General features: G+C 38.5%; 2 protein-coding genes, 1 long non-coding RNA gene and 1 pseudogene across 4 annotated transcripts; 2 read left to right on the top strand and 2 right to left on the bottom strand.

The window, feature by feature from the left end:
- Positions 1-28262: 28262 nt before the first annotated feature.
- LOC117919984 lies at positions 28263-30440 on the top strand (annotated as a pseudogene).
- Positions 30441-41859: 11419 nt separating this feature from the next.
- LOC117919678 lies at positions 41860-42924 on the bottom strand. The gene is made up of 2 exons (XR_004652125.1): positions 42612-42924; positions 41860-42532 (listed from the first exon to the last, which is right to left on the bottom strand). It is a non-coding gene; the product is annotated as an uncharacterized LOC117919678 (long non-coding RNA).
- A 3829-nt stretch (positions 42925-46753) lies between these two features.
- On the top strand, positions 46754-49149 carry LOC117920213 (L-type lectin-domain containing receptor kinase S.4-like). The gene has a single exon (XM_034837619.1). The coding sequence runs from the start codon at positions 46908-46910 to the stop codon at positions 48951-48953; it is 2046 nt and encodes a 681-aa protein (XP_034693510.1). The 5' UTR covers positions 46754-46907; the 3' UTR covers positions 48954-49149.
- Positions 49150-49671: 522 nt separating this feature from the next.
- LOC117920212 (importin subunit beta-1) lies at positions 49672-54024 on the bottom strand. Of its 2 annotated transcripts, none has more exons than XM_034837618.1 (3): positions 53843-54024; positions 50268-52697; positions 49672-50178 (listed from the first exon to the last, which is right to left on the bottom strand). In XM_034837618.1, exons 2-3 carry the CDS (start codon positions 52685-52687, stop codon positions 49980-49982), a joined length of 2619 nt encoding a protein of 872 aa, XP_034693509.1. In that variant the 5' UTR covers positions 52688-52697; positions 53843-54024; the 3' UTR covers positions 49672-49979. The 2 variants fall into 2 exon arrangements, with proteins under 2 accessions (XP_034693509.1, XP_034693508.1); XM_034837617.1 differs by lacking the exon at positions 53843-54024 and adding an exon at positions 53266-53564.
- Between the last annotated feature and the right edge of the window lie 18065 nt (positions 54025-72089).

Raw genomic sequence — 72089 nt, 5'->3', positions numbered from 1 at the left:
TAAAACATTGAAATCAAAATTAAAACAAGTAATAAGTAAAACAAAAAAATATGGACTAGCTAGTCTTTAAAAAGACTAAGTCCATCAAAAAATTTGATCCTGATTCAGCTTGCCCGGATCCCATATGAAGTTTGCATCCTTCACTTGAGACTTGGTTTGTATGATTTTTCCATACAAAGCTTGGAGAAAAGGTGGAGGCATGTGTTTCATCATTTATTCCTTGATGACTATCCTCTGTGGTTCTCCTTGTACATTAACATCATAACCATCTTTCTCTATCCTTTTCCCCTTTCTCTTTCCTTTGATTTCCTCCCTCTTTTCTTTCTCTGTTTCACTCTCTACCTCATGCTCTAGCTTGCATGTGGGCAGATCAACCTCTTTACCACTCCTCAGAGTGATCACTTCTTTGACTTCCCTCTTTTGTGAAGATTCTCCCTCCCTAGCCTCCATTTCATGGATACTCATGGAATTTTGATAAGATTGAGAAGGAGAGTTTTCTTTCTCTTGCACTGTGTTGAGGTTAGCAAACCTTGAGATTGAATCTTGGAGATTATCTATCTTCTGAGATAGATCATTTTGCATTTCATCCCTCTTTTTGTTCAATGAACTCTCTACATTGTCAATTCTTTGACTAAGCTGAGCATTGATGGATTTTTTAGCTTCAACAAAGTCTTCCATGACCTTGTTAAGATTCATCATAGCTTGTTCAAGGTTTAAGGCTTGCTGAGGTGCTTGAGCAGGTTGTTGGTACTGAGGTGGCTGTGGTTTCCAAGAGAATGTTGGATGGTCCCTCCAATTGGAATTGTAGGTGTTATAATCACCAAACATTTCCCTCACGGCTGGAATGGTAGGACACTCTTCCCCCAAGTGCTCATAAGATAGACAAATGGCACAAGGCATAGCTTGCAATGGTGTCTGAGAGATGGCTTGCACTGGTTACATATTCGTCATTTCTAGCTTTCCAATCTCCTTTCGATAGCTGCAAACTTTGTCCTCATGTCCATGTCGTCATTCAAAATATACATCTCACCCTTAGCTTTAGGTTGAGACGTCATTCTTCCCATATCTCTAGCATTTGGTTCATCCCATCCTCTTGAGACTTTAGCCACATAACTCATGAAGTTCATGGCTTCCTCTGCTGTGGTATTCAATATGGCATGCACAACTAGCAATTTGTGAATTAAAAACAGAGAACACAAAAGAAAACAAAAGAAAAACAATTCAAAGAAAGAAAAAAATTAAGGTAGACTAAAAACTAAAGAAAAGGTATACTAAAATATGAACAATAAAGAAATAAAAAGAGTTAGTAAAAGGAAAAGAAAAGTCACCAAACTTGTGATGAAGATCACAAGTACTCTGAAAAGGTGATATCACTGTAAAGTGGCACCATCCCCGGCAACGGCGCCATTTGATTCATGCCTAATTGGTGTCTCAGCTGATTCGTGTCCAGCTGGTGCTCCTTGATTGAGGGAGTAATCAACAAAATTTATAACCTATTACACCATATACTAGGGTAGCAAAGACAAAGCTACTATAGCATAGTGGCTCTAGGATCGTTCACTGGGATGGGTTTTCACTTTGCAAATGATATTAATTCAAAGCTGAATTGGTGCCTTTTCATTTCAAGGTTAGCTTTAAAAGAAAACATAAAGATGTTTGAATGAAAAAGATTGGTTTTAAGCTAACAAAAAATAGTAGTAACTGATTTTACTTACAAAGAAAAGTGTTTCTTGGAGTTTAGATCACTAGGCTCGGATTCCTCATACAAAAAGGAAGTTCCGGTCACTTGTTTCTTTTCCTCGCATTAGAGAATTAACATATAGTTCCTTCTCCAACCGGTGTTGTACAGATGCTTCCCATTAATGGGTTCAAACACTAAATCCCTCTCACTGATGCACCTTGCAATGGCTCATACCTCTCACCTAGCACTTGCCATTCAAGGTGATCTTTAACCTTGGATTACCCGTCAAAAGCTCGCAAGAGATAACTAATGGATGTCTCTTGGAGTCCAAAAGCTTACCAAGTGTTGGCTATTCTAGAAAATCCTACCTTCAAGTCACCTCTCAGAGGCTCGCAAGGGGTAAACTAGTGAATCTCCATGGATGGAGATCACTTGCCTTACCAAGTGTTGGCCCAGGTGATTTAAAGGCGTTTTAAGTTAACTAAAAAGATAAAAACCATTAACGGGTCACACTTTCTCTTCATTAAAAACTAAAATAACAAAACTTCCAATTTATCATTTGAAAACTTACCTGGTTACCTTAGCTCCAAGAGACGAAGAGTCTAGCCTCTCATCCTCTAAGGAAAAATCCTCAGAGTTTGATTGGCTAGAAAGAAAAAGAATGAGAAAACAAAAATATATATGAAAAGCAGAGCAAGTGCTCTGTATTTTACTTCCTTGCAAATTTGTACAAAGGATGCTCGTCCTAACTACCCCACAAGAACAAGCTCCCGAGAGATATATATAAAGAAAATTACAAAACAAAATATCGAGGTTATTCACCCCTTTTCCAAACTTAATAACTAAGGAATCCTATAATTAGTGGGTTACAAGGAGAAAATGGGGATTTAGACATCAAAAATCTAATGAAAAATATCTCACAGTGTCGGTCGCAAATATCGGGAAGCACTAAGGACCATTTCGCAGGTGAAAAATGAGGTCTGCGAAATTTCGCAGATGAACAAAGGGCTACGAAATTTCTTCATAGCAACTAGCTGATTTCGCACTGCTGCAAAGTTGGCTTTCAAGTTGTGGTGTTTGGCTTCCATCACGTCGTGAAGCTTTAGGGGAAATCCATAGCACTGTGCAAAAAGGCTGCGAAATCATTTCGCAACAAAAGGGTGATTTCGCAGCACTTTGTTGAATCCTTACTTCAGCTTGGAGCAATTGTCTTCCAAAGGCTGTAACTTCCTCATTTCAGCTTCAAATCGAACACGGTTTGAAGCATTGGATTTTTGACTTCCTAAGCTTTCAAATGACATATAGCATGCATAATTTGGACTTCGGGAAGTGCTCCAAAAGTGCAAAGGAAGACTGTCATCAAGAATGCTTCGTGGCTGGATTCTCTTTGCTTCCCCTCCTTGCATTTCCACTTTGCTTATGGCAAAGGACTTCAAAGCTTTGGTTCTTCATACTTCTAAGCTTTCCATTACTTTGCCAAGGATTCCAATTAACTCTCCTCAATCTCATATTGCTTTGGTGATCAAAAAGCTATCAAAACACCAAAACTAAACACAATTTGATTAGAATTGATTGCAAGGGGCCTTAACATGTTAATTGGGTTAAAAGATAATAATTACTACTCAAGAGTGTTTAAAAGAGTTAATTACAAGCTATAAAATAGCACTTTTTGAGTAGTAATCAGCTAAGCATCGGGGAGCAAGGCTGACTTAGCAAGATCAAGCGTCTTAGCTTGTCTAAGTGCCGCACAAGCTTAGTGAACGACTAAGTCCGTGACAAGTGGTATCAGAGTGCGGTTACAAGGTGGGCATATCAAAGAAAGCATGTCGGGCTCTAACGTGGAGGAGACTAGCGAGCAAACCCGTGGACGGGAGATGGAGCATACCGCACGGGGCCGAGGCAGGAAGGATAAGTCTCGTGACGCCTTAGCCAACATGGAGGCAAGGCTAGCCAATGTGGAGTTAGCCATGGCGGACACTCGGGAAGGGGTGGACTTGATCGGGCAAGGCATAGAGAAGGAATTAGAGGATCTAACGGAGCAGATCCAAGACCTTCGCAAGGGGGTGCTAGGCTCATAAGTTCAGCCAATGTCACACGAGGAGTTCATGTCCTTCCAAGACAAGGTCATGACCATGTTCGCTAGTGTGGAGTCAAGGATGGAGGCCTTGGCTGCACGCATGGAGACCCGAGACCAAGAGATTATTCAAGAGTTGGCCATCTACAAGATCGCAGTGTCAGCCCGAGTCATGGCCACTCATGAGGCACCAAGGGTGGAGGTGCCCAAGCCACACACGTTCAATGGAAAGAGGGATGCTAAGGAGCTGGATAATTTCTTGTGGCACATGGAGCGCTACTTTGAGGCCATTGCATTGACGGATGAAGCCACTAAGGTACGCACCGCGACCCTTTACCTCACCGATAATGCTACTCTATGGTGGCGTCGACGGTTTTCCGACATAGAGAGAGGGACATGCACCATAGACACATGAGATGCCTTTAAGAGAGAAATCAAGAGGCAATTCTATCTCGAAGATGTGGCTTATCTAGCAAGGAAGAGTTTGAAGCGTCTCAAGCACATGGGCTCGATCCGTGAGTATGTCAAAGAATTCTCTACTCTTATACTTGAGATACCTAACATGGCTGAGGAGGAGCTACTATTTAACTTCATGGACAACTTACAAAGTTGGGCTGAGCAAGAGTTGAGGAGACGTGGTGTCCAAGACCTAGCCATGACCATGGCAGTAGCCGAGTCCTTGGTGGATTATAGAAGGGGAGACTCCTCCAAGCCCAAGCCACCATCCAAGGGTAACCATGCCAAAGGTGGGGGAGACAAGAGGTCGCAAGGCCACACTTCTAAGGAAGGATCAGGCAAAGGCCCTAGTGGCAAGGATGGCAAAGGCAAAGATAAGCGGAAGGAGTTCACGCCCAGGACCAATTGCTTCCTGTGCGATGGTCCACACTAGGCACGGGATTGCCCTAAGAGGAAGGCTTTGAATGTTATGATCGAGGAAAAGGAGCAGGAAGGTGATGCTAAAGTGGGATCGTTGCAGCTCCTAAATGCCCTTAAGGTCAAGCCGATGCCTAAGACGCCTCAAAGCAAAGGGCTGATGTATGTGGAGGCCCTTGTGAACGGGAAGGCCACTAAAGCCCTGGTGGACACAGGTGCCACTCATAACTTTGTCTCGGAGGATGATTTCCTACGCTCAATGGCTATTCTAGAGGAGGAGAAGCCATGCATGGTCCCTACGGTCACTGAAGGTACGCTCAAGACCCCTATGTTATCCGCTATGCAAGTAAAGAAGGGGTTAAAGAGGGAAGAGATGACCTACCTCGCCACCCTAAAGGAAGAAATGGATGATGGGTCGAGAGAACCCATGCCTAAGGAAATCGAGGGGGTCCTTGATGAGTTCAAGGACGTGATGCTGCCCGAGTTGCCCAAGAGACTTCCTCCTAGGAGAAAGGAAGATCACAAGATCGAGTTGGAGCCGGGAGCCAAGCCCCCTGCTATGAGGCCATATAGAATGGCACCGCCTGAGTTGGAAGAGCTAAGAAGACAACTTAAGGAGTTGCTAGACATGGGGTTCATCCAACCATCCAAGGCTCCCTATGGCGCGCCGGTCTTGTTTCAAAAGAAACACGATGGATCCCTACGGATGTGTATCGACTACCGAGCACTCAACAAGGTGACGGTGAAGAACAAGTATCCCATCCCGCTCATTGCTGACTTGTTCGATCAATTGGGAAGGGTAAGGTACTTCACGAAGCTAGACTTAAGGTCCGACTACTACCAAGTCAGGATTGCGGAGGGAGATGAGCCGAAGACTACATATGTGACCAGGTACGACTCATATGAATTCTTAGTGATGCCTTTCGGACTCACCAATGCCCCGGCAACGTTCTGCACTCTCATGAACAAGATCTTCCACCCATACTTAAACAAGTTTGTGGTGGTATACTTGGATGACATAGTCATCTATAGTAACACTTTAAGAAAGCACGTAGAACACTTGAGGAAGGTCTTTAAGATCTTGAGGCAGAACGAGCTATACATAAAGAAGGAGAAGTGCTCGTTTGCTAAGGAGGAAGTGAGCTTCCTAGGGCATCACATCAGAGATGGCAAGCTGATGATGGATGATAGCAAGGTGAAAGCCATCCAGGAATGGGAATGGGATCCACCAACCAAGGTACCTCAACTCCGATCTTTCCTTGGTTTAGTTAATTACTACCGGCGGTTCATATAGGGTTACTCGGCAAGGGCCGCTCCACTCACTGATCTTCTTAAGAAGAATAAGGCATGGAAATGAGACGAAAGGTGCCAACAAGCCTTTGAGGATCTGAAGAAGGCTGTGACTAAGGAGCCAGTGTTGGCACTACCCGACCACACCAAGGTCTTTGAGGTACACACAGATGCCTCAGACTTTGCTATTGGGGGAGTCCTTATGCAAGAAAGGCACCTGATCGCATTTGAAAGTCGCAAGCTAAACGACACGGAGAGGCGTTACATGGTGCAGGAAAAGGAGATGACTGCCATCGTCCACTGCTTGCGCACCTGGAGGCATTATCTTCTGGGGTCTCACTTCATAGTGAAGATCGACAATGTTGCCACTAGCTACTTCCAAACACAGAAGAAGCTAAGTCTTAAGCAAGCTAGGTGGCAAGACTTCCTGGCCGAGTTCGACTATACGCTGGAGTATAAGCCAGGAAGTGCTAATCATGTGGCCGACGCCCTAAACCGCAAAGCCAAGCTAGCGTCCATGACGAGTCAGCCCCAAGGAGACATAATGGATCTTCTAAGGGAGGGGTTGCAACATGATCCAGTGGCTAAGAGCCTCATCACCCTGGCTCATGAAGGGAAAACTAAGCGGTTTTGGGTGGAGAATGACCTACTCTACACCAAGGGGAGACGACTCTACGTGCCTAAGTGGGGGAACATAAAGTGGAATCTAATAAAGGAGTGTCATGACACCAAGTGGGCTGGGCACCCTAGACAACGATGCACGAGGGCACTATTCGAGTCGGCTTACTACTGGCCTCAGATACGGGATGAGGTTGAGGCCTATGTGAGGACTTGTCTTGTGTGCCAACAAGATAAAGTGGAGCAACGACAACCTAGAGGCCTGTTGGAGCCACTACCTATAGCAGAGCGCCCTTGGGATAGCGTCACCATGGACTTCATCATTAGGCCACCCAAGTCAGAGGACAGCGGCTCTATCATAGTGCTAGTGGACAGGTTCTCTAAGTATGCGACCTTCATAGTAGCCCCGACTGACTGCACGGCGAAAGAGACGGCGAGGCTATTCCTCAAGCACATAGTCAAATATTGGGGGTTGCCTAAGTTCATCATCAGTGATCGCGACCCGCGCTTCACTGGGAAGTTTTGGACGGAACTCTTCAAGCTTATGGGTTCGGAGCTTCACTTCTCCACAAGCTTTCACCCACAGACGGATGGGCAGACCGAGAGGGTGAACGCTTTATTGGAGCTATACTTGAGGCACTTCGTGAGTGCCAACTAGAAGGATTGGGCTAAGTTACTAGATATAGCCTAATTCTCATACAACCTGCAAAGGAGTGAGGCGACCAATAAGAGCCCGTTCGAGCTAGCCACATGGCAGCAACCGTTAACTCCTCACACTCTAACGATTGGCTATACGGGAAGAAGTCCAGTGGATTTCAAGTTCGCCAAAGGGTGGCACGAGCAAGTTGACATAGCATGCTCATACTTGGACAAGGCCGCTAAGAAAATGAAAAAGTGGGCTGACAAGAAGTGACGACACACGGAGTACAAGGTCGAAGACATGGTGCTTGTCAAGCTCCTTCCTCAACAATTCAAATCCCTAAGGCCGGTGCATAAGGGCCTTGCGAGGAGGTATGAAGGACCCTTCCCCATACTTGGGAAGGTCGGCAAGGTGTCCTATAGAGTCGAGCTGCCTCCGAGGTTGAAGATTCATCCTGTCTTCCACGCAAGTTACTTGAAACCCTATCACGGAGACAAGGATGATCCAAGCCGAGGGTTGTCTAAGAGGGCACCTACAGCGGTCGTGACCTCCTATGATAAGGAGGTAGAACACGTCCTCACAGATCGGGTTATCAAAAGACGAGGGGTACCTCCTGCTACGGAATACTTAGTGAAATGGAAGAGACTACCAGAAAGCAAGGCTAGCTGGGAGCCAGCAGATGCATTATGGTAGTTCCAGGAGCAGATCGAGCAGTTCCGGGCAGAAGGCGCAACGAGGACGTCTGCGGCATAGGTGGGGGAGAGTGTCACAAGCTAATTCAAATGAGCCTCCTCATGGCCTTATATAGAGCCAAGAAGCTTCTGGAGACTCCTAGAGTGGGAAGAGTGTGGAAGGTTCTAGAGAAGCCTGGAGGAATCCACATAATTCTACACTATGGTGGAAGGCATGAGAGGAGTCTAGGGCTTTCTAGAGAATTCCAGAAGTCTCTTGTATATACTTGTATATAGGCTTGTACCTAGAATGATGTAGGACATTCTAGAATAGTCTTGAGTTGTAAGGAACCCTCCAAGGTTCCAGAGAGTTCCATTGGTGCCTATAAATAGGTAAGGGCCTCATTTGGCCAAGACACCAAGCAAGTGAGCATCCAAGCACTTGTAAAGGTTTCCTTGAGTTAGTGAAAGCTTCCATTCTTTCAAGAGTTGCCTACCAAGCTTCTTAAGCTTTTGAGCCGCGAGTGTCTTAGCTTAGCAAGCTAAGCATCGAGGAGCAAGGCTGACTTAGCAAGATCAAGCGTCTTGGCTTGTCTAAGTGCTGCACGAGCTTAGTGAACGACTAAGTCTGTGACATTAAGCCCACTTAGACACTTTTAGACTCACTTTTTATATGACTTGCATGATTTCATGGCCGGAATTACTTGTGTGACTTGTATGACTTTCTTTATTATTTTCATTTTATTTTATTTTATTTTATTTTTATTTTATTTTATTATAAACTTCTAAATCATATTTCTTGGCTTTTTGAGCATGAGCAAACGGGTTGTCAGCTATTTGGAAGGAGGATCACCAGAATTTTGGAGAAAGGAAAGTGGCATATTTTTTTGGTAGGAGAAAGGAAAGTTTTCTTTTGAAAAAACGGAGATAGAATAAAAGAAAATATTGGAGGGAAGAAAAAAAAAAGATTTTTTTAAGAGAAAGGAGACTGGCAGCATGCATGGAGAATAAGGAGAAAGAAAAAGAAGGTTGCAGCGGCACCACAAGCAAAAAGGGGAAGGAAGGAAGAATTTTTCGTTGCCTTAGGAGAGAAGAAAAAAAACTCGTGTCCACGAGTTTTTTGAAGGATTTCAGAGAAGAACCACAGCTGGAGGAAACGAATTGAGTCAAAGTTGTCGGGTACGTTTCTTGTCATTTTTTATTTTTTATTTTCGTATTCCCATTTACATTATACTCCTCTTGATTCTCCGGCTGTTTTCGAGAAGTTATTCTTGTTGTTTGGTGTGGAAGCTAAGGGCCACAGTTTGATTTGTTGAGATTGATTGCTTGCATATTTACGCTATTTTAGTCTTCCTTTTAAAGTCTTTGGTTCCATCTAAGCAATCTGAATATAGGTCTATCTTTGAATTTGATGCTAGAAGTCTTGCCCCTTTTATGCTCCAATTTCACTTCGAAATACCCACCCATTCCAAGCCTATGGAAGTTGCGTGAAGTGAGGCTTTGCAGACTTTTGCTTGCCCTTTCTTTTCTGTTGCATTTTCCCTATTTTTCCTTTACTCATTTTTTTTTTATTTGTTATCTGCTCCTGGGTATATCTTCTTGTGAGTCCTTTGTGGGAGTAACCTATGGGTTGAGATGAAAAGAAGGTGTGCTTAGGTCATTGAGCGAATTGTTGAGGGTAAGCTCGAACAAAAGAGGTTAATCCTTGTTCTGAATCAAGTGAAGAGTGTGTATGTATTTGGGAATTCCAAACTAGCAGAGGGCATTTTTTGAGTTTCTGGTATATTCTGAGGTTCTTGGAATGGGTTTTGAGGAATTTTCAAGGTTTAAAAGAGAGATGAGTACTCAGAAGAAGAGGAATTTCAGATAGAGGCATTTAAACACCGAATTGTGGCGGATCCGAAATATGCAGAGAAGACTTGGAATATTCTGGAATATATGCAATCCATGAGATATGCAATCACGATGACAGTAGGCTTAGTTTCGAAGAACTGTACAGGAATGCTTACGATAAAGCGCTGCACAAATTTGAGGAAAAACTTTACTTTGGACTAATTTCAACTATGACTCATCATTTGGAAGTTATATCAAAACTGATTGAAGTTGTTCAAGGAGAAACGTTTTTGCAAGAACTAAATATGAAATGGGCAGACCATAACAAGACATGAAATTTCGAGGCTATTATCTTGGGACCCACATTGGGAGGAGATTGTCTTGACAAACGAATACAGGTACGGCTGATCTGAAGGCAATATTCGACGAGGACCAGAAGCATGAACTGATTGTTTCCACACATCAGCTGTGTGCTCTGATGCTGTTCAATAATGCTGATCGCTTAAGTTATAAAGAAATAGAGCAAGCTGCAGAGATCCCTTGTAACGACCCGCACCCAACCATGTAGATATTGTCCGCTTTGGGCCCAAGGGGGCCCTCACGGCTTTAAAACGCGTCTACTTGGTTAAGAGGAGCCTCTACATATATAGCGCCAGGAACATTCTCCCCTATCCGATGTGGGACATCACATCCCTGCCTCAGATTTAAAGAAATGCCTGAAGTCTACGGCTTGTGTTAAGGGAAAGAATATTCTCGGGAAGAAGCAAAGGATCACGAAGGAGGGCCAAGAAGAAATTGTCGAAGATTGGCTTGAGAAGTTTATTGAGAAGTTGTCAGGCATGATGTTGTATTTCCTATCATATTCTTTGGTCACATTGAAGTCAGTCCCTCTGGATCTCGTAAATGGATTGAGGGAGAGGTCATGCAGGCTCTAGCCTATGATGTGCCAATTCTAGGATACAAAACCAAAAAAAACTATAAGCCTTCGTCTCTGGGAAGCAAAAACTGGTGCTGAGGATTTTAACTTATTTCAGTTTAATGATGGACAGTATGAAGCTATTCATTCTCGAGCTCAGCAGATCCGTGTTGTTCTATATCCTAGAGATGCTACAGGAGAAGGGGTCAAAGTCTAAGCGTATCTTCAACATCCAGCATTCTTTAGAGCCAACTCGACAAAGAATAATGAAGATAATTCCGGACGTCCATTTAATGGGTGCAAAGCTACTGGACTTCGTAATTTTTTAATCATGCTTGCAGCATCCTACCATTAGTCATGACCCAAGTAGTGTCACCGCCATCGTGCTCCAATCTTGGACACGCCTCTGCAACCCGGATTGGAGATAGGATACTTCTTTGTAGTTGAGTATCATGATGAAGTATTTGTTAAATGTCAGGAAACAGTTGGAAGAGTATGTAGAACCATGCCTAAAGATGATTCCCCCCAAAATCTGCCACTGTTTGAAAGCTTGAAGCAGAAGAATTCAAGGAACAGTCCATATGAGCTCCTTAAGAACTCCATCCGGATACTGGAAAAATGCGAACAGGCCATGGAATGTAGTTCATCATTTTTCCGAACATGCTCTCAAATACTTGCTCATCTAATTGTTGTTACAAGTGCTCGCACGACCTAGGAAATACTTTGAAATTGCCTCTAAACTTATTATATGTTGAAAGGAAGCCTTCTAATTTTCTGATCACTATGAACCCTCTTGTGAAGATGAGTTAGATAGTGATGAGACACCTGGACTAATGGATGTCCTTGCAGATACAAGTGGCCAAATGTCCTTAAAATGTACATTGAAAGATTCAGAAATAAAGGAAAATGCATTACTCCAGGTTGCCAATTCAATTTCTTGTCCAAGATTCATTTTTAACTCTGGATGTCAAGATCAATTTTCTGTGGAGTTGGATAACCAGAAGCTGGGAGTCAGAATGCTATTCCAGTAGAAGCTAACAGTCAACTGTAATTTGTCATGATTGCATCTGAAGCTGAAATTAACTTCTATGCTTATTCGATTTTATTGAAAAACCTCTCGAGATGCTCCATTAGAGGATAGGTAATCCTATGACAGCAACTTTTGTCAAACTCCACTGCCGTATGGACTCTTCAGTGAAGACTTAGTTTCCAATAAAAGAATGGAGTTCCGGGAAACCACCCATGCACCCCAACACTTCAAATTTTGGCATGGCAAGAACTTTTGAAAAAGATCAAACTGAAGCAGAAAACAAGCAATGTTTATATGGGCCCCAGAGTAGGCAGTTGATGGAAACGTCTCTTCGCAGTCTAGAACAAGTGATTTCTGAAAGTCTCCAAGTATACAATAGCACCTTTATCACAGTATCTTTTAGATCCACAAACCAGATCACAATCTGGTAGGCTTTTTGCAGCTCTCGTTCATGGTGACTCTATCGGCATGAAGGACTTGATAGAGCTAGTGATTCTGTATCAGCATATCATGCATCGACAAGCTTGCTTGAAAATCAACCAACCGAAGAAGTGAAAATGGTGGCAATTTGTGCACTGCAGAACTTTGTAATGTGCAGTAGAATTAATAGGCGAGCTGTTGCTGAAGCAGGTGGCATATTGGTAGTTCAGGAATTACTACTTTCTCCTAATTCAGATGTTGCTGTGTAGACAGCATTGCTGATCAAAATTTTATATTCCAATCACATGCTTCAAGAATGTGTCAGATGAGCTCAACAGATTTGTGTTGTTCTATATCCTAGAGATGCTACAGAAAATGAAAAGCTATTGCGACTAAAGCAACATTTTTTCCTATACAATGCCTCACTTCAGGACATTATTTTCAAATTCAAGGGGAGGAAAGATGGGAGCTCATGGCAATGGTCTGAATTTCCCAGTAAGGTACCGGTGCAGTTGAATGATACACATCCTACCCTTGCAATTCCAGAATTGATGTGATTACTGATGAATGATGAAGGATTTGGATGGGATGAAGCTTGGGATATGACATCAAGGGTATCTTCAATTTGCTCTTGATGAATAGATGGGAATCACATACAAGCTTTGTCCGTTTGTCCAGCTAAGAGACCAACTGATTCAAAACCTGATACTGTTATGGGATTAGTAGAGCTTTTAATGGGGATACGGATCTTCTTCCTATTTCTTTTAAGGGAAACTTTGCCAAAAAGGACTATTCTAACTCATCATGAGGTCTCTTTTAGCACAGAGAATCTCGAAAAAACAGAGGAGAAGATTATAGGAAAGGTGTCGCTGATTTTCCACAGGAAGTTACTTCCAAGAAGGACCAAGAACAGTATTGGTATAAAAGGAACCAACCTTATACTCATGTCTCAGTTCCTAATTTTGTGGAGACTTTCAATTCTTTCCATGTCAGTCAACAACTTTCTACAGAGCTTAGTGTTCCTTATGATAAGACCAGAACCCACCCAGTTACTCTGGTGATTGAAAAGTATGGTATCTCCAATTATGAACTCTTCAATGCTTGCTTTGCAAGGGAGTGGCAGCTAATGATGCATAACTCATTCGTGTACATATTCAATACCACCCAGATCATAATCATGTCTTTGATCGCCTTGACTGTATTTTTGAGGACACAAATGCCACATAGAACTCTAGCAAATATTACATAATTGGGTTTGTTCCGGATGCCGGCAAGTTTTTCCGATAGTTCCTGGCATTTTTGGTATACATCAGATGGCTCTCTCTGTTTTGCATCTTTGCTGCAGTAGGAAGGACACAGGTTGTTGCAGACACCCCCAGCACCTTCGTTCTACTAACGGTTTCTACGCTTGGAGGATTCATCATTGCCAAAAATAACATTCAGCCATTTATGATATGGGGATATTACATTTCTCCCGTGATGTATGATCAGAATGCCATAATCATGAATGAATTTCTCGATGAAAAATGGACCGCTCCTAATACAGGCTCCAGATTCAATGAACCTACAGTGGGAAAAGTCCTTCTCAAGTCCAGAGGTTTTTTTTAAGGATAAATATTGGTCTTGGATTTGCATTGGAGCACTTTTGGCATCTTCTCTTCTCTTTAATGTTTTGTTTATTGCAGCATTGACATTCTTGAACCCTTTGGATGATGCAAAAATGCAATCTTGGATAAGAAAGATGACAAAAACAAGAATAAGGCATCCTCTGGATGGCTCAGCACTGAAGGCACTAATATGGTAGTTAAAATTCTTCAGAAACTGTTGGTTCTGTAAAAAATGCACCCAAAAGGGGAATGGTTTTGTTCCTCCAATCCCTTTCACTCACATTCGAGTATGTGAATTACTTTGTGGATATACCTGCTGAAATAATGAATCTAAGGGCTTGAAGAAGTCACTCAAGGATGTTGCAACAGAAAACGAATTCGAGAAAAGGCTTCTAGTTAGTGTCATTCCTTCAGTAACTATCATTGAAGTCACACTTGATGATATTAGGGGCCTGGAAAGAGTCGATGATTCCTCAAAGGGACCCAACACCCTCAATAACATCCCAACAACTCTGAAGTTCACTGTGAGTTCGGGAATGCTGCTGTCAAATTGATTCCAAAGGGCCTCCAAGTCAGCATCAGGTTATTGAAGTGAGGAGTTCGGATCATAGCATGGACTAGTTGACTAAGCCACCTCTCTAATCCCCATGTATCAGTAATTCCGGAAATGTAGAGTCACAACTTTTGAAGCAATCTACAGGGGTAAACCAATCACTGAAATCAGGCATAACAGAGCTATCTTCATTCTCAGGAAACCTTTGCTGGTTATAGTGAAACTGAATATTCCTAACCATCCATGTCATTAAAGTTGAGACAAACATGAATGTGACACTTCCATTCCTGTTATGGGCACTTCTATATTTCATCCATATAGAAAGATGGGACTTTATAGAAAGAGAAATCGAAGCAGGAGGACAAGAACACTTTTATTTAGAGACACACAGCAATTTAATGCATACAGCAGATATCCTTGATGAGTCTCCTGTGTTTCATCCAGCTATGATCAATTCAGAAACCTCTCTATAGGCAACTAGAAAATGGACAGAAAACTGCATATACACAGCTTTTGATCAAGATGCTGAAATTGTGTGATTAAAGCAACCTACGAACATCAGGTCAGAGAATAGACAAATAACCATGGGTTTGGAGAATTTCGACCTAAAAATGTGCATGCGCTCGAGTTTCCAGCTGCTTTAAATTACTTCCAGAATCCACATATGTTTTCTCATTTTCCTCATGTGAGAAATTCAACATCATCTACTATGGAGCCGAGTCAGCCAGTCTCTGATTTGACTTTAAAATCCTCTAAATCTCAATTCTATTTACGGCCATGTCGAGTTCGTAGAAATAGCAGTGCACACCAAGTAAAATTAGCACAAGACTTGCCTCCAGTAAATCTTCCACCATCTGTTCGTATAATATCTCAGTCAGCTCTCAAAAGTTATCAAAGGGGCAGTTTCTAGTAAGATTTCTGCTACTGGTAGTATTGGTGGCACTGGAATTGAAAATATGGCTCCAAGACTTTCCTAACAGTGCAGAGTCAGGAACCTCCTATTCAGCAGAGGCTAGACAGAATACAAGTAGCCCTTTGAAACATAATATTACAGATCTGCATGCACAGAGATCCAGAGCCCTCAAAGATAAATTTGCTATGGAAGAAAGAGGCATTGAATCGGATCTTCATATGCATCCTTTGCTGTTCCAGGCCTCCGAAGATGGAGATTTGCCATATTATCCTTTTGACTGCAATCATGGTACTTCAAACTCTTCCAGTTTTTTTTCAGGAAATCAGCCTCAAGTAAATCTCAGTCTCTTTCATAATCCCCACCAAGCAAATCCCAAAGTCGATTCCTTCTATAAATCTCTATAGTCAAGAGAATCCACACCATCTTGTGGTATTGACTTCCATCCACTTCCTCAAAGATCGGATGATGTAGATAATGACCTAGTAACTTCATGCCCAACTGGTCAGTTGTCTTTTGATTTGGAATCATTTCGAGGTAAACGTGCTCAACTTCAGAGTTCTTTTGATGTTGTTCTGACCGAACCACGGGTCAATAGTGCACCTCCAAGGTCTGGCATAAAACCCCCCTATCTAAATGGAATAGAAATGAATTAGACTTGGAGATTCATTTAAGTTCTACATCCAAAATAGAGAAAGTTGTGGGGAACACAAATGTTACTGAAAATAACCCAAGGAAGTCTGCAAGTATTCTGAATTCTGGAACTGCAATAGAAGCTCCAAACTCTATTAGTCAGTATCATCAGCAAAGTGACCATTGCCCATCAGTTTCTAGTCCTCTCGAAGTTAAGAGGCAAACTCATTTCTGATGCTTGTGCATTGATTCTTCCGAGCAATGATATTCTTGATAATATAGGTGACCAGTCTCTTCCAGAAATTGTGATGGAACATGAAGAGTTAAGTGACTCTAAATTTACTAGAACCACGAACTAAGTAGTTGCCAGTAGCAGTAAGGTCTTTGAACCCGGGCCTTTTGAGCTACAACTTGGGGCGTCGTGTAGGGCTAGAGATGTCAAGAAAAGCATCTTTAATGGAGTCGTGTTGCCATCAAGTCAGTTTTAATGACGATATCAACAACGCTGGGCATAGTTGAGAGCTCTTTTTCAATACTGTAGTATCTAAGATCAGAAACTGACGCTCTTGCCACAATTATACCTTTGATTAATGGAAGTGAGCATCAATCAGTGAGCTCCCTCATGCAGGCTGCAGATAACTGGTTAAGACTGCTGAAAGAGTAAAATATAGAGCTCATGATGAGTGGGAAAACACAGGAACTAAACTACAGAAGAATCTAGAAGTGAACTGTGAGAAAATAGATGAATCAGATGGACTTCTGAGCAAAGACTTCAAATTCCAGAATGAGTGGCAGTAAGGGAATCAGATCTGGAACCAGGCCTTAATTGCTTCACCACAATTTCCTGCTAGCAATGCAAGGTTGTGATCTTGAGAAGCCAGGGTTGGGTCGGAATGCCTTTGCTGATGAAATTATACACCCCAAACCCAGTGAGCATGGACTCTAAAATGAATACTGTCAGTTCTCCTCCAGTCATACCAGCAATCTACAAGGGTCTTTTCATGCAAGTATCAACAGCTGAATCACTAGCACCTTCATACTCCCGGACTCTATTTCCGGCATGGCTATCTTGCTACACACACCTCCTCCTCTCTTTGCTTCTTTGATTGGAAATTTACTGTTTTAAATTGAATTTTTGAATCATTTTACAACTAAGCATTTTCAGCTTTGAAAAATCCATCTTTAGAGCCCTTTTAGTCACTAAAACCCAGATTTTAATAAATTTGCTGTCACTTTCCTCTAGGCATGCATTTTCACTATCTTCTTTTATTCTCAACTATTTTCATGGTTTTCTCGATTTTCAGCAAGCATGAACAAACTTCAAGATTCCAAACAATGGAATTCATAGAATCAACTCATGCAAAATCAATTAGGGCTTTGGTGGGGGTCCGACATTTATGATATTCTCATCGATATTGTTTGCTTGATATTTGATTGATTGTGCTTTCTCTTTGTGGTACGTGAGATTATTTCGCACTTGTTATTAAGCAAACTTGTTTCCCATAGAGGCGCTTTAGCTTACTATCCAGGTACGCTCCTTCTCACCTATTTTTTAGAATTCTATGGACGCGTATGCCATTGATGACTATATCCATACTTGATGTGATTCTTGGGTGTTTAGATCTATACTTGATTTGCTTGGATAAAACAAATGTTGTGTGCTATATTTCTACACTAACTTTGATGTTTTATGATAGCGCTTAAGAAGCAGTTCAGGTATGCACCCTAATTCTCTTTTATTGTGATTTGATCTTGTTTGACATGCTATTTTTTAAAATCACCTTAGTCAACCAAGGTATCCTGAATTAATCAATTGATTGTCATATTTATCTCAATTTAGTCTGTAGAGACCTTTATAGGGCTTAGAGGGGTGCTACCTCTTAGAGGTACCTTCCCAATAAGTAACTTGATCTCCGGACTTAGACTTAGGTTTTTCAAAGACATGCTTTTTCCAAAAATTATGGAGTCATTTTTTTAGGGTTTTATTTCTTGTTTTAATTTTCCCTTTAAAATAAAGTAAATTAAGTGGCAACTCCGACTTTTTCAAAAATTAATTTTTCACAAATAAAAGCGAGTCTCGCCAATCGAGTGGGGACGCATGTGAAAAATGAGGGTCCACAAATATGCATATGGTTGTTGGCATCCTAGATCTAAGTAACGGAAGCAATACCAATTTTTTAAAAATTGATTTTTTTTTTTAGGGTTAAAGTACTAACCTTTTAGGTTTGGATGTTACAAAACCTTAAATTCCAAGTGTTGAAGACAACCTTGAAGTTGTTGGAAGTCTCGTAAAAACACAATCTTCTGCCCGATGACCCAATCTTGTTCTTGGCACACTTCCGATGAGGAGAAAAGGAGGGTGGAGGCTATGACTCTCTTTTTCTCTAGATGGTGGAAAACAAAGTTATGAAAACCCTAACCTTTATAGGGTATTTATAGGAATCCTAATTAGACTTAAGTGACTTAAGTCATATGAGCTTAAATCACTTAATCTAACTCAAAATGGGTTTTAATTAATTAATTAACCCAATAGGGCATACTAATTAATTAATTAACCCCAATCTAGTGACCTTGTTCACTTACCCCTATACAATCATGCATAATTACCAAAATGCTCTTATGCACAAAAGTGAACCTAGAGTCAATTAGATCATCATAATTCGTGCATGCCAACAAGGTATATGAACTCAAAGCGGGCACCATTAGGACCCATAGGGGTACTAGCTCCTTCATAATCCAATTTTGAAGTTGATTCAACATCCCACTACAAAGAATCAACTAAACTCTAGTATTCTATATAAATAATAACGAGACACTAAGTGCTTGGGTCTATGACCTACTATTCACCGCATGCAAACTCCCTATGAACTAATGCCCGTAATCGAACAACGTAGTGTTATTACCTATCAAGATTACCTCGTAAATCCTTGAGTTACAAATCCCACTTATTATGTAATCAATTAACATACTTTAGATCCAACGAACATATGTCAAATTCCACTAAATGAATTACTATGGTCACAAATTTCATGAGATATCATGATGTCTATATTAAGAATATCTATTGCTACTAACCACCATCAATAGTGACCTAATCCATAGGGATATATGACCACTTTAGGGTCTCACCCAAGGTCAAAGCCTCTTGTTGGTTTTGGCATAAGCTCAATATCCTCTCAAGGTTGAGAATCCATACAGTATAGTAGCTTAGTGTATTAGACAATTGATAGTCTTGCGTCATGATTCACTATAGATTCTATCCAATATGCATCACATACACTAGTGTACTCACCATAGGAAACTCATCCCGGTGGCCAAGACAAGTCATCCCTCCAATTAGGAGGTGGTGCACTATAATCTCTACTGGATGGCCTAAATCCATGAACCAACTATGGACAAACTTATCTACTTACAAGGAACCCATGACTTGTATCTTCTATGTAACTCCCAATGCATCCAACTCAAGTGCAATGTAAAAGACATGAATTGAATACTCAAATCAATGTCAATACACCAAAAGGATAGCAAGGCGATTGTTAAGTCTAACTTTGTTACATCATGTCTTACTTTTAGAGGCTCAATCCCAACACAAACCAACCAAGATGAACATCGTTCATTGTAGCCATAATGTCTAGATGTCAATTTGATATAACACAAAGTCTTGTCCTTTAAGTTTCTCCAGTTCTAATATATGCCAAAAACCATCCCCAACTATCAATATTTTGACCATCTATTAAGGCAAAAGCCAATGGGAATAATTGATTATTTCCATTGCAACCCATAACAATCATTAAAGTGCATTTATACTTCCCTTACAAATGTGTACCATCAATACTTAGTATAGGGTGACAATACTTGAAGCCTTCAATAGATGGATGAAATGCCCAAAAAAACTCGTTCAAATATCTTTGTATTCTGCATATTACCACGAAATGTCTTCGAAATTACAACATATCGTAGATTTGTCTTCTTTAAGGCAATGAAAAAACACAGTAGTTCTACATATGACTTATAAAATTCACCAAATAAGTTAGTAAGTGTTTTAAGCTTTACTTTGGATGTCTTCATGTATGATATTTCATATCCAAATTTCTTTAAAATATTTGCTTGAGTAGCAGTCACTAACAATGTGAATTGTGCTTTAATCATTTCCCGGATATGAGCAGTAATCGAGTTAGAGTCTAATTGTTAATGGTCTTGATTTAAGTAAAGATTGACACATTTGTATGGACCATTGTACTTGTTGATTGCAAATAAATATGTACCTTTCACAACCATAGCACAAAGTTTCCATGGGCATTGAGACTCCTCAATCGTCTTGCATCCTAAAATTAACAACTTTTTGGTCGATGAAACAACAATGTACTCTTAGTGTGGACTAATAAAGTACAACTTTGCAATATGTTGTAAATCTGCTTTTGAATAAAAACTTGGCCAACTATGTTTCCAATATTAGTGTTTTCCCATGGAGTCCGGTCACTAGAAACAACGTTACCAATGTTTTCTACATTTTCAAATTGCAATGATGGTGCTGAGTGATATTGAACAAGAGAAAACTTCATTTGGTCCTCAAGATTTGGGTTATTTGACACATCACAACCTTCCCCATCTAGAGACACATATCTCCCTTGTTCACTTTCCATTGCCTCATGAACAACTAAGAAAGATGAAACAACATTAACATTATTTTCTTCCTCACCCATAAATTCAAATACGCCATGCACATCATCTTGAACTTCTTCAACTCCCTCACTTTGATCATCACCTTCTTGGGCTTCATATTCTTCCTCGTTTTTATATGTTTTACACCCATAAGTCAATGCAATTGGGATGCTACTAGGCCCATAACCATAATCTAATTCCGCAACATTACCTAACAAATGATTCACTCATTGCTTGACTAGCACTTGTTCAATATACAATTCAATTTCATCAATTTCAAATGTGTTAACCAATCTCAACATTTGGGATAAACTATTACTGTCCCATATTGGACAACCTATTTTCCCTTTTCAAATGATACCTATAGTTGAGAACTAATTGAAAACGTTCTTTATCAATGGTAGTCATTGAGTATATCATTGATAATAATTGTTCAAATGTAAAACTAACAAGCACATCCAAAGGCACAATTACAATTTTATCCCCAACATACTTGACATCTGTTTTTGTCCTTAACATGTTTCCATTATAAAAACATATTATAGAAACAATATATTCGAACATGATTTACCTACAAAAAATACAATATCAAATGGTTACATAATCAATGAAAATAATATCAATGTTTTATTTTTTTTAAATAATACGATATCAATATATTTAGGTATTGACTAATAAAACAGATGAGTCCAATTGATAATTTGACACGCAATAGTCCATTTTTCACTTTATATTTAACTTTTGTTTCCTTACATGTGATAATGCATAAAAAAAAAAGTGAATATAGATAATTGCATTGTTCCAAATGTTAAATATTTTTATTAATCTAATTAAAATAGAAGTGAGAAGTTAATAAAATTTTATTAAAAAGTTCAAATAATATTTTTGAAAAGAAAAATCTTAAAATATGGTAAGAAATATGGAAAAAAAAAACATTTTTAATAAATTTTAGAAATATTTTGCTCCATAACTTTTTAGAAAATTTTAATAATTTCATTAAAAAAATTTCTTTGATTTTTTAAAATAATTTAAAAATATTTAATATATTCCTCATGACTGTTGCTAATAACATGAATGTTTTTAGTATATTTTTCTTACCTAAGAAAACAAACACTCACGGAGAAAGATGCTTAAAGGACTCAAATATTTTGACTCTTAGTAAATATAAATCATATATTCATGCAGATTCTATTAGAGTATTATATCTTTAATTTGCATATGTTTGTGTGGATTAATTGATATTGGTTTTGTCTTGATCTACAGTATTGGTTGGTTATTCTCTCATTATTGTTTGAAGTTCTTATGCTTGTATACACATAATTAAGGGTTAACCCAATCAATACCATCTATTAGGATCAACCTGTAATATAACCACACAATATGTGTGGGAATAGAAGTGAGAGGTGAGAAGTGAGAAGTGAGAACACCATGTTAAAAAATAATCTAGTATTCAACAACATTCTGTATAAAACTTATATAGATTCAAACTTATATAACTTTAAAGTTCTAAATATATATATAGTTCTTTATTGCAATTAAATGTCAAAGAATCTATAAAACATTTTTGGACCATTATATCCATATAAAATAAGGCAAGTTAAAAAAAAAAAAAAAAAAAAAAAAAAAAAAAAAACCACAAGGTAAAGCTCATTAATAATAGAGAAAAAAACTAATAAGCCCTGGAGGGCTGGCTCAGGTGGTGAAGGGTTGGAGTGGGTTTATAGGAGGTTCCATGTTAAAAAATAAAAAATAAATAAAATAAAATAAAGTTCTCCCACCACAAACAAAATGGATGAAAAAACTAATAAGGAGGTATTTCTAAGTTTAATTGGTTATTATGTCTTTAAGATGAGAAGGAAATGTCAACATTTCTATTTGGCTTTGCACCAATTTTTGCATCCAATCACTTGTCAATCGTTTTGGTCAAATGGTTGATTATTTGAATACAAGTGTGCTTATATGATAGACCACAAATTACACTTATTCAAAAAAATATAATTAAACATAAATGGTCTTTTTATATGACATTTGAGAAAAAAAGAAAAAAAAAAGTGTTTCCATATTTTTTCCAAAATACAAATAAATTATGTTAAAAAAAAAACATGAGTATATATTTGAGAATTCTATTTAAATGTCTTTAAAAATTATTAAACCCTATATTTAAGATGCTCTACCAAAAAACCCAAAAGGAATAGTATCTTTTTACAATATAACCATTTAAGAGTTTTTATATCTTATATGTAAGTTCAAACTATTTTTGTTTCTAAAAAATAAAAAATAAGAAGTGTTAGAAAAAAATGTCTTAAGTATTAAATTTTAAATCAAATTAATTTAAATTATGAGATTAAGGAGAAAATTATTCAAAACCACGATAAAAAATTATCATAAAAAGATGATAGATAATTAAAAAACATATCAATATAACACACAGATTTTTTAAACCCTATAATCCTAAACTAGGATAGCTACACAAATAGTCCTATTCTAATATGTCCTATTTATTCGAAATAATTTTCATTCTCATCGTAATAAAAAATTTAAATGGAGTGTGAGGTAGTTACATAAATTTCTCATATTCCCCTCATCTCCTTTAATTTTTTTTTAAATTTCTAAAATAAATTAATTTCTAATTATATTAAAAATAAACAAATTTTATAAATAATTAAAATATTATAATTTATTTGTTAAAAAATATTTTTTTACTATTTTATATATATTAAATATAGAAAAATAAAAAATTATTTAAATTATTTTTTGAAATCAAGTTTATATATAATAAGGATACAATAAGATACAAGAAAGTAATATCCTAATCCGTCTGTAGGTTGTCATGGGTGTTGCAAACTCTTAATGCATTAGTGCCACTCCATTCTCCATCAAAATGTCTAAATAATGAGTTGGTAAATATCTTGAATTTGAGAATTTCTTTAAAATTTTGTAATGACAAAAATGTGACGTGAATATGTGATTAAGGTGGATTTTTTATAAATGTACAACTATTGGGGAAAGTAATTTTTAAAATGTTGTAGATTGAAAAATAATTTCAATTCTACGACACTTTTTAACACGTAGGATGAGAGTGGAAAAAAATAGTATTTTATATTTGAACAGAAGTAGAAACCCATTTCCCCCCAACCCGTTTTCTTCTCAGCCTCAAAACTCATTTTGTCCTCTGCCCGAAAATCCCATTTTCCCGCACGCTAATCATGGAGTGGAGATCCTTGGCTCAACACCAATAGGAAGGAAGTGAAGTGCTGATCTGAGACACCATTGCCCCCGGGTGTTTTCTGTAAATTTTGTGGTTGTGTTTGGTCACCGAGAAAGTGTGGGAAAGTTGAAAAAAAATAAAGTTTTCGTTTTTTTTTTTTTTTTTTTTTTTTTTTACAATGAAACTAAGTAGACTAAAAATTATGGAGAAAATTTTCATTTTTTTTTGTGGTTCGACTTGTTATGATTCTATTTGGTTTTCAAGAAAGTGTGGGAAAGTTGAAAATTTTGTTTTCATTTTTGTATCGGCCGACTTCGACACAATATTCGTCACCAATTATGGGTTGAAGGAAATTTTGGTAATTTTCAAGAAATTTCCCGATATTTCTTACCAATCCAGCCCGCGCACATGATACAAAATCTATCCATTCTTTTTTATAAAAATAATAAGATGCTATTTGGCAATCTGATCATGATTTGCAGGGAAAGGTTGTGTTTTTCAACCTGGCTCAAAAATCATGGATTTAGGGTTCGTGAAATATAAATCCAATGGCACAAAAGCAAAGAGACCCCTAGAATAGATCCAAAAAGCACAAAGAGAAAAAAGAAATCAATTTTCTTTTTGTTTTCCTTGGGGTTTTTGCATGGATTTTCTCGAAAATCAAACGAGGATGAATTTTCCCGGAAATCGAATGGGAAATGGGTTTTCTTGGGAATCAAATGGGGGTTGCAAAAAAAATAAAAAATAATAACATGATTAGATTAGTACCTAAGAGGATTGAGAGTGGTAGAGGAAAATAGGGCCTTTTTCATGAGGGTAAAATGGGATTCTTCACTAGGTGAAGCTTGTTGCCAATGTAGTGAAGGAAATGCTACCAGCAGTGGCAAATTCAATTTCATGGGGCAAAATGGGATTCTTCACTAGGTTGCAACTTGGAACCAAATCTAACAAGATTTTGGAGATTATGGATGGTGTAATTTGGGTTGGGTTTAGGAAAACAATGAAACTAACCCAATCGAATATGGGTTAGATTTGGCTTGGGACATAATGAAATATTGGATCATTTTAATTAAACAATTATTATTATTATATTTAATTAGCGATATTTAAATTTAATTAATTTTAAATATTTAATTAATATTCAAATCATTTATCATATATGAAAATGGATATACTATCTTTTTTTTTGTTAAAATTAAATAGTTTATCTTGTATTAAACTAATACATTAAATTGAATTTGATAAATTAAAATAAATATAATTTGATTCAGTCATACACAAGTTGTTGCTCAAGTACGACCATCGATTGACTTTAGTGATTGACATTAGTCCACCACCTCATCAGCAGCCGATATCATCCATTACTTGATCAGGAGGTGTACGGACTAGAGGGGGAAGGGCTCATATGAGAGGGACTAGGTATACATTTGTTCTTAAAGATGCACCATCGACTGACATTAGCCCGCCACCTGTTGAGGAGACTTCTATTACACCTATGGAGGTGCCATCCACTCCACCTGTAGTACCACTTGTTGCATCATCACCACAATCGATAGAGGTTACATTGGTTGATGAGAAGTTAGTTCATATAGCAAATGATGATCAGAAAGAACAAAAGAATGATCATGGTGGAGGACATGGTCAAGGACGTGGTCGTCGAGCTCATGGAGGGGTACATGTTAGCCCTATAGATCCAATAGTGGAGCATGCATATCATGGACATCCACAATGGAAGATGAAGACTTCTTCGTGCGGTACACATTGAGGATGTTATTACATATGACTTGTATTTTGGATACTGTTAGTATTTTGCATATCATTATTTTGGACAAATACTCAAGATGTATATTTATATTTGTTATATTTTGGATTAACTAACTTTTTATTAATGCAAGTTTTGTAGTATTCTATCTATTGTGGACTTATTTTACACAAAATAGTATTGTTACTATTTTGGAAAGGTGTTGACTTAATTGATATTTGGTTTACTTGTTTTCATTGGTTTTGGATTGAATGTCAAAATATTGATTATAATGTATATAAGTGATAAACTTTAAACATTTGGTTGTATAGAAGGTAATACTAATTAGGAGATAATATTTTTTTTTTCCTTTTATGGAAGGTGTCTCTTGAAGCATAAATTCGAAATTTTCCATTGTGTATAGAAATTGTGGAAAGTGTCTCTTGAAGAGACACTTTTAGTATAAAACTTTTTTTTTTTTAATTATGGAAGGTGACACCTTTAGTATAATTTCATTTTTTGGGAATTATGGAAGGTGTCTCTTCAAAATTCAAAATTTTTCATTGTGTATGAAAATTGTCTATTCAAGAGACACTTTTAATATAAACCTTTTTTTAAAAAAAAAAATTATGAAAGGTGTCCGAGTATAATTCCATTTTTTGGGAATTGTCAGCATAAATTCGAAAATTTCCACCATGTATGGAAATTGTGAAAAGTGTCTATTTAAGAAATACTTTCAGTACAAACCCATTTTTTTAAAATTGTGGAAGGTGTCTTCCCAAAAAATGGAATTATGAAAAGACACCTTCCACAATTCCCAAAAAATGGAATTATACTAAGGTGTCTCTTGAATAGACACCTTCCATAATTTTTAAAAAATTGGGTTTATACTAAGAGACACTTTCCACAATTCCTATACACTGTGGAAAATTTCGATTTTATGTTGAAGGTATTTCTTCAAGAGACATCTTTAGCTTTAAAATCATTTCCATAATTTTTAATACATATTGAATTTTATGGAATTGTGGAAAGTGTATTTTCAAGAGATACCTTTACTATAAGTCCAATTTTCTAGAATTGTAGAATATGTCTCTTGAAAAGACACCTTTAGTATATATTAGAATTTGTGGAAAGTGTATTTTCAAACGACACATTTTGTATAAATTAATTTTTTTTTGAATTATAGAAAGTGTTTCTTTAAGAGACATCTTTAACTTTAAAATTAAATTCATGAAACATTCAAATTTGTCAAATTGTGAAAGGTGTTTTTTCAAGAGACATCTTTAATGCATATTGGATTTTATGAAATTGTGGAAAGTGTCTTTTCAAGAGATACCTTTAATACAAATCCAATTTTCTGAAATTGTAGAAGATGTCTCTTTAAAAGATACCTTTAACTTAAATTCAATTTTTTTAAATATGTATCATAATTTTGAAAATGATTAAAAATATCTATTCAAAATTATGAAATATGTATCATGATTTTGAAAATTATGAAAATTATTTCTTTTTAAAAGTAATTGATATGAATTTAGATTTATATATATAAAATGTTTGTTTAGTTCAATTTTTATTGATTAAATAATAAGAAAATAAAAAAAATGATTGATTTTGATGGATCTTTTAAATATTTTTTAAAATTTTAATTACACCTCTATCATATTGTATTTGTAAAATAGTTTGTTATGCCATGATTCTTTTTATTTCATACTTCTTCTTTTTTTTAAATATTTTAATTTCATATGTTTATGCATTATCTTTATCCAATTATTTTAATTTGATCATTTAGATAAAACATCGAATTAAATATTTGACATAATTTCATATCCTATCAAAGATTTTCCCTTCTTAGAATTAGGTGTGAAATCCTTTTTATTTTTTATTTTTTTATGGAAAGAAACTACAAAATAGAGTATCTAGACATTCAATTGAAAGATGAGTTATAATAATCTTCAAAATCAAACTTTGTAACATCTTTAAGAAAATCTATCCTCTACATTATAGACTTTTTTTTATAAATATATTTTTTAGCTAAACAATCTGTTGTTCTATTTATTTCTCAATAGATATTGAGTCAACATCCAAATATCCCCTATTAATAATGCAATAAAACTTTTACTATTTTTATTATAATAATATATAACTATTTTCGAGTTTTCTTCAATCTCCAAGTTTTAAAACTCATTGTTCTTAGCCGCTAACATGTTATTTAAGTCATACATTTCACAATAATTATTGTAATTTTATCTGTATGCCTACTTGCAACTATTTTTATAATTTCATTAAAATATTTAATAACCCATCCCCATTCACTTTTATTTTGTACCTTGGAATCATTAAAATTTAATTTGAATCTTTTATTAATAAGAGGAATCCGATGAATCCATTTAGTGGTCAAGCTTAATTATTAAGCTTTATTCTCTATTTATCAAAATTTCTATATAATAAGTTAAGTCATCAATTGCTCAATGAATTTCCAAAAAGACATATAAAATAAAAGAAAGAGGTAAAATAGAATAAGGACTTTTTTTTGCACAAAATAGTAATTTTAATAACAAAATAAAAATTATTTTATGAAACAAAATTTTAAAATTACTCTAGTTTATATCAATAGAATTCCATATAAATTTTGTCTTTTGAAAAAATGAAATTTATATTTTTTTTAAAAATGGCCGTGTCTTTTTAAGTATAAAACTAAACTCATTCTCTTCTTTTTTTCAACATAGAATTTAGCATAACAAAAAAAATATCATTCTTTATTTATTTTTCGAACAATTTTTTTTTTCAATAATATTTTTTGAAAATAATATTTATAAAAAATAAAAATAAAAAATAAAAAAATCTATAACGGGAGGCCCGCATAGCGTCAACCCAAGTCAATGTTGGTTAAACCATGCTCATCTTCAACCTCTTGTTCATTACCCAAGCAGCCATGGCAATCCCTTCCCCAATTCTTTTCTTCTTCTTCTTCTTCTTATTCCTTGTCAACTTAGCCTTGTCTGACAACATCCAATTCATCTTTCAAGGGTTTAAAGGCAATTCCATTGAAAATTTGAGCCTCAATGGTGCTTCTGTTATCACATCAACTGGTGCAATACGACTCACTAATTACTCCAAAAACCTAATCGGCCGGGCCTTCTACTCATCGCCCTTGCACATGTTCAAGACCCATTCCCAAAATGCTTCCTCTTTTAGCACTACTTTTGTTTTTGTCATTGTTCCCCTAGACCCTCAAATTGGCGGTGGTCATGGGTTGGCCTTCACTCTAGCTCCTACCCAGCAACTTCCAGGGGCACGGTTTGAGAATTATCTTGGGCTTTTGGGTCCAGAAAACAATGGTAACTTCTCAAATCATGTTTTTGCAGTTGAATTTGACACGGCCGCTGCCCTCTGGGTGAACGACATCGATGGCAATCACGTCGGAATCGACATCAACAGTATGAATTCCACAGTATCAAAAGCAGCTTCTTATTATGCCAATCAGACCCACCCTATAGAACCACTCAAATTGGAGAGCGGGATGCCAATTCAGGCTTGGATTGAGTACGATGGAACTCAAAAGATTGTGAATGTGACCATATCGCCTTTGTTTGTTCCTAAACCAAGTAGGCCACTCTTGTCCGCCCCGGTTGATTTATCTCATATTCTCAAAGAGACCATGTTTGCAGGCTTCTCTTCAGCCACCGGAAAGCTAGCAGGCTCACATTACATACTGGGATGAAGTTTTAGGATGAATGGAGTGGCACCTCCACTCAATCCTTCTCGACTTCCTTCTCTTCCAAGGCCGAAAAATTCTGAAAAGATAAGAAAGGAGGGTATTGGGATCGGAGCTGTATGTTCTGCCACCACGCTCGTCTTGCTTGTGATTGTGGTGTTCATCTCCTTGTATTATTTGCAGAGGTTAAAGTACAAGGATGTTTTAGAGGAGTGGGAACTGCAATGCTCTCACAGATTTCCATACAGGGACTTGTTTAAAGCCACCAAAGGTTTCAAGGACAGCGAGATCCTTGGATCAGGGGGTTTTGGCTGTGTGTACAAGGGAGTGTTACCTGCAACCCAAGAAGAAGTCGCGGTCAAGAAAATCTCCCACAATTCAAGACAGGGGATCAGGGAATTCATAATGGAGATAGCGAGCCTAGGACGCATGAGACACAAGCATCTAGTACACCTCCATGGATGGTGCAAGCACAAAGATGAACTCCTCCTTGTTTATGACTTCATGCCCAATGGAAGCCTTGGGGACATTCTCTTCAACCACAAAAAGTCGGGGATTCTCAGTTGGGAGCAGAGATTCAGTATCTTGAAAGGAGTTGCTTCCGCACTATTATATCTTCACGAAGAATGGGAGCAGGTGGTTGTCCATAGAGATGTGAAAGCCAACAATGTGTTACTTGACGCAGACATGAATGCAAGACTGGGGGATTTCGGGCTTGCCAGGTTGTATGATCATGGGGAGGAAGCCTGCACCACACATATAGTAGGCACATTAGGATACATAGCACCAGAATTATCGCGAACAGGAAAGGCCACAACTCATTGTGATATGTTTTCATATGGCGCATTGCTCCTCGAAGTAGCTTGTGGAAGGCCGCCAATTGACCCAAATGCCTCATCCAAATGGGTATTACTGTTGGACTGGGTGAGGGAATGCTGGGTAGCAGGCTGTATAGTTGAGGCGGCTGATCCCAAGCTTGACAATGAATATGCGGTTGAGGAGATGGAACTAGTAATGAAGCTGGGGCTTATTTGTTGTCAAAAGATGCCAGAAGCGAGGCCGACTATGAGGGAGGTGATTCGTTACCTAGATGGAAGTGATAATCTCCCTAGTGATCTTTCCCCAGAATATCTCGATGTGTATGGGAATAAATTGTTTGCAGGCTCATGTTCTTCATCTCTGGGTTTTAGCGGGATCAATTCTAGCACAATGGGAGGTGGCGTGATCAGTTCTGGTTCATTGAAAGGCGGCAGACATTAAAGCCTCTAAGCCTTAATTGTGCATCTTTCCAGTTTCCACTATATTATATTGGTAGCAGTGGAGGGTGTTAAATTTCTCTTCCTGATATGAAAAATGTTTGTATTAGTAACTCTAATAGGTGATAAAATTAGAATTAATTGATTAAAGGGATGAAATAATCTCCATATTAATGAATTTAACCTCTTTCATATTTTTGTTTGAAAAGTAATTAATTTTTAATATAAATATTTTTTATTATTTCATATATTTACATATACATTTTAAAAGAAGTTTGATATTTTTACAAGAAAAGAATAAAGATATTTTCATTAAAAATATGATAAAAAAAAGTGGAGCATTAGATTTTCAAAATTGGGTTTTAATTATCCTTTTAATCAAATAACCCCTAAAACACTTGGGTTTGTTATATTGCCACATGGGTCAGGTGCCATCGCATGCATCTTGTAAAAGATGCACCATAAAAAACGCAAAGTGACAGATGATGGCAAGGCTTGGAAGCAAATTACAGATTTCTTCTGAAAAAGATAGTAAGTAAAAATGAAAAGGTGACCAAGATTTCAAATGGAAGTCATTTCATGATCATGAAGATGGCCAAAAAGTCAAGACCCATTATATAATTTGTACAAACGTGTAGGCAAACGAGGCGGGATTGAGAACATGAGCTAGAAAAATGGCAACAACGAATGTAAAATGGCCCAAGGAACCTTTTCGGCCCGTTGAAATATCATAGAACAATCCGCAGATTAGAATTTTTCCTGGCAATACTAAGAACGCTTGATCCATGGCATGCGTCCCCAATACTTCTGGCAACAAGACCAATATATGTGCCACCAACCTCAAAAATTTACAAACAGTAATTATAAATCAAAGGAAAATGTCAAGGTATTAAATTGATATTTGTCAAATTTCAAATCTAGACCATAGAAATAATAAGATTCAAATTACACATTGTGGGACCCCCTCTGCAAGGTAGTCCTGTAGTCCTCCATTCTCTCACAGTCGTTTGGATGGGTAAGCCATGTGGAAAACCACCTTCAACCATATGGCCCAACAACCCTAAGGCCAAGAGATTGATCTGTCCCAAAGTAGGTCGAATGGACAAATCCTACACGGGTATAACAAGTCTAATGCCCGACTAGCCTTCACGCATTTACTCGCCCATTAATGCATAGATTACGTGCCAGACACACTCCATATTAAATATAGTCGTTGCTGGAAAACATTCCATCCTCAGCAGCTAATCATGACAAGACAACCGTTATGCATCAGTAGTTAATGTCATAATATCATGCAATCAAGCACAGTTAAGGTGTTATTAAAACATATGGAAAGACATTATATTGCACTAGGTGTAAATAACTATGCAAACTCTAAAAATGGTATGCACTTTCTTTATGATAAATTCCCTTACTTGCTTAAGTCGCTTACTGACTTTAGCATCGGAAGAGTGTACTTGGACAAACCCTCCAGACAATCTTTTGTGCAGATACCATAGTCGTCTACATCTTGAGTGACTTAGACAGAATTATTGGTTGTATCATTGATTCGGCTCTTGGAAGTTAGACGAAACCACCCATCTTGTGGAACAACATTGGCACCATCTGTGGGAAATCGACACAAAAAGCATACTAGCAAGATTACCAATACGTCTAATGCATCCCAATCAACCACTGTGGCTGACTAATTTTAGGCTTGGCAAGCTAAAATGGAAAGAAAGTAAGAAGAAAATGAGCGACATATGCAGTCATTGCTCCAGCAAGTCGAGCAGTTGAGATAGGAAAATCAAGAGTTGCGAGCTCAGATGGCTGAGGGGCGTTGCTCACAAAGTCATCGTACATCTCTTCAACAGACCAACCTTAATCGGAGTTGCAGCCAGACGGCACATGGATTTGTCTCACCATATGTATGAGGAAAACTTTTCCTCTAGTCACTCTACTACCTAGCCCAAACAGGCTTATGCCTCAACTGACCAATTTCACCCTGACGAAGCTGCTAGTTTCAGAAGAGGAAAGTGAAAAAAGGGACAACGACTAGGCTCCCACTTGTCTGAGGCCATAAGGGCCTGCTTAGGGCTCCAAGACCAACGGGCACAAGCACCACTGCACATATCCAACGTCTTGAAGGCCCAAATGGGCTAATCGAAACAAAAGGTGTCACCAAGCTTCCAATCTTTGCAAGCAGAGTTGCCAATAGTGTCTGAGCCTATAGGAAAGGCACTCCTCGACTCCATCAGCTAACGATTAGATGATATGCTCACCACGCCATTCAACCCTCATATAATTAGCTACGAGCCTCTTAGAGAGTTTTTAGTGCCCAAGTTCACTATGTAGGATGGGACGAGTGACCCATTTGATCATCTACTGCACTATCGACAGTTGATATTGGACATTGGGAATGATATACTACTCTACAAAGTCTTTCCTGTTAGCCTCCAGGGTTTAACCCTATCCTGGTTTCACCGCCTACTCCAGAACTTCATCAATTCATTTCGAGATGTTTTTGAGGCATTTTTCGGTCACTACTTATGTTATGCACACCAAAAGTAGAACATAAGCACCTTATAGAACATTAAGATGCAATAGAATGAATCGTAGAGGGACTTCATGAAGTAGTTCGGCCAGATAATACTTTAGGTTGAGTCTTACAGCATGGACGTCATTCTCCATATTTTTAAACGAAACATAAGCCCAAGCACTTCGTTATTTGAATCCCTTGGCAAAAAGCCGCCCGCCTCGATAGACAACTTGTGTAGGCTGTAGGATAAGTATGTTGTGCTCGAAAACGATGTTCGAGAAGCTTCTTAGCAGGTTTTAGTCACGAATCGACTAACAAAAAATAATAAAGCTAGAAGCTCAAAGCCCCTAAACAATTAGTTTAGACAAAGGGGATAAAAGTAGGATGAATGGTAGCAGCAACCCCTAAGGCTCACCCCACCAACCATCTTTTATGAGCAGCTCATTCTGTTAATTCAAGAGCTGCACAAGTTCAGATGGCCAGAGCTGATCAAGACAGATCTGGCCAGGCGAGACCAGAAGCGATGGTGCTCCTACCATAAGGAGCATGGACATACCATAGAGCAGTGCAAGAATCTGCACTCCATACCCCCGGTGGACAAGATGAAGCAGAGGCAACTGAACAAGCCCTTTTGTCTCCTACAACACCTAGAGTGGTTATCAATTATATACATGAAGGGCTCATAGATGACAAATACCATTCCAAAAGGTAGAGGCGAAGGCTAGTTAGTGCAACTTTTGTAAAGGGAAGACTACATGTCGTTCAGTGCACGTTCATTAGTGAAAGTGTCGATTGATAGGCGAGCCCATTACCTTTCCTCCTATTGACTCCAACCAGGTAATCTTGTCACATGAGGACGCCTTGGTTTTGACACCTGGAGTTGATGGTTTTGATATGCGCAAAATTCTAATCAATTTTGGAAACTATGTTGACCTCTTACAAATGTCAGCCTATATGTAAATGGGGTTCTCCTCGTCTGCTTTAGAAAATCTCAACCGCATCTTGACCTGTTTCAATGGAGCATTAACAATCTCCCTGGGCGATGTTGTCCTTCATGTCCAAGCCGGTCCAATCACCTTAAATGTCAACTTCTCAGTAGTAGAAGATTCATTACCCTACAATGCCATTATAGGATGGGTATGGCTACAAAAAATGAAAGTCATCTCATCTACTTATCATCAAATGGTGAGTTACCTTATTAAGGCTAGGCAAGTGGATTCACTCGACAACCAATTGATTGCCTAAGAATGCTACCAGGTGATTGTAAAGGTTGGGCAAACAGACCCAACAGGAATGAACTTGAGTCGTCAAGTGCAAAGAACCAATAACAATTACAACAATAGGCGAAGATCCACCAACTGTTGATCATTTTATGTCCCTACCCTTATCAGACGAAGAAGGTCATATAACAAGGGCCAACTCTTTGCTAACAACGGAGAAACGTAGCCACCTAGAAGTCTTGCTCTTCCAAAATGAAGATATCTTTGCCTGGATCCATTCAAATATGCCAGGAATTGACCCTTCTATGGCTGCTCATAAATTGAATATTCTCTCGAACATGCATCATGTGAGATAGAAAGTCCAAAGCTTTCACCTAGATCGCTGAAAGTAATCCAAACGAAAATCAATAAACTATTGGTCGTTGGCTTTATCCAAGAAGTCACTTATCCAGATTAGTTGGCCAACGTCGTGGTAGTACCAAGAAAGAAGGAACCTGGTGAGTGTGTGGATTATACAAACTTAAACGATGCTTGCCTGAAGAATAGCTTCCTTTTGCCCCGAATTGATCAGATTGTTGATTTCACGTTTGGGAATGGATGTTCTTGAGAAAATAAAGGTTATGCTTAAATAAGAAAAACACCCAAGAGGAGAGTGAATTGGGTTTTTCAAAAAAAAATTCAACACAACAAATTTAAGCACAATATAATAAAAAATAAAGAGATAGAGTTAGAGAATTCAAACTCGGATTTTATAGTGGTTTGACACTTCCTTGCCTATGTCCACTCTCCTCAATCTCCTAACCGAGTGAGGGTTCCACTAACTTGAAGCTTTAACTAAGCTTCCAATCTTCTTACACTTGGATTCTAGCTCCAATGGGCTCTTACACAATCTCTTCAAGATTCAAACCTCTTAAAGGCTTTAACACAATTTTTACAAGAATGAATCCCTCAACCTAGCTCAAAGATAGCTTAAATACAAAACAAAGCTAGGATGACTCACAACGGTGCACTAAAAGATATGCAAGTGAGGATTTAATGCACTAAGAAAGAAATGAGAGCTTTTAAGCCAAGAACAAGTGGGTAGACAATTGATTGCAAGTGTTTTATATGTCATAAATGAAGTGGAGCTCTCAATTTATAGGTTTCTAAGCTCGGGAGCCAAGAAAAGCAAAGACAATCTTGACCGGTCGAGTTAGGGGTCGACCAGTTCACTAGTCGTTGAAGCATTTAATGCTTTGGCAGGTTACCATTGCCTCGACCAAACCTCAATTGAGAAGGAGGAAACCTCAACCAAGAAGAGGAAGCAATTGGATGAGAGAGAGTGCTTTGGCACTCCTCGACCAGACCTCGATCGGACAAGGGTAACCGATCAACTAGTTCCCCAACCGTTTGAGCCAGTTAGCCAGAGCCTCGATCAGTTCAGTCTTTTGGCCTCGAAAACCTATATTTTTCAATTCCTTTCTTTTCTAACACTTAGGCAAGGTATTTAGGTAAATTAATTTCCCAATTTTGAAATGTTTTGCCTAAGGTACATTTGATAAAACTCGGGTTTTAATGAAATCGAAATTTTAAAGAATAAATCGAGTTTTCAAATATGCATGAAAATGTATGAAAAACCTAAGTGCACCCATGCATTCATCTTATATTTGTTTCCTTTGTTCAAAAGTCTCGATCTTGTATCCATTTGGTCATTTGATGAATTTCTGAATTTATACCTGAGATTCTTTACCATTCAAACCAATTAGTCATTTAACCATGATTTGTTATCATCAAAACCTGATTAGAAGAACCCTTGGGCTAACAGTTCTCTTTCCTAGATGCTTTCTTTAGATACCACCAAGTCCCCATTGAGAAAATAAAGGCTAATCTTAAATAAGAAAAACACCCAAGAAGAAAAGTGAATTGGGTTTTTTAAATTATTTTTTAACACAACAAATTTAAGCACAATAGAAGCAAATATAAAGAGATAGAGTCAGAGGAATCAAACTCAGATTTTATAGTGGTTCGACACTTCCTTACCTACGTCCACTCTCCTCAAGCTCCTAACCGAGTGAGGGTTCCACTAACTTAAAGCTTCAACCAAGCTTTTAATCTCCTTTACACTTGGATTCTAACTCCAATGGGCTTTTAGACAATCTCTTCAAGATTTAACTCACTTGAAAGCTTTAACACTCAATTTTACAAGAATGAATCCCTCAACCTAGCTCAATGATAGCTCAAATGCAAATCAACGCTAGGATAAATCACAAAGGTGCACTAAAGGATATGCAAGTGAAGATTTAATGCACCAAGAAAGAAATGAGAGCTTTTAAGGTAAGAACAAGTGGGTCGACAAATAAATGCAGGTGTTCTATATCTCATAAATGAAGTGGCGTTCTTTATTTATAGGTTTCTAACCTCAGGAGCTAAGAAAATCAAAAAGCAGCCTGAACCGGTCGAGCTTGGGGTCGATCGGTTCATTAGTCGTTGGAGCATTTAATGTTTTGGCAGGTTACTGTTGTTTCGACCGGAATTCGACCAAACCTCGATCGAATGTCGATCGGGAAGAGAAGGCTATTGAAAGAGAAAGAGTGTTTTTGTACTCCTCGTTCAAACCTCGACCGGGCAAAGAGAATCGATCGACTGATATCCTAGTCGGTAAACTAGTGCCTCGACCAGTTCAACATTTTGGCCCTAAAAACTTATCTTTTTCTGTTTTTTTCTCTTCAAACACTTAGGTAAGGTCTTTAGGTGAATTAATATATCAATTTTGAAACATTTTGCCTAAGATACATTTGATAAAACTTGAGTTTTAATGAAATTGTAACTTTAAGGAATAAATCGAGTTTTCCAAAAATGCATGAAATGATATGTAAAACCTAAGTGCACTCATGCATTCATCTTACATTTGTTTCCTATGAATAAAGATTTTTCAAATGTCTTGATCTTGTATTCATTAGGCCATTTGATGAATTTTCAAATTAATAACTGAGATTCTTTACAATTCAAACCAATTAGTAACTTAACCATGGTTTGTTATCATAAAAAATTAATTAGAAGAACCCTTGGGCTAACACTCATGTTCCGTCTTGATCAAAGAAAAATGACTTTCATTGTCATAGATTATACTGTTATAACATCATGCCTTTTGGGCTCAAAAATACTTGCACGACATATTAGAGGTTGATGGCAAAAATCTTTAAACCATTGACAGGACGAACAGTGGAGGTGTACATTAATGACATAGTCGTCAAAAGTAAAACTCGTGTAGAACATGTTTAACATTTGGAATAAGCATTTGGCTTAATTCGGAAGTATAATATGAAGCTTAACCCGCTTAAATGCACGTCTGGCGTCATCCCGAGTAAGTTTTTTGGTTTTTTGGTGACTCAATGAGGAATCAAACTAAACCCGGACCAAGTAAAATTCATTATCGAGACGCCCATTCCAACCACTAAGAAGGAAATGCAATGTCTGACGGACCATTTAGTAGTCTTGGATTGGTTTATAGCTCGATTCCCCGATAAACTCCGTTATTTCTTCATTACTCTACATGGGGCCCAAACGGTCGGCTAGATTGAGGAATGCAAAAGCATCTTCGATGCTATCAAGAAATACCTCACAAAACTTCCTATCTTAAGTAGTCCAAAGGTGGACGAGCAGTTATACATGTTTCTCGTTGTGTCAGACTATGTAGTTAGCATCATCTTATTCAGAAAAAACCCCAAAAGACGGGCAAAAACCCATCTACTACGTGAGTAAAGCTTTGGTAAACACTGAGACCCATTTTTCTCAAGTAGAGTAGATGACGCTAGCATTGCACACTGCGACAAAAAAACTCCATCCATTTTTCTAGGCACATCAAGTGACAATCCTGACAAATCAACCATTAAAGGTCACACTGCACAAACTGGATCTATCTGGACGGATGATGAAATGGGCTATTAAGTTAAGTTAGTATGGTATACAATATAAGCCTTGTTTTTCACTAAAAGGCCAGGTCTTCACAGATTTTATAATCGAGTTACCCTAAAAAACAGGTACAAACTGACATAGTCGACCACTGGTGGATCCAACATGTAGACGAAGCTTCAAGAACATCAGGAGTTAGGGTAGATCTTGTGTTATCCTCCCTTGCCAGGGAATAGATTGAACAATCTATCCGCATCAATTTTCCCACATCTAACAATGAGACCGAATACGAGGTGATGATAGTTGGCCTTGAACTCGCCTTGATACTTACAACATCAAAAATGTAAACACAAAGTGACTCCCAATTAGTGGTTGGGCAGATTCAACGTGAATGTGAGGCTAGAGATGAATGTATGTCTTGCTGCCTTAAAGGTGTGGAAGCCCGTTTAGCCAAGCTAGTTGATTGGCGAATTAAGTGTATTCCTCATGAAGAGAACGGGAAAGCAAATGCTATGGCCGGAGTTGCCACCGCCTTGGCAATCACCAAATCCATTATGTTTCCAGTCTAATCTAGCCCAAGCCTTCTATTGCATCAAAATGGGTCCATGGTATAGCCAATACAGATGTAGGATGGATGCAACCTATTGATGCGACTCTTGGTAGCTTAGCTTTAAAGGCGTATCAACAAAATTTATACCTTAAATACTATTACTAAAGTAGCCAAGCTACTATAGCATAGTGGTTCTAGGATCGTTCACTGGGAAGGGTTTTCGCAAACACAAGTGATATTCAAATTAGGAAAATAGGTGATTTTCTTATGGATGTTAGCTTTAAAAGAAGATGAAAATGTTTGAGAAAGATTTAAACTAATTTAAGCTAACATTAAAGATTATAATGAAAGGGTGTAAAAACAAGTTTCTCAAAGATAGGATAGCTATGCTTTGGCTCTTATGCAAATTGGAAATCTCAGGATAGGCTCCTCGCGTTGGGGTTGCAACTATGGTGATGCTTGCTTCCCGAACCGGTATGGATTTAGCAAATCAAGTTTTAATCCTTTAAAATGGCAAAACAGATGGTAGTGGATTTTATCAATGGTTATTCACCTTAGACTTCCTTTGAATGGCTCGTAAGAGATAACTAATGGTCTAAAGCCAAAAGCTTACCAAATATTGGCAACTCAAAGTCATTTCAGGTGATAAACTCACCTTTCAATGGCCATTGAAATTGGTTCTAACGGATTAATGCAAAACTTGGAATTGAAAACCTCACCTTCCAATAGCTCGTAGAAGATAACTAATGGATAGAAATCCAAAAGCTTATCAAGTATTGGCCGTTGGAAGTTGTCCAAAGGAAATAAAAACCAAAATTTACATTAATGAACCATTAATGAAAAACGACTACCTTACCTTCCGGGTGCGAGAAATTTCCATGGGATTGCATCCAAGCCATCACATAACATCCATACTTTGAGAAACTTAAAGGTTTTAGCCAATCATCCTCTAAGGAAAAGTCCTCAGAGGCTGTTTGGCTACTAAGAAAATGAGAAAGAAAAGAGAAAAGAAGAAAAACAGAGCTTTATATTTCTAAGCTAATGTACAGAGGATCGATCTCCCCAATCCATCCATATTCCAATCCAATTTCGTTTGGAGGTGTTGTGCACCTCTATATATAGCAAAATTACAAGATAAAGCCTTATGATGGCTGAATACAAGGTTACAAAAGGAATTTACATGAGAAAATATCAAGCTAAAAATATCTGAGAAGTCGGTGGTGCGTGCGTGGAGAAACAGAGGAGATTTGGCATTTTCGCAATGTGAATTTCTCCTTGCGAAAATTTCGCAATGTTGCGAAATGGCAAAATTTCGCATCGTGAGGAAAATCCCCTTGCGAAATTTCGCAAGGAGAAATTCACCTTGCGAAATTTGTGCAAGGTTTGATGCAGTTGTCTTCCGAAGGCCATATCTTCCTCATTTCAGCTCCAAATTGTACACGGTTTGAAGCATTGGATTCTTGACTTCCTGAGCTTTGAAATGGTATATAGCATGTAGAAAATGGACTTCGGGAAGTTCCCCAAAGTGCGAAAGAAGACTGCAGCTGCTGTCCTCTGTTCTCCTCTTCTCTCCTCTTCTCCATTGTTCTTGTTTGTGCTCGTGTTTCCACTTGAAATTCAAGCCTGTAAACTTCCAAAATCCTTGCTTTAACTTGTCCAAGTAGCTCCTCCATCATTTGGCATGCTTGAATTGATTCATAAGCTGATAAAAACATGTAAACTTGCCACAAAATGGTTAAAACCAATTACTAAGGACCTTAATGAATTAATTGGGTTAAATGAATATGATTACTACACAAAGGTGCTTAAAACCATTATAATTAGGTCTACAAAATAGCACTTTTTGGTAGTAATCACCTATGATCAACTACCTTCGCACCAGTGAAGTCCCAGATGATGGAAAAACAAGCACATAATCTTCATGTTCAAGGTGTCTGATTTACTTTGATCAACAATCAATTATATAGATGGTTTTTTGAGGGCCTTATCTGAAATGCTTGACCGATTTGGAGGCTCAATATGTTTTGGCTGAGTTCCATGAAGGTGCATGAGGCAACCACCTAGGAGGACAGACCTTAACTCATCGAGCCTATTCTCAAGGCTATTACTAGCCTACAATGAAATGAGATGTTAAGGATTATGTCCGCAAATGTGATCAATGTCAAAGGCATGTGTCTATCTCCCAATTACCAACCGACTACCTTAACCAAGTAACCAGTCTTTGGTCATTTGCTTAGTAGGAAATGGACATAGTCAGCCCATTACCAATCAGAGTGGCTTAGAAAAAACTCTTGCTCATAATCATAGACTATTTCAGCAAGTAGGTGGAAGTTGAGGCTTGCTAACATAAAAGACAAAGACGTGACAAAGTTCATTTGGAAAAACATTGTATGTCGATTTGGAATTCCTCACTCCATTGTTATAAAAAACAGTCCGTAATTTGGTAGTACCTTTTGAGATTTTTGTTCAGAACTAAAGATAAAAAACGTTTATTCGATGCCTCAATATCCACAAAGTAATGGATAGGTAAAGACAATATTTGAAACATTGTTAAATTATTTAAAGAGACAGTTGGAATGGGCGAGAGCTAAGTGGATAGGTGGATTGCCTGGTGTATTATGGGCTTAGAGAACCACCAACAAACGGCCTACTAGGGTCACCCCATCTGCCTTAGCATATGACATGGAAGTTTTCATTCCAACCGAGATAGGACTACACACGGTCAAAACAACAATGCAAGAATCGGAAACCAATGAAAAAAATCTTAAAATGCATCTAGACTGAGTAAATGATGAACATGAGGCTGCAACAGTTTGATTGGCCTTTTAGCAGCAAAAAATAATGGCTCAGTACAACAAGAGAGTACACCCGCGATTGTTCTATCCAGGCGACTTGGTCTGAAGGCGAGGTTTTGAGAACACAATTGAAATAGGAGTTGACAAGCTCTAGCCCAATTGGGAGGGACCTTCTATTGTACTCAAGGTGGGAGAAGTAGGGGCATACTATCTGCAGAAGTTAGATAGAATGTCACTGCTCCATCCTTGAAATGTAGCAAATTTGAGGAAATACTATCAATAAACAAATTGTACATATATAAAATTGTATTTCATTTTTAAACGGCTAATAAGTCATATTGTAAATGGCATGGCGAATATGGCGCAAGCCATAAGTTAAAGGCATGGCCTAAGTGGCATAAGCCTTAAGACAAGTAATAAATTCCTATAGGAGGAAAACCAAAAGGCCCGAGATAGTTAATGTCACTTAAGGCCATGAGAATAACTTGTACCAAGTAATGAGTATGATGGTGCAAACCAAATACACAGGCATATTCCATAAGTAGGCAAATTCCTTAAAAATTGTGTTCATTTATAGCATCCAAAAATGGCCAAAAAGCCCATGTCTATACAATTAAAAGACCTAAAAGACCAAAAGAAAGAACAATGAAAGCAGCAATCTTAGGCAGTATCCTGATCTTCATGGTTAGTTGTTGCAAATCGGTCTCCCACTCCCGAGTCGTCCCCTTGGCCGACGCCCTTTCCTAGCTCGACTTCATCTTTCTCGTTCGATGGAATGTTAAGGATATCATCGATGATGCCATGTTTTTTCATACAACAGTGATAGATGTAAAAAAAAAAACATGTCATCTAGTTGCTATTGATAAGTTGCCTCCAGTTTCTTCTTTTCCTTGGCAAAGTCAGACACGGTCTGCTTGAGCTCCAACTTCAACCGAGCACCTCTTCTTCATATTTGGCCTTACATGATTCTAAGGCAGCCATATCCAATTTCAGTTGACGGATCTCAGCCTGAAGCATATCATTCTTCAACTTTGCATTCCTCAATAGGCCCACACCCTCAACTGTCACCTTCTGTGCAACAACTTCTACTGTCTTAGCCATCTCTAACTTATCCAACAACTTCTTCTGGCAGTCTGCACTATGGGTCGTGTATGCCCTCATTTTTTATGCTACTTTCAGTCGTTCAAAAAGATGAAAACGTTGTCTCATTCGGACCTCGGCTACAATCTGTTACAAAGAGCCAAAAAGAATAAGTAAGGAAAAAGTATATGTAAAGCACATACATTATGTGTAAAAGGTATCGTACCACTTCCGTCATCTACATGGTCGTGTAATCCTTCAAGCGCATGATCGCTTCAATGATCTTGTATATGGTCTCATGTAGGACACGAGCCATAAAGTTCTGTTAGGGGTTAACAATCACATCTATTGGAATCCTCTCCAGTATTGGGAAGAGCTCATTCATGTGGGACATCGGAGACTCAATATTGGTGAATGTGGGGAATTGCTCTAAAAGAACATCAAGTTTTTCTCAGCTAGGCACATCAACGTGAGCAGTTGGTGGAGTTTGCACACTAGGCGTGGAGTCATCACTTGATATGGTGGTCATATTCTCCAATCCATGAAAAAGAATGCTAACCACATCATATGCCTTAGGAATGAGCAAAAATAAGGGAATCGACATCAATAGAGGTATGGAAGCAAACTTAAAGGACGAACCCTTTTTGTCACCCGTCCTTTGTTTTTTTGTTAAAGACTTGACTTCAATGGTCTCGTTCACTCTTTTCTGTTGTCACTTGCGAAACCCGGCTTGTAAGTTGGCAGTCATTTCTTCTTCTCCCGCTTCTTCGATGATAGATGGCACGACCAGCTCGACGGTCTCACACTACTCAGTCTGCTCTACTTCAAATGTCTCGTTTGGCTCGGTCACAGTCTCTTGAGCTTGAAGTTGGATGGTAGTCTTCTTCTTTGTTGGCTGAGGGGTAGGGCTTGAAGTTGCCCAAGAAGTAGAACCAGAGGCTTATCGTAGAGTCCCTTCTTGGTGTTTCTTCTTCCAAGCATTTAGGCGGGCTTGTCTTGCCTCGACATCAGCAAGACGAGTGCCCTTGTAGAAAGGTAGGTCCTTCAACATGAAATGCTCACCCGACACAAAAGTCGATGGTGCTAGTCGTGGAATAGATGGATTACAAACGACTTAGCTTGAACGAGAACGACCCTCAAATTTTTCTCTATAAACAACACATTATGATTTCAGTTAGTTTGGTTAATCTCGAACAATTTGTTAAGGCAGGCAAATGACAACTTCTCTACCCACTTGACCAAGTGGCCCCGTCCATCTTTACCTACACAGACAAAACACCTATTAGTAGAATTCATAAGAAAATAAGAATAGCAAGTATACACGTTGTGGGAGCATTAAATACTTGGTATCTCCAGGGATCTTGTGGGCTTAAATAGCTTGTCTGGACCATCAGTTAATCCACTCCATGGGTTGGACACTAGTACGTGTCCCTTAACCCAATCCTTACTAAAGTCCAATAGTCTAGTTACGAACTATAAGAAGGGGATGTGAGCCGAAAAACTAAAGCGCTCTTTAGGGCTCATATTTATGGTGTAGACAAACAACACCCCTAGTAGAGACAAGTCTAGTTGATATAAGGTGTCTAAGACATTGCATCCCATCAAAATCTAGATTATGTTAGGATAAATGAAAGCATGTGAGATCCGAGAAAAATGCAATAATTTTTTCACTAAGGATAGGATGGGCAATCAGAGTCCTGTTGCAAATTGTTCTTTGGTGAAGTAGACCATATTGTTAGGAAGCCTATCTGTAGACGAAGCTTCTCCGTTTGATAGTTGGATGGAGATTGAGTCCGGGATATAAAAGTGAGCACAAAATTCTTGCTCGGACCACTCGCTAATCGGACCTCCCATCAAGGAATGACTAGACTGGAATGACTTAGCCCCATCGAGTTAAGTTCTGCTACTTGTGGATGTGACCTCACTTTTGTCCATGTTGACAAATGGAACAAAGGGTTTAATGAACATGTAACAACCCGCACCCAACCATATAGATATTGTCCGCTTTTGGGCCCAAATGGGCTCTCACGATTTTAAAACGCGTCTACTTGGTTAAGAGGAACCTCTACATATATAGTGTCAGGAACATTCTCCCCTATCCGATGTGGGACATCACAAACCATCCACCATGCAAACACAACGTCCTCGTTGTGTCCTATGAGATTGTGGGGTCAAACAGACAAACACCCCTTACGGGGCCAAACAAACCCCACACCGAGGTAGGGGATTGGGTCTGATACCATTTTTAATGACCCGCACCCAACCATGTAGATATTGTCCGCTTTGGGCCCAAAGGGGCCCTCACGGTTTTAAAACGCGTCTACTTGGTTAAGAGGAGCCTCTACATATATAGTGTCAGGAACATTCTCCCCTATCCAATGTGGGACATCACATAACAGCTACGCGGTAGAAGTACTAACTAATCAGCACGAGGACGCGCTACAAAGACGCCTAACTAAAAGCTATGTTCATCACATGGAAAGTGATGTATCTCTTACCTTAAACGACCCAATAAAAAACTTGTTGAGCAAGTCATATCCAAAATACATCACGGCCTCAAGCCATAGTCTCACCTAAGCCTAAAAACGCTATAGAACTTGACAAAATGCCAATAGGAGATAGAAATAGACTCCAATGCCACAACCAAACTCACCCAAGAACAAATTTCGAAAAAAAATTATGGGAAGCATAAGTGAACATCGTGGTCGGAATGCATTCAACAATGAAAAAACAAAAGAAGAAGCCATGAAAATAAAGATCAAAGAGGAACTACTTACCCAGTGAATTGTGTTGTGGTAAAAGGCCTAAAGCATTGCCCATGAAAAGGAAAAGACAACCAAAAGTGATAGAAGCAAAGAAATGAATCATCTGCCTAAAAGCAACTGACCTATATAGGGTATGGTTACAGAAATCAAGGAGTCCGAAGGGGTGCACCGCCTGACACAACGCCTCGATTAACGTGACCCCCCCAATGAGTAAGCATGGGACATATGAATTTTGACGCCATGATTTCAAATTCTCCAAAAGTTACAAATCTTGTGTTTGGTCGTCTGATGTCAATCTAGGCCCAACTACAAGACTTGGCGGGCATTGTGGGACTCCCTCTATAAGATCATCTTATAGTCTTCCACTCTCTCATGACTGTTTGGATGGGTAAGCCATGTGGAAAACCGTCTTCAACCATATGGACCAACGATCGTATGCCCTAATGGCTCTAAGGCCAAGAGATTGATCTGTCCCAAAGTAGGTCAGAAGGACAAATCCTACATAGGTATAACAAGTCTAACACCCAACTGCCCTTCACGTATTTACTCGTCAATTAATGCGCAGATTGCGCATCAGACACACCCCATATTAAATACAATCGTTACTGTAAAACATTCCATCCTCAACAGCTAATCATGGCAAGACGGTCGTTATGCATCAACAATCAATGTCATAATATCGCGCAATCAAGCACAGTTAAGGTACTATTAAGACACCTAAAAAGGCGTTACACTGCAATAGGTAAATAACCGTGCGGACTCTACAAGTAGTATGCGCTTTCTTTCTGACAAATTCTCTTACTTACTTAAGTCACTTACTGACTTTAGCATCAGAGGAGCGTGCTCGAACAAACCCTCTGGATAGCCTTTTGTGTAGATATCATAGTCGTATGCATCTTGAATGACTTAGACAGAATTATTGGTTGTATCATTCATCCAGCTCTTAGCAACTAAATGAAATCATCCATTTAGACTATGGAACAACACACATGATACCATTTAATTTGACGTATCTTTTTTATAAATATTGTAAATTATATTTCGATATTGTATTGGGATTATAAACTAAAACTCTCGTACCCGATTAAATTGTTAGTAATACCAAAGTTTAAATAATTGAACATTGAATAACAATTATTTCACTCATCTCATGGTTACGAAGAATAGCATCTTGCAATTTAGGAAAAATTCAAATCTAAATTTGGGATTTTTTGTATCTAGGAAATAAATTTTCATTTTTGACAAAGGAAAACGATTAAAGGCGAGTGGTTAGCAAGGGCCCATGTTCTAGGTAAGACTTCAACATATTCCACGTATTCCATCGTAGGCAACAGCGTGGCATTATACCATCCACCTAGTAATTGAAAAAATGGTGGTGAGTCATTGTCAAGGCTCAGCTGATTTGCCCTTACTGTCAATTTTCCCTGCTTTCTCTCTACCACCCACTGAGTGAATCATTTTTCAACCATGAATGACTTCATTCTCAAGAAAATCATATTACTGTTTGACTTTATTTGTGAATCCTTCTTAAGAGGCATTTGGGAATGTGAAGAGCAGATAAGCTTTGGGTGGACTACAACAGATAGCCTCAAATTTCTGCAACCTGAAAGCTGACCCATCAATCAATCAATTAATTGCCCAAATGGAGCAGGTATGGCAAGGACAAGCTTAGGGTCAACTAAAGTCAATACTATGTTCCCCTTATATTTTGTTTAGTCCCAGGTGAAAGTGAGACCTTGCTCATCACCCAAGTAGCCATGGCAGTCCCTTCTCCAATTCTCTTCTTCTTCTTCTTCTTCCTCATCTATCTAGCCCACTCTGACAACACCCAGTTCATCTTTCAAGGGTTTAAAGGCACTTCCACCGCAAATTTGAGCCTCAATGGTGCTTCCATTATCACTTCAACTGGTGCAATTCGCCTCACCAATTTCTCCAAAAAGATCATCGGCCGGGCCTTCTACTCGTTGCCCTTGCACATGTTCGACGCCCATTCACAAAGTGCTTCCTCTTTTAGCACCAATTTTGTTTTCGCCATTGTTCCTCTAGACCCCGAAAGTGGTGGAGGTCACGGGTTCGCCTTTACTGTAGCTCCTTCCAAGGAACTTCCTGGAGCCCGGTATGAGAATTATCTAGGGATTTTGAGTCCCGAAAACAATGGAAACCTCTCAAATCATATATTTGCAGTTGAATTTGACACAGTTCGAGGCCTCGCGAACGATATTAATGGCAATCACGTTGGGATCGACATCAATAGCATGAATTCTACCGTATCAAAGACAGCTTCTTATTATGCCAATCACACCCACCCTGAAGAAGGACTGAAATTGGAGAGTGGGACTCCAACTCAGGCTTGGATAGAATATGATGCAACTCATAAGACGGTGAATGTCACCATATCACCCTTATTTGTGCCCAAACCCAGTAGGCCGCTCTTGTCCACCCGGGTTGATTTATCTCATATCCTCAAGGACACCATGTATGTGGGCTTCTCTTCAGCCACGGGCAAGCTAGCAGACTCGCATTACATACTGGGGTGGAGTTTTCAGATGAATGGAATGGCACCAACACTCAATCCTTCTAGACTTGCTTCTCTTCCCACACCAGAAAAATCTGAGAATGCAAGAAAGGAGGGTATGAAGATTGGAGCTGGATGTTCGGCCACAACGCTTGTCTTGCTTGTGATTGTCGTGTGTATCTCCATGTATTGTTTGCAGAGGCTCAAGTACAAGGATGTTTTAGAGGAATGGGAACTGCAGTGCTCTCACAGATTTGCATACAGAGACTTGTTTAAAGCCACCAAAGGTTTCAAGGACAGTGAGATCCTTGGATCAGGGGGTTTTGGTTGTGTGTACAAGGGAGTGTTACCTACAACCAAAGAGGAGATCGCGGTCAAGAAAATCTCCCACAATTCCAGGCAGGGTATCAAGGAATTCATAATGGAGATAGCGAGTCTAGGACGGATGAAACACAAGCATCTAGTACATCTCCATGGATGGTGCAAGCGCAGAGGCGACCTCCTCCTAGTTTATGACTTCATGCCCTATGGAAGCCTCGGGGACATCCTCTTCAATCACAAAAAGTCGGGGATTCTCAGTTGGGAGCAGAGATTCAGGATCTTGAAAGGAGTTGCTTCCGCGCTATTATATCTTCACGAAGAATGGGAGCAGGTGGTTGTCCATAGAGATGTGAAAGCCAACAATGTGTTGCTTGATGCAGATATGAGTGCAAGACTGGGGGATTTCGGGCTTGCCAGGTTGTATGATCATGGGAAGGAAGCCTGCACCACACATATAGTAGGCACATTAGGATACATGGCACCAGAATTATCGCGGACAGGAAAGGCCACAACTCATTGTGATGTGTTTTCATATGGCGCATTGCTCTTAGAAGTAGCATGTGGCAGGCCACCAATTGACCTAAATGCAACGTCCAACCAGCCATTACTGTCGGAATGGGTGAGTGAGTGCTGGGCAGCAGGCTGTATAGTCGAGGCGGCCGATCCCAAGCTTGAAAATAATTATGTGGTTGAGGAGATGGAACTAGTGATGAAGCTGGGGCTTATTTGTTGTCAGAAGATGCCAGAAGCGAGACCAACGATGAGGCAGGTGACTTGTTATCTAGATGGAAGTGATCTTCTTCCCAGTGACATTTGTCCGGAATATCTCAATGTGTACGGGAATAAATTGTTTGCTGACTCACGTCCTTCCTCTATGGGTTTTGGTGGGGGTTTTAGTGGGATCAGTTGTGGCACAATGGGAGGTGGTGTGATCAGTTCTGGTTCATTAGAAGGTGGCAGATATTAAAGCCTTTGTTTTGTAGCTTACCAATATATTGTAGCAGGTAAAAGGATGTTACGGCCCTTCATGGGATCAAATATCAACATGGTTGTATTAGTAGCTCTAAATTATCACAAAACCAACAGTTATGAAAGTAATAATTTAGGTTAACCAGAAGTATATGATAAAACCCATTAGCCTGATATTGAAGGATTTAAGTTCATATATGATTTAATCCCCCTGGTTTGTTGTCATATCACCATAGCGATGCAATTGTGCCGTGGCACCTAACATTGGCAAAGAAAGACTAGTTGTACTTCCGAATGGAGCTACATAGCACCAAAAGTGGCTTTTGAGGAAGCATTTTCAACCTATTAGCATCTGAAATTCACCATAAAAAATCCAGAACCATTTTCAAATCTAATCACAACATACCCCGAAGATGGACCATTTTCAAAATCAATCAACATTATCACCAAAACTAGCATGTTGCTTATCAAGATCTGTGAAATCTAAAACGTGAAGGAGTGTCATCAAGCTCCATTAGCCAGATGAGCAACCCTCTTGATGTTTCAATGGATTCCAAATGGGAGGTTAATTTTTTGTTCATGCATTGCCTACCAGCAGAGCCCTAGGGGTCTCTCTTCTTATAAGATCATTTCTATCTCAAAATTGTTTTTCAGGAGGTTCAGGTTGCAATTCAACAAATTCTATGTAAGAAAAATTGGCAAGAAAGAATCAGAAATGACTCAAGAAACCACTGATTAGTGGATGCATTAAACTAAACAAAGTTCCACAAGGCAGTAGCTGGCCTCAATTGATGCTTGCACTCTAACAAGGACCTTTCCTACCCCATAGAAAGATCATAAAATACCCGCAGATTCAGAATTTATACTGGCAATACAAAGGACACTTGGATACATGACCTTACTTTTCCAGAGCACCCCACAACCCTTGACCCTTACTAGAAACTACAAAAAAGGAAGGCCCATCTAAAGAAATAACAATCACCAAGGTTATAACTATTTCGGTAACAAATGGAATTGCTTCACCTCATGAAACCAAAACTCGTCCAATCATCCCCTGGGTCCAGGTTGCAGTCTCCTTGAGCTGTTCATCATCTGATTCAAGGCACTCACCCAAAAAATCTGCACAGAATGTACGGTCTTTGAAAAGTATCTTCATATTTGAACCAAGTGTGTCTGCGAGATCACCCATCACTGCAACTGCAGCTTTTGTCACACTCTCCTCCCTACAAACCCCACAACAGGATCAAGATAGTTAAAATGGAACAGACTAAACACAGACAGAATGAAAATCCGAAAAGGTAACCAGTGGTACCTGTGCCTGTCTCTGGAGACCAATTCAATGAATTGCAAAAGCTTTTCAGCATGAGGCAACATCAGCTCGGGCTTAGAATTCTTGAATCCCTGAAGAATACCAGAATAAGCTTCAAAGATGCTACGCCTGAGCTGGTTGCCATATTCCACCATCTCCTCATCATTGGTGTCCATCTGAGAACAAAGCCCAGCAGCTCCCTGCATCATTTGTATTGCAACATGGAGGTAATTCTCAAAATGTGCTCCTATTGCTAGAGCAATGTCACCAAAGCAGGAGAATATGGCAGGCTTGACAGACCGGTGTAGTTCACCACTGGCAAGATCTTTGACAAGATGGGACATAATCCCATCACAGTATGGCAAAATATCCTCATCTATAGCACGACAAACATCACCAACCACCCCAACTGTGATGGCACAAACCTGGTATTCCTCAAAATTTTGCAAACCCATCTCCAGATACTTGTGAAATTCAACCATATATTTCCCAAACTTTGGTCCAGTCGCATAAGCTAGTGCACCGATTGCAAGCATCGCTTCCTCATGCACTGTGGAGCTACGGCAAGCAAAAACCTTGAGGAACAAAATCATAATCTGATCTGCAGCCTGGAGTATAATGGGCTTGGTATCATCAGTATTGCTCAGTTTTTGGATGATAACCTGGAGAACACCACAGAGAAGAGCTTGCAAATCTCCTTGCTTTTCCCTATCATCTGATGACATAATCTGATGCTCTACAGTCTGGCCCAACTTATTCATAATTACAGGGAGGAGCTGTGCTATGATGTGAGATGTTTCCACAATATTTGAGCACCTAACCACCTCGTTCAAGGTTTCATATGCAGAGGACCTCAGTTTTGAGTCACCGCCATCTGTGCGCTCAGCAGTTTCAATGAGAGAAGAGATTATTTGTGGGAGGTATGGAGAGAGAAGAGAGGAGTTTGTTCCAGCATCCTCATATCCCTGGGCAAGGTAATAGATTGCTCCACAAACCTTCTCAGCTACATTTGGAGCATCCTTAACACTCTCCAACAGTACCCCTAAAACCCGTTGGATATTAGCAGGAGAAATCACAGAAAATCCACTGCCTGGAGAGTGCAATAATTCAAAGATACGACTCAGAGTCCATGCGGTTGTGTCCTTCACATGGCGGTTTTCATCCCTCATCGCATTCAGCAGAAAATCCAAACCTGCATAGACTAATGGAGAGAGCTTCTCAATGGTTGGGCCCTCAAGGATTGAGCCAAAAGCATATGTAGCAGCCTCACGACAACGCCATTCCGGTTTCAATATGTTAGCCTCCACAAAAGGCATTACAAGGGGCACAATAGCATCCCCAACCGTTCTGGCAACAAGGCCTAGACATGTCCCACCAGCCATGGATAAATTCCAAACACCGTCATCCTGGTCCTGATCGTCTTCCTGCTTCAGTAAAGTATCTAGCAACATTGGAACTAAAGATGACAAAGCCTTTTCTATGAAGTGAGAATGATGAGGACCAGAATCACCACTCTCTGCACTCTCATACTCCTGAAGCTCTATCTCTTCATCACAGATGGAGCTCCAGAATTCAATTGCTTGAAGGGCAACGGCCTCTTCGTCTCCTCTAACAGTCTTTAACGTAAGCTCAAAGAGTGTCTGCATGTAAGGATCAAGCACCTCGTAATACATAGAGGCTATCGAAACGAGACATTCAAAAGCAGACTGTCTAATCTCTGCCTCTTTAGACATGGCTGTTTCACAAACCACCTTCATGATGTAATTCCGCTCCATTTCATTCTCAAAGTTGGTCTGCGCAAAATCAAGGGCATTATATAAAGCCCTTGTGGCTGCAAGGCGTACTTCAGAGCTATGCTCTGCAAGGTTCATGCCTTGGACTACAGCAGTCAGAACAGAGTTCACTTCATCCTGCACAAGATCTTGGTGTGATATTTCTTCACATACATACCCAAGTGTTTCCAAGGTTGCTTGTTTGAGTGCTGCAGGCCTATCTTGCTGGGTCATATTGACAAGCAAAGACCCAATTAGTTCAGGCCACTCCTTCCGGGGGATCTCAATTGAAGCAATCTTTGCAATTACTTGGGCAGAAGTGTGACTTGCCTCAGTCACAGATGACCCAAGGGTCCTTAAAAGCAAATCTTTAATTTGGGATTTGATGGAAATGTCCATTGCCACCCATTGTTGAACAAGATGTTCCTTTCTAGCAGCATCTTTAGCATCTAGAGAATTCTTAAGCACAATACCAGCCAATCTACGGGACTCAGTTGGTTTCTCATTATTTGAGAGTTCTACTGACAAGGACAGTAGGAAAGCAGGTAGATTTTGTTCTTGGAACTGCCTAAGATTACTCTCTGCTTCAGTCCGGATCTTTGCATCCGCCGATTGAGCATACAATAGAAATTGAGTGATCTCAACAGCCATTTCTTTCACACTACAATGGAAAAACAACAGATAATATTAAACAATGTAGAAAGAAATAAATGATTTAACATGTGAATAGCAAGTAAATGCTAGAAAACAATCCAACAAAACTTCAGACATTGTTTAGGAAAGAGCTGGTGGAATATATGAAATTGACCAAATCAAGTAATTTAGATTTCACAACCATAATAGATAGTTATAGCCCATTTGGTGGTGATGGTAAGAAGCGTTTTTAATATTTTTAATACTTGAAAATTTTTATCATTTAAGTGTTAGAAATGCTAGAAACGCTTTTTAGAATTACTCCCAAACGCACTCTTGGTTGGCTTCACACTCACAGACATCACAGAGAGTAACTTGACAAGTGAAGCATATATTTTCTCAGAAAATCTTCATGGGCAGAAAACAAATTTTAGGGGATATTTAATTCACCTGAAAAATAATGGTTGATATTTTCAAATGAATATAGCATGCGCATATGTCTGAGTAAGTATATTGATCAGAAGCCTAATCACTTCATATAAATTCAATGACTTCAGATTCCCAGACAAACATAAAACATAAAACATAAAATTTACCTCATTTAAGCCAGGGAGCGGTAATAAGCTCATCAAGCAGAGGTTTCTGTTTTGACAGATTCAAATAATTGGAATACCAATTTTCTTCATTTTCCTAATTCTCACATTAATCAAAGATAAAATCAGGACACCTAATCAAACCACTACCCCCTTCCCCCGAAAATCATCCAGCTTTCATGACAAAATCTCAAAACCCCTTCAGCTGATCACTCCACTCAGACACCATAAAATTAAGCAAAGCCACAACCCAACCCAAACCATAAACCCTTAGCCAAGAAACCACAAACAACAAACAATCAAAACTCGACAAAAGATACAAATAAAAATAAAATAAAATAAATAGAAAATAAAAAATAAAAGCAAACAAAAACCGTCAAGATCCGCAGATTAAGCGGCAGAAAGAACCAACAAGCCAAACCCTAACCACCAAAAATACTTCATCAAAATGAAAAACCCTGGAACTCAGACAACCACCACAAAGAAAACAAGCGAAAACGCTAGATCTGTCCGGAAACAACAAATCCAAAACCCTAGATTCTGATTACACGCAGAGAGTGAAAAAAAAAAAAAAAGATACCTCCGCGTAGAAATCGAATGAACCAAAGAAACTTTGAACCACCCGTCTAGGGTTTTGCTCTCTCTAGCCTGTCAGTAGAAATGAAAGAGAAAGAGAGAGAGCGTGAGAGAGAGGCAGAGAGAGGAGCCCTAATCTGAGAGCTTTGTTATATAAATTGATTTTTCGAATGTTCAGAAGAAGCGGGAGGTGGAGGGAGGTCAAGTGAAAAAACCAACGGGCAGCTTCTGCGTCTGCCCGAACCTGCCCGATTTGCCGACCTTTAAAAAACCCTAGCTTTCGTTTTTTTGAAATCTGCCACGTGTGACTGCAATAGCGCGTGTTGGGTTGGGTGTAGAAGGGTTGATGGTAGTTCTGGATGCCGTGGGGCTTTCGCCAATGCTGTTTTGCCACGTTGGAATGCCCTTGCAGTTGAGGCTCTGCTGTTTGGTCAAGTTATGAGAATTCCACAGGTGGAGGTATAGTTGGAGTGAAATGTAAATGGGACGATAGTAGAGGATTATTTCCCCCAACCATTGAATCTTCAGCCCATTGGGCCTTTCATTTTCATCTTTCTTGAGTCCGAAGGCAAAGAATTAGCTAATTTATGTAATAAAATAAAAAAGAGGTTTGTTTTTAATACTTTTCATATTAAAATCATTTTAATTTCAATTATGATAATTTTTTTAAAAATAAACATTATCTAAATCAATTAATTTCTAAAGTGCTCTTGACAAAAAAGAAATACTATCAGAATTAATTAAATAAAACAATGATATAACATAATCTCATATTAACGGGATGATAAAGAGGTTTTAGGGAAAAAAATTTTGACAAACATTTCAGTCTTTTTTTATATAATATAGATACAAATTATTTCTAATTTCAATTTTAAAAAATTATCATAATTTGCTTAAAATAATTTTATTCTTTGTATTTTATTTTACTTCGGATAATTCTTTCTTATTTTATTAGTTTATTAATTAAAATTATACTCAAATATCATCCATAATTTACAATTTTCAAATGTTATGATCTATTAACTTTTATTTCAACTATGAAATAAAAACATTAAATAATAAATATAAAAAATTCAAACGTCTCATTAAATTTTTTTTCTTGAATGTATTCATCCCATTAAATTTTATTATATTTTTACATATCCCTTTATATATATTACTTTTATTTTATGTTAAATTTATACACAAAAATCTATGTTTTCAAAATAAGATTTTTTTTATAGTAGATATTTTTTTATGTTTATCTTATTATTATAGTATTTCATATAAATTCACTTTTTTCAAAATAAGTTTATTTAACCATGATTTATAAATTTAAAATAAAATTATATTTTTAAGTGATAATTTTGAAAAATAAATTTTGTAATACTTGTAACAAAAAAAACACCTTTTATGGAAGTATGAGATTTAAGGAATCGATCTTTTCTCTCATTAAATCAATAAATGTTGAAAGACAACAAATGTAAATATCTTTTGGATTTATATCCCCTGTTTTTAATGTCAATCCTAAGAATTTTCAATTTCCCAATTTCATATTTAATATATTTTAATCTTTATCTCTTATAAATAGACCTCAACCCATATGGCATGGAACCCATATTCTCAATCCGGAGGTTTTTTTTCTTTTTCTTTTTCTTTGTCTCCCTCGCTTGGTGAGATTCTATTTGCTCACAAAATGTCATAAGTTAGTGAAGGGTTTGATATTTGTGAGGGCCTTCTCCCACGTGTCTGCCACGTGTACTTCCACACGTCTGTCCACGTGGCAATATCATTGTTAGACCACATGTCGCTCCTTCCATCACTACCCGGAAAACCCCAAGGCTTACATGAACATTATATCCAAATCATATAGGCCCACTGGGTAGACCGCATCTTCCGGATAGCCCCAAATCTTCTTTGACATACGATAGCCTTCTGAAACTGGACTGACTGATGGGACTTTCAATATCCTTACATCTGCATCAATGAACCTTCCCGTCCATCACCCATACCCCTCCAACGGGTTGAAATAACGGCAAGCTGCGTCATGACATGCCGCCTGACACAACCACCAACCGCCTTGCAATTGCAATGAGCCCTATCGTTTACTGCACAGTCATCATTGCAGCATAAGTCAAGGCGCTAGCTCAGAACTACTCTGCTTTCCTTTTTTTTTTTTAGCACTATAAAAGAACCCACTGAAATAGAACTCAAGTACGCAACACCAAGGGCTCCCTCATCTCTCTCTCAAAGGGTTCCTACCCACTTTAAGGTCTGACATTGGCTTTGGAGGGTGTGTTCGGACACTCAGTCCAGACATCTTTTATGCAAGAAAGAAGAGAACTAATCTTTAGCAGTTGTGCACAAGCTTTCCCTGCCACGACTAAGGGAGGATTCCATCCTTAGTTGACTTGGTATCAACATTGGCGTCATTTGTGGGAAACGAAATAATGATGTCAACACCCTTAAGAAGTCGATCGTCAATCATAGGAAGCGAGGGCTACTTCAACTGACGCAAGAGTATGGAGAAACGCCAGCGAGAGAGCGAGCGACAAATGCAAGCCCTACTCCACGAGACAAGGAGACTCAGGGAAGAGAACGAGGTGTTGTGTATCCAGGTATCTTCATCAGGCCCTCCTCATAGCTAGCCAATAGCCTAGAAGTCAGTGAACGAACTCCAAGAAAAACGATGAGGCATCATATCCTAGGAATGCAAAGTTCCCCTCTAATGAACAAGAAATGCAGCCTAAGGAGAGATCCCCACCAGCCTACCACACGTCGTTAGATGAAAGCTCCGACTCTACTCGCATCTTAGCAAAAAAGAGATGCAATAGGAAGTCACAACTATCAGATGCAATGCGCGCAAGGCTAGGGCCTTAAATGCCTGGTATGGGGGGAAACCACATGTAGTAACGGCCTAGGAGGCATGTCCTGGTCCCTCGACTGCACCAATCATAACAGACTGGCTCCCTCATCCGCCAGCACAACAACCAATGGGGGATTTAACCAACAGGGGTCCCCTCGGTTCTATCAGTAAGTGATAGGATGGCATGCTCTCCATGCCTTTCAACCCTTACATCATCAACTACGAGCCCTCAAGAAGGTTCATGGTCTCGAAGTTTTCCACGTATGACGGAACCAGTGATCCATTTGACCATATCATGCATTATAGGAAACTCATGACCCTTGACATAGGGAATGACATCTTGTTGTGCAAGGTCTTTCCAGCTAGCCTCCACGGCCAAACTCTTTCATGGTTCCACCATCTCTCGCTAAATTCCATGAATAATTTCTGAGATCTATCGGAGGCATTCGTGGGACAGTATCTATGCTCAACAAGACATAAGCAAAACATCAGTACCTTACAAAACATAAACATGTAGGAAAATGAGTTATTGAGAGAATTTGTGAAGAAGTTTGGACAGGTCGTGCTTCAAGTAGAATCTTGTAGCATGAACATCGTTCTTTAAATTTTTAAAAGAAGTATTTGTCCGGGTACACCCTTCTTTGAGTCTCTCGCCAAAAAACATCTAGCAACGATGAGCGATTTGTTCAAGCGAGCAAACAAGTACTCCATGTTGAAAGACGATGTCCACGCAACTACTCAGCAGGTCCTGGTCACCAATCGAAATGCTAGGAATGACTCAATCAGGAACTCTAAGCCCGAAAACCAATGCAGGAAAATTGGAAAGGGACAAAACAAACAACAGCAACCTACCCAAGCTAGCCTCACCCTTCTCAACATCTCATACGACAAGTTCCTCTCCATGATCCGAGATTTGTCCGATTTTAGATGGCTAGAGCCAATTAAGACATATCCAACAAAACAAGACCAGAGTAGGAAATGTGTCTATCATAACGACCATGGCCACACCATAGAACAATGTAGAAGTCTCCACTACTTAGTAAAAAGATTAGTAACAGTCAGGCGCTTGAAATAGTACGTCCGCTCAAGGGAAAGACACAGGGATACGACCTAAAATCCAGCCACCCAAGCCCCCACAACTTTAGTGGCCCCTAGAGCCATAATCAACTAAATTCATGGGAAGGTTTGTTGATGAGAAATACAATTCTAAACAGAATAGGTAAAGGTTACTTCGAGTCGTTTCCATAAGAGAGCAAGTTAGCTCCATCCAACCTGGCTTGCCCAGTGGGGGCACGCGCCCAATAGATGGAGTAATTACTTTCTCTTTAGTAAACCTCAACCGGGTGTTATAGCCCCATGAAAATGCCCTGATCTTGACGCTGGGAATCAACGATTTCGATGTAAGGCGAATATTAGTTTACCTAGGCAATTCAGCTGATCTGTTACAGATGTCTGCTTACAAACAGATGGGGTTCCCAACATTTGACATAGAAAACCCTGGGTGGATACTATTAGGATTCAATGAAGCCTTAACCACTTCTTTGGGAGATATCGTGTTACCCGTCCAGGCCGGACTAGTTATCCAAAATGTGCAGTTCTCAGTGGTGGAAGACTTATCCCCTTTCAACACCATCATGGGATGCACCTGGCTACATGACATGAAAGTCATCCCCTCTACGTATCACCAAATGGTAAGTTATCTAATCGATGACGGACAGATCAACCTTTATGGCAGCCAGCTAGCCACACGACAAAGTTACCAGATAGCACGTTAATCTGGATCCTCCAGCAATAATGAGTCACCCACAGAACCAACAAACATGGAGCAACAATAGCAATTACAGGGCCTGATGGAAAGGGATCCGCCGGCAGCCGACCGACTCCTACCCTTATGTCTCTCTCATAACAATGAACGTATTACTTATATCAGCTCCTTGCTAACACCTGAAGAACTAAAAGAACTCGAAGCAATGCTCCAACAAAATAAGGAAGTATTTGCGTGAACTCATTCCGATATGCCCGGAATCCACCATTCAATAGCCTCACATTGGCTTAATATCATACCTTTTTCACGCCCTATCCGGCAAAAAGTTATACGTTTCCATCTTGAGAGGTAAAAGATCATCCAAGTCAAAGTGGACAAACTACTAGCAGCCAGGTTTTTAGGGAAGTAGAATATTTTGATTGGTTGGCGAATGTTGTCGTGGTCTCGAAAAATGAAGGAAAATGACGAGTCTATGTTGATTACACTAACCTAAATGACGATTGCCTTAAAGATAGCTTTCCCTTGCCTCGGATAAATCAGATAGTAGACTCCACTATTGGGCATGAGATGCTCTCTTTCATAGACGTTTTTTTCGGATACCATCAAATTCCTATGTTCCAACCTGACGAGGAGAAAACTGCTTTCGTGACACCCCACGGATTGTACTGCTATAGAGTCATGTCGTTTGGACTCAAAAACGCTAGAGCAACTTACCAAAGGCTGATGATAAAAATTTTCAAACCTCTAATCAGTCAGACCGTGGAGGTATACATTGATGACATTGTAGTAAAGAGCAAAACTAAAGGTGAACACGCCCAGCACTTAGAAGAAACTTTTCGCTTGATGAAAGTGTACAACATGAAGCTCAACCTGGCCAAATGCGTCTTTGGAGTCAACGCAGGCAAATTTTTGGGATTCATGGTAACACAGAGGGGGATAAAAATTTGTCCTAGCCAAATCAAAGTTGTCATGGAGACACCCATCCCAAGTTCTAAGAAGGAACTGTAATGTCTCACGGGCCACCTATCCGCACTAAGACGATTGATAGCCCACTTCACAGACAAACTAAGGTTTTTTTTCCTCACACTAAAGCGAGCTAACGCGACTGGATGGACAAACAACTATGAGCAAGCATTCGAAGAAATCGAACGTTATCTCACTCAACCATCCCATCTTGAGCATCCCTGAGCCCGGTGAGCAACTTTACATGTATTTAGTAGTGTCTGATTGTGCGGTCAGCGCAGTTCTATTTCGCTAGGTGAGAAACAAAGAACAGAGGCTTGTATACTATGTAAGTAAAGCCTTAGTTGACGTGGAGACCCGATACTCCAAGATGGAACAAACAACTTTAGCCTTGAGAAATGCCGCACAAAAGCCCCGTTCTTACTTTCAAGCCCATTAGGTGACTGTACTCACAAACCAACCACTCATAAGTATTTTGCATAAACCTGACCTGTCTGAAAGAATGTTGAAGTGGGTCATAGAACTAAGTGAGTACATAATCAAATACCAGCCCAGACTAGCCATGAAGGGGCAAGTCATGGCTGACTTTATAGCTAAGATCCCTCATAAACCATCCCAGCTTGCAGCTCCTCTTAAAAATGGATGTTGGATTCTTCTTGTTGATGGAGCATCCTGGGTCTCAGGATCCGAAGTAGGCCTTCTCTTACAATCATCGATCGGGGAACAATTAGAACAGGTTATCCGGTTTGGGTTCCCTGCCTCTAACAATGAAGCTGAATATGAGACAATCTTGTTCAAATTGAATCTTACTCTTACTTTATCAACCACAAAATTGGAGATATGCAGCGATTCCCAACTAGTCATTGGGCAAATTCAGGGGAAATATGAAGCCAATGACGAACACATGGCTCGATATCTTTCAAATGTACGAACTAACTTAGATAGATTGAGCAAATGGGTTGTCAAGAGAATCCCCTGTGCATACAACATACAAGCTGACATCTTAGCTGGAATAGTTGCTACTCTCTCGGTAAATGAAGCAATATTACTGCTCGTCTACCTCCAAGTCGTATCGCCAATAGCAGTCGCACTAGTATGCAGCATCATCAAAATAAGCATCAACTGGATGAACAAAATTGAGGCATACATCCAAAAAAGAAAACTATCTAAAGATAGCAAGCAAGCTCACAAGATTCGGGTGTAGGCAGCCCGCTTCACTCTGATCGAGGATAACCTTTGTAAGCTATCTTTTAGGGGGTCGTACCTCAGGTGCTTAAACAATACAGAATAACAGTACATATTGGTTGAACTCCATGAAGGTGTGTGTGGCAATCACATCGGTAAACGTACCTTAGTGCATCGTGCTCATTCACAAGGTTACTATTGACCCACCATGAGATAAGATGCTGAGAACTATGTAAAAAATGTGTGATTGATGCCAAAGGTATGCCCCCATTCCTTGCATGCCCTTTGAAGTTCTCAATCCAATCACAAGCCCTTGGCTATTCGTACTTTGGGGAATGGACATAGTTGGCCCTCTACCCATCGCAACCGCACAAAAGAAGTTTCTACTTGTAGCCACTGACTATTTCAGCAAGTGGGTAGAAGCAGACGCTTATGTCAGCATCAAAGATAAAGACGTTTCCAAGTTCGTCTAGAAAAACATCGTCTACCGGTTCGGAATCCCGCTGGCAAGTGTAGCCAATAATGGGCCACAATTTAACATCATTGCCTTTAGAACCTTTTATTCCTAGCTAAAAATCAAGAATTTGTATTCCACAACACGTTACCCTCAAAGCAATGGACAAAATAGGGCAACGAACAAAACCTTATTCTCTGCGCTAAAAAAAAAAAAGGAAAATGGGTGGATGAACTACCCGAAGTCTTGTGGGTCTACCGAATGACACCCAGACGACCAACAGGGACTACTCCATTTGCCCTCTCCATTGGATACATGCAATTATCCTAACCGAAATAGGCATGCCCTCAGCCCGAACGGTCGTCCAAGGTCAGAGGAACGAGAATCAGGAGCTTGAAAGACACTTGGATTCGGTAGACGAGGCAAGAGAGAATGCAGCCATTCAGATGGAATCCTATCAACAAATAGCTATTGCCTACTACAATCGGAAGGCCCGATTGCGCGCTTTTAGGACTGTGACTCTAGTCCTCAAGAAAGTCTTTGAGAACACGGTCGAAAGAAGGACCGAGAAACTTTAAGCAAATGAGGAAGGACCCTACGTTGTATCTAAGGTATGAGACTTAGGGGCTTACCATCTACATACGCTAGATGGAATACCCTTGCTCCACCCCCGGAATGTATCCAATTTGAAGCAATACTACCAGTAAATTGTGCTTAAGGAAATAAGAAGATTCAGTAAGAAGACACAAGTAAAAAGAAACAAGTGTGCATTGATAGATAAAAAAAAATGTTCATTACAAAGTCATATCCGGATAAAGCTATGGAAAATAGGAAAAAACACAAAAATGCAATACTCTTCATCAGAAGGCTTAACTACATCCAGATCTTTATCTCCTTGGGCAGGGCCACTAATTATTGCATCCTCTTCATCAGAAGGATAGTTGGGAATATCCCGAGTAATGTCATTCTTCCTCATACAGCATTGGTAGTCGAAAAATAACATACCATCAACTTGCTTCTGATAATCCTCTTCTAGTTTCTTCTTTTCAGCAGCAACCGGAGCTCCTTTAGTTCTTTCTTCCGAGCATCAGAAGCCGCCCAGAGTTCCTCTAGTTCTTTCTTCAGTTGGTATTTCTCCTACTCCACTTCCTTGCATCTAGCCTTCCTTTCCTCTTTCACCCGACATGCTTGGGTCATTGCCACCTCTCTTTCTTCCTCCGCCTCCTTCAACAGCTTACCGTCATCTATAATGGCTTTTTGAGCGGCTGCCAGGTCACTTTCTACCCACTCAAGCTAGATGCAGAGCTCTTCATTGCTACCCTGTCATTGGGTATGAAATTTCCTCATAGTCTCCACGACCTCCAGCCATTCAAAGAGTATGGCTGTCACATCATTTTACGAATAGGAACCACCGCTTGGACGACATTAAATGTAATCGTTAGAGGCCAGACACTAAGAAAACTTAAACTAAAGAGGGGTAAGTCTTACCATTTTCGTCGTCTTAACAGTAGTATACTCTTGTATCGGCTGAATGCAGAAAAGAACGGATTTCGGAGTTCCATACGTAAGGCGAGGGGCGATAGGAACAAGGAGGAGGAGGGGGTCACCAGACATATCAACAAAAAATCGACGAGTGAGTGGAAAGAAATCATCCATGCTCGTTGAAGGGGGCTCAGGTGCAGTGAAGTAGGGGGCCTGCTTCATTAATGTCGCTATCTCCTCCCAACTGGGAGTAAGAGAGCTGATCAGGACATCTTTGTTATTATTATTGTCACCTAGAGTGTAACCAATAGAGGTTCTTTCTTGCATCATTCTCAACAAAAGAACTCACAACCAGTTCTTGACCGGATCTTGTGACATTAGGTGGGGACACCTGCACCGTAGTAGCATCTAGGACCGGCTTCTCATGAGAGTCCTCCGAACGAGTCCTCTTAGCAAACGGATGACTAGTTGAGAGTGATTTAGATAGGCATTTACGCTGCCTCTTCTTAAAATCGGCCCTCAGGTTCGGTGCCATTTTTTCTTTCTCTTCGGGTTCAAGGATAATGCAAGGCACCACTAACTCAAGCTCCTAGTTCAGGTTGGCCCTTGTGGAGGGCGAGCCAGTTGAGTCCTGATTGGTATCTACATCTGTAGAAAGCGAAGGAAAAGAAACAGATAAAGATAAGTCCAAGTCCTTCCCGGTAGGCCAAAGAACAAACTTCCTCTCAGTAGAAGGGTGAGCAGTAGAGTTGGTGGTCGAACCACTTATACCCGGAGCTTGTCTTAGAGTCCCCTCCTAACGTTTTTTCTCTCATTGATTGAGTCGTTCTTGCCTTGCCTTTTCGTCTGCCGCTCAAGCCTTCTCATAGAAATGATGATCCCTCAATACGTGATGTTCGTTGGGCACCAAAACTTTAGGCGCAAGACAGGAAAGGATGGGGAGAACATAAGGCTATGACTCCCGGACCACTGCTAGCAAGTTTCGATCAATCAATAGGGTCTGATGATGCTGCTCATTGGCAGAAATGACAAATAACTTGTTGAATCGATCGAAAGAAGCCTTTTTCACCCACTCTACCAATCGACATTTTTTTTTTCTATGGCACACAAAGCAATATACATCAGCAACAATCCCACAATTAGTAAAATTGTAAAGATAAGAGTTATGGTCTACTCTACGCGAAATTCCCAACGAACGGTGTGGTACGAACTCTCGATGTGGATGCTTGAGTGAACCAACCCAAGGGCCCGAAAAACAACGTGCCCCTTTGTCGCGCCCTTGGTGGAATCTGGAATCCCAATCACCAACTGAAGGGACGGAATATGAGCGGACAGGTTGAATATCCATTTCTCGCTCATCTTAACAATATAAATAAACAGGACCTCTAGTAAAGAAAGGTCTGAGTGGAATAGTATATCCAAAATGCTACACCTTATTAGTACTCTGACTGCATTCGGATGAAGGAAGACTGGATGAATCTTTACAAAGTGAAGAAACTACCTAAAAAGTGAAGGAAGAGGGAAGCGGAGCCCGACATTGAATTGCTCTTTGCTGAAAACGATGGCATTGAATGACTCCTTTTCAGTAGGCACGGGGCCACCATCCATCAAGCGAATGGCAAGGTCATTGGAATGTGGAAACGCTCCCTAAACTACCATTCAGTAAGAAGTTCGGTAGACTTCTCCGAATTGGTGCAGTCGACGCCTTCTCGTGGTTGGCCACCTTTCTTGCCCTTACCAGCCGCGCTGGTAGAAGCAACACCCCATCACGCTGACACCCATATTGAACCCAAAAAATATGCAAACTCAAAAATAATCTCAATGATAACTAAATGAACATTGAAAGTAAAAAAGCCAATACAAATGGAATAATGGCTTACTGAAACTTAGAAAGGACACCGCTAACAGAAACTGAGTTCTCCCAAACCAGAACTGAAAAAAACGATAAGACTACCAGGAAAATAAATAGCCACCGGAGATGCAGTAGTGCAGAATGCAAGAGTAGTCGGAAAAAGTGAATAGTATGACGACGAAATGTGGCAACTGGAGTTGCAAGATGCAAAGTGCAAAAATAATAAAGATAGGAGGAAAAACTTTAGAAGCAAGAAACGTCCAAAAGGTATTCCCAAAGGTCTAGGGTCCCCTATTTATTAGGGACCAAAACCCTAAGGATCCCATAAAACAGGTCATCTAGGAATGCACCCCAAAGCGATACGCCACTTGACAAATGCCTCGGTAGAAACGACCCTTATTTAATAACTGACACGTGTCTCACCCACATCGGGGGATTCCAATGGACATTTTTAGCCCATCCACCTCTGCCCAAGCACAAGTACATGCACTAAAGGGGGCATTGTGGGGGCTTTCTCCCACGTGTACTTCCACGCGTCTGTCCACGTGGCAGTATCATCATTGGACCACGTGTCACTCATTCCATTACTACCCGGACAGCCCTGAGGCTTACATGAACATTCTATCCTAATCATATAGGCTTGTTGGGTAGACCGCATCTTCCGAATAGCCTAAAATCTTCTCTAATATACGAGATGATAGTCTTCTGACACTGGATTGACTGATGGGACCTTCCGTATCCTTACATCTACATCAATGGACCTTTCCGTCCATCGCTCATACCACCAATAGGCTGAAATAACAGCAAGCTGCGTCATGACATGCCGCCTGACACAATCACCAGCCGCATTACAATTGCAATGATTGCCTTGTCGTTTACTGCACATCATCATTGCAACATAAGGTCAAGACGCCAGCTCAGAACTACTGTGTTTTCCCCATTTTTTTTAGCACTATAAAAAACCCCACTGAAATAGAACTCAGGTACGCAACACCAAGGGCTCTCTCATCTCTCTCTCAAAGGGTTCCTACCCACTTTAGGGTCTGACATAGGTTTCGGAGGGTGTGTCCAGACACTCAGTTCGTACATCTTTTATGCAGGAAATAAGAGAACCAATCTTTAGCAGCTATGCACAAGCTTTCCCTGCCACGACTAAGGGAGGATTCCATCCTCAGTTGACCTGGTATCAACAATAATGTTATTTTATTTTATTTTTGTTGAAACTATAATCCCAAGAGTAATCTTGGCACCTACCCATTATCATTTCTATATCATGCCTCTCTTCAACATTCAATAGCATTGTGTCTCACTCCAATGGATTTGTGTTTAGTGTTGTCTTTTTTTTTTCTTTTTTTTTTCATCATTCTTATGATTAAAGGAATGAACATTATTTTTACAGGATTGATTTTATTGAGGGATTATTGTATTATTCTTTATATTAATTTTATCCTTGATTCATATTATTTTATAAATAAATAAATTTACAAATTTATTCTAAAATATTTGGTAGTGCTTATCATTTTTCTTATTTAATTTTTTACTATTGACTAATAAATTAAAAATCAAATTAATATCCTAATTGTTTGAATGATTTATGTTAATATTTTAATGTTTTTCTTCTATATCAAAAAAGTGATTTAAAAAACAACAATAGCAAAGAGAAGAAGTTGGAAAGTGAAATTGCATATGACATTTTTTATATATTATTTTAATTAATTTTAAAAATATCTCAAATTTATAATCATATATATAACTCCTAAAAATATGGTAAAAATAATTCATAAATCTCCGTAATCATAATTAATTATTAAAATTTAAAAATAATTTTTTAAAATTAAATTATTGATATTAATTTTCAAATACTAAATTATTATAATTAAAATTACCATAATTTTTATAAATTTACTTGAAGTAATGATTAAAATCCTAAATTAAAAAAAAAAATATGACTTATAAAATAAATCTCATTTATAAGAATAAAAATTAGGGAAAATTGTGTTTTCAACTGCTTATTTGAAAGTATTGTAGTATTCAAACCCCAAGAATGTGGAATATCAGATTTGACCGTCAAATGGGAAAATATTGTCGTATTTGTGCACTCTATGTTGAGTCCATTTTATGTTCCTAAATTGCTCCTCCATGTCTCCATGTCAACTACAACCCTATCTCTATGTTAGCAAGGAAGGTTTTAAATAATAAAAAAATATAGAAAACTGTGGTATGATATTTGGGTTACATCTCCTCACACCCGACTTGAGAACCTAAAATTTCCAAACATTGAAACTTCTTCCTCTCATTTTAGAAAAGAAACCCTAAAAATTCCAATATGCATATTTATTTCTTTTCCACTGTCTTATCAACCAAATGAAGCACTTCATCGTCAGAACACTGAGTAACTAGCCAGGTTGAAGAGGCATAGTTGTGAGTGTGATTCTGCTATAGTAGAGTGGACCCGAATGAAGTGCTGAAATCCAAAATATTGGCTTCCTCAACAAGGGAAACTCTCTTTGTGTTTCTAGCCAGGTTGAAGAGGCGTAGCTGTGAGTGTGATTCTGCTACAGCAAAGCGAACCTGAACGGAGTGTTGAAATCTGAAATATTGGCTTCCTCAATAAAGGAAACTCTTTTTTTTTTTTTTTTTTTTTACCTTTCCTATCATACCCGAGTCCCATCTCCTGTAAACTTTTGAGTCTCAGTTTGCCCTAACCCCAAATCTAAAAAAAATTCCCATTTTTCGACCTCATTTGAAATCCAAAGACAACCAATTCTCAAACATCTCCATTTCTCTCTTCATGTCTTCACCACCTGGATACCCATTTTCCCAAAACCTTTAGGTAAACCGAACTGGACCCATATATTCTTCTTTCATCATCAAAGTTGGAATTTTTTTAAAGGTTTTTAGGAACCAAAACTTCTTCATCTCAATTTGGGCTAACCCCAAATCTAACATTTGCCATTTTCCCTCATTTCAAGGTGGACATTATGACAAGAGTGTGGACTCAGATCCTATTGTTGTTCAGGTAGATGGACCTTCATCATCACCTAATGTGTTATGCTAATAGTTTTGAATGCTAGTTTCATTGTGTGTATGTTGTTATTGTTGTTGTTTGCTTTGTCTTTGCTTGATAGACTTGAATGTATCAATTGAGGTAATAAAATTTAGAGGAGCATGACATTTTTTTTTTAGAAGGTTTTTTAAATTTGATTTGAGACTTGAATAAATGATGGCAGTAACCATCTGAGAGATGAAACTAGAATACATATTTGGGATGAAAATTAACAACTTTGTGAGGTATTGGTCACGCCTTAGTTTATTTCTTGATTTTTTTTTTTATTCTTCTTATTGATATTTGCACAAGTTTTCCTTAGTCTTTGGAGGATTAATGAATGTGTTGTTGACATAAGAATTGGTATTCATTTTTGTGGGTTCTTTTTTTGGGATCAGATTGCATTTGTAAGTCTTGATAGGGTAGTATTTTCGGAAGTCTGTATCTCGGATGGGACAATTCTATTTATAAGGACAAGAAGCTTTGCCACATTAATTTCCAAAATGATTGAGGGTGTTTTTTCCTAGTAGAAACAAGGTAGAGACTAAACTGTTTGATGACTTGTTGCTAGTGGAGTTGAATTTTGATGCTTGTGTTGCCAACGTTGTGCCCAAGGAATTCAAAGTCCTCTACTCAATGTGAATATCAAAACCAAAATCCATGGTTTGAGGGTATTTTCTCTAATTTTAGTGAGTATGTAATCCCCCTATCTTATAAAAGATGGGTAGAAAGATGGCAAACAAATAGCTCTGCTTACATTATTACATTGAGGAAAAAAGGTTCAAATCCTTTGATATTAAAGAGGATATTATCCAATTTTTTTATTTCTCAAGTATCAAAAAATAAAGTATGATCAAATCTTCTCCACAAATTTCTTACATTTATAATTGCTTTTATCAATAATACCTCAACTATGCACATATTATTCTTCTCATTTTTTTTCATGAATTATAATATTACTTGAGAGTTTGAGCTTGGTTTTATAACAATTTATGTTAGTTTGATTTGAATGCCACTGTGTAAGGATATCCTTTTAAAAATTACTTAAAGACCTCATTTCATAATATTTGAATTACCAATTTTAATGTTATTAAGCCTAGTTTTGTGCTTTAGATGGTAACCTTACTCTATCCAATCAAGATTCATAACTAGATATATATTTTAAACCAAAAGGAAGCATGCTTATACCTATGATTGGATGCTTTAAACCCAGTCTGATATTTTTCTAATTGATAATTGGTTCTTTATCTTCTATTTTGAACAAACTTTTGTGATATATTTGTAATGTCTCTCTCTATCTAAGATGCTTTTGCCATTTGTATAATTTATATGTCAATGAAAAATTCTTTATATTTCTAGTTTGTGCTTTGACATGTCATTCTTGTGAAAAAACAACACCTATTGGAGGTTCTATATCAACAAATGAGTGTAAAAACATGACACTCTTTTTGAAATTTTTTAGCACTAGAAAACATAACTTTTGCTTTAGATTATTTACTATTTTGAACATTTTTTGGTATTATATTATATGATCTAGTCTATGCTTCTATACTCTATATGAGTTTATGTTGTTATAGAACAAACAATATATGCTTTCTTAGGGTCATGTTATGGACTTAAGCCATCTTATAACAACAGAGTCCTCATACATTAAATCCTCATATTCTTTAGTGTTGGTATCTAAAAAGGATTTTGTTAAGTATTTGGATTTCTTTTTAGGAAAATTTGGAAATGATGGCTAAAGCAAGACAATATGTCAACCTATACTCAACTTTGGTCTGCCATCATCTTGTTGATTGTAATTTATCATCAATTGTGAATGAAATTTTAAAACATAATCATGATTAGAAGAAAACACTACAATCTTAAATATTGGGGACATGGGTGTGTATATTTGTTATCTTGATATAAGGTTTCTTATAGGTGTTTGCTTTTTTCAAAATCAAATTGCAAAAGAACAAATTTAAGTTTTCCAATTCATGTATGCAAAGATTGTCGTTTGATTCCCAAAGTTGTAAGACTCAAATATCCTCAAGCGCAGGGTGTCAGACTATAAGTATAAGAATTGAGGAACCAGGTATGATCCTCAAGAAGCAAGGGCCCATAGAAAGGTTGGAAATGGGACGGGTTAAGAGGTCAACATAAGGGGTTCATGATAGACTTTGTTGTGGGGTTGTGAGGTGAATTTGTAGAAAAATAATGAAAACTGCCAAATTGAGTTAATTAAAATTGATTTCAGGTACAGATGCTAGGAATTGGGAACATCCCTTTATGGGATGGAAAATGAATAATGTACCCAAATTAAAACACATCTGGGCACTAATAAGTGGTTTCAAGTGGAGAATTTTTCCTTGAAATGCTTTAATGCATTTTCACGACACTGGGTTCTAATGATTAACCTAACTCCTAGTACTAGAGAACCACTATTTACTACCAACTACTAGCCTCATAATTACATGATCAAGATGGAAAAATATCAGGTGAAGGTGTCTAAACCTTAAGCAAAAATATTTGACTCTTCATAAACCATTCTTAGTTGTGTTCAGAAAGCAAAAAATAGAAATACAGAATTTTTCAGGAAACAAAATTAGAAGTTATGTATATCTAACTCACAATTGGCTCACATCCCTAACAACAACTTTGAATTTTGCAGAAAACTTCAATAAAGTAAAATAATATAACAGTCAAAATGGATACTATGTTTGCTATATAATTTGCGATATGAATTGACATTACTTGGAAGTAGAGAATAAAATATCAATATAGTCCATCATATCAAGGTTCAAAAGTATAAAGATATTATTGAGATATCTATAGAAATACATGTATTAATTTTTGTTTTTTTTTTAAATAATAATAAAGCAATTACTACCAAAAACATGTGAATTTTAGGATAAAAACTGAGGAAGGTTCGTATGACATATAGATATTGGAATATCAATAGGTATTTAAAAGCATGCTCAGAATAACAACATACTCTCAAACCAATTATTTCCCTATAAAGAAGTATTCCAATATGCCCTTGCCACATGGATGACTGCAACAATTTCTAACCAATAGAAGAAAACTTTGTTTTCAAAGAGACGGTGCAGTACCACTCGATCCAAAACAACTTTCAAAAGATCATTAATGTACCATTAAAATTAAATGAAGAAATCCATCAACTAGTAGTATTACAGATGAAGCAGTTTCCCCAACAATCTTATTACAACACAAATCGTGGAAAGAAAATAAAATTTTCTACTTTATTTACAAATACAAACATATATTTAACCCCAAAATAGAAAACTTTGACCCCAATATTTTCTTAGCAGCCAAACAAAGCCTTAAATGGAAAACTCACATGTGATTGATTAATCGAAAAACACGCACATGAAAGAAAACTCCAGTTTGGTTTCTAGATGGGTTTCTGGTTCGGTTGCTAGGACATGAAGGTTTTGGTCGATTCAAATTTCAAATCATGTACGACAATGGCAAGTTTATGAGATTTTCGGCTATGGCAAATCTTAGATTTGGTTGCTGAGAAAGTAAAATGCATATTTGAGGCTATGAAAGTTTCTGAGCAAGTCAAATGCGGATCAAGGGTATGTTTTCTAAAATGAGATAGAGGGAGAGACAAATATTCAGAAATTTGGGATGTTTTAGATTTAGGAGGGACAAATGAGAAAGATGAAGAAATTTCTTTTCTAAAATGAGAGAAATTTTGGAAAATCTTACAAGGGTCTCTCTGGTTCGACTAGGTGAGAAAGTGAAGAGATATAAGAGAAGATGTTCCCAAATGAGAAATAGGAAAAGTTTTTAATTTGGGAAATTAGATGTGTTGTCAGGTCAAGTGTTTTTTGAGAACTTTCAGTTCTAAGTTTTGTGTTTTTTTTTTTTCAGTGGTCTTATTGACATGGAAGTTGACTTACCGCTGACATGGAGACATTGAGGGGTAATCTAGGAAGAGAAAATGTAAACAAGACATAATGCATGAAAACAATATTATTTTCCCCATTAGTAGGGAATTCTCATATTTCATATACTTGGGGTTCCAAAAACATATAATTTTCAAATCACAAGCCCAAAACACAAGTGTCCCTAAAAACTAAATTAATTATAAAAATATAAAATAATTAAAAGAAACATAAACGATAATAATATATTACCTTAATGAAAAAACAAATATATGACTTACACAATAAATATATTTTATGAGAATAAAAACTAAATTAATTATAAAAAATGTAAAATAATTAAAATAAATATAAAGGATAATCTATTATTGTAATATATCAAAATATATTTTCTATTAATACAATCATATTATAGGATAATATATTTGATGTATCTATTTATAAATATTATTTGATAATTAATATCATATTTTTAATATATTATTATTAGCTAAGAGTTCTCTTAATCATATTTTGATAATAATAAACTATGATTAAGTTATTAATGACTTTAAATCAAGAAAAGTTCCAGGTTCGATATGAGAAACTCTTTTGGAAATTCAAGATAATCATCACAGCATCAAAATAACACAAGTTGAAGTATGCATGAAGACCATTCAAGCCTAAGATATAATTGTAAAGTGAATACATGGGTGCACCTTGGATTTCATGTTAAACCATCGACATTTCAATACTTGATATATGCATTAAAGTTAAATTTTCA

The sequence above is a fragment of the Vitis riparia genome, chromosome 8 (assembly GCF_004353265.1).
Source record: "Vitis riparia cultivar Riparia Gloire de Montpellier isolate 1030 chromosome 8, EGFV_Vit.rip_1.0, whole genome shotgun sequence".
NCBI lineage: Eukaryota > Viridiplantae > Streptophyta > Magnoliopsida > Vitales > Vitaceae > Vitis > Vitis riparia.
Note: the sequence above shows the minus strand (reverse complement) of the source record. Positions and strands in the feature narration are given on the sequence as shown.

Bases quoted from the DNA above. Each gene is read 5' to 3' on its own strand.
- LOC117920212 (XM_034837617.1), bottom strand. The intron at 50,179-50,267 runs GTACCACTGGTT...TGGGGTTTGTAG, and splicing joins GTCTCCAGAGACAGGCACAG to GGAGGAGAGTGTGACAAAAG.
- LOC117920213 (XM_034837619.1), top strand. From the start codon at position 46,908: ATGGCAGTCCCTTCTCCAATTCTCTTCTTCTTCTTCTTCTTCCTCATC.